The sequence below is a fragment of the Gymnoscopelus microlampas genome (genome assembly GCF_963454915.1).
Source record: "Gymnoscopelus microlampas genome assembly, chromosome: 2".
NCBI classification, from domain to species: Eukaryota; Metazoa; Chordata; class Actinopteri; order Myctophiformes; family Myctophidae; genus Gymnoscopelus; species Gymnoscopelus microlampas.
Genome location: NC_139939.1, coordinates 43,362,927 through 43,423,874, shown reverse-complemented (window position 1 = coordinate 43,423,874; position 60,948 = coordinate 43,362,927). Strand labels below are relative to the sequence as shown.

Below are 60,948 nucleotides of genomic sequence, written 5' to 3'. Positions count from 1 at the left end.
GTACTGCTTTAGCTTGTTCACAAATGTTTACAATTTAGGTAAGGGGTCTGAACTCTGAACCCACATAAATTTAAGGTTTTGCTTGCAGTGCTTTGCTTTGGCTGTGTAGAGGTGTGTTCAGGTCTGCTCTTTGTGTCAGTGAGTCAATGGTTCATGGACATTTGAATCTACAGTATTTCAGACTATAAACTAGTTCAAGTAGAATTCTGGGTTCAGCAAAAGCTGTTTGATATGCTATGCTTTCAGATTCTTGAAAATTGATTGGCTTTTTGTGAAATATAAGGCTGTCCTTCATTAAGATGCCAATTGCATTTTAAGTGCAATTTAAAGGGAACAGATAGAGCAATGCTATTGAGTTACAAAAATTAAAATGCAATTTAAAAATAATTAAAGTTCAACATATTAAACTAATATTAATAAAGAAAGGTATAAGTGTAGTAGTTTAATTAAAACACTTAGCAGACAAAGCAGAGATTATATTATATTATCCAATTTACCAAAAATAAATACTATTAAAATGTAGTCTTAGACATCAATATGCAGCTAATGTAACTAGCTAGGAGACAGTTAATTTATCACATTGATTGGAAATAGGAGGAAACAGTTAGCCTGACTCTGTAATTAACACAGCTCGTTTGTTTAATCTGCACAAAAAGTAAAGTGCCGAAGTAAAAAATTATGGATGGGGGAGGGAGTATCAAGCACACAAATTAAACTCAGAACTCACCATCTAAGCACTGACCTCTGCCGCATGATTCCTTTCTACACTGCTATACAGCGAAAACCCACCCTTAGACCCACCTTACCTGCCTCTGATTGGCTTTTTGGGGGGGGTTAGCTTAAGATGTTAGCCCCATGTTCCGAAGACCACAGGTTCAAATCACACTGTGGGTGTACTTTTGTTTTTAACTCCAAATCATGTCCCGACATGTTACGATGTGTGATGCTATAGACCAATTATTCGTTTACCAACATTGAGACTGAATGCACAGGTGATTGTTTCATGCAATCAATTCTCAACCTGTTGTTTCGGGGTGCGCACCCCAACCCCCTCTTGTGTGTTGGCTAGCGCTGCGCGACCTAGCGAGACCTGACCATTTGCAACCAGTATGACACTTGCAACCAGTGTGACGTCGTCTGTTAAGGGGTCTATAGGGTTAGGCATAGTTTGTATGAGGCTAAAGTCCAGCTGCATGTGGACATTGAGATATGGGAATCACACAGGTGAATAAGATCATGATTCATGATTATTTATAGGGGCTTTCTGATGCAATCGCATTACCCTTTTGTTTGACAGTAAGTAGGCCTAATTAAAGGCCTACTTAAGATTGGACTTGTTATTGTTAATTATTTCTCCATTATAACCACGCTATGCTCTAAAAGTGTGAAAAGCATATTTTTCATTTGACCTGCAGTCTTTAATGTTAGGGCCATGGCCAAATACCAGAGTTGTTGTTAGTGGGAAGGCAGCAAGTACTGGCCAATCAGAGCCTGTATTCACTGAATTGCGGTGAAGAAAGGAATTAACTCTTGTCTCCTGGTGGAGCTGCAAGGCATGATTGAAGTAGAGAGGGCACATCACTGTCAGGTGAAATGTGAAAGTGAAACTGGCTGACGGCAGCCAGCTCATATCATTTATAGCGAATGTATTATTATTTGTCATTATTTTCTTCTTCATAAGAGCTGCTGTGTTGGGCAGGCCTTAAAAAGAAAAAAAGAAAAGAAAAAAGAGGCAGATGCTCGAGGCCCCTCAGCTCCCCTCCGCACGTGCCTAACTGACAGCTACAGAAAATGTATCTTACATTTGTAGATAAGAATTGAAATAATTGCCTACACAACACAGGAAATTGACATATATGTTGATATATATATAAAATCAACCTCATCATTCTCGGAAGTAATTTTACTTTCACATTTCTACAGCCCTGCTATTTTCACAACCAGACATCACCCGCTCAAAAGTTGCTATAAATACAAGACCTCAGCAACAACAGAATCCACAGGTCTACAAATGCTAGCTCTAAAACTTTGTGTTGTTCCTTTAATTACTACTAAAATAATATATGCTACCTACAGTACAAAGCCATCCTCTAAGAACAAGCAACATTAACCTATCTATTTACCTTGCTCATCTATGTATTAATCTATTTATGTTTACTAGACCGGTGCACCGGCCTACTTGGGAACGATGCAAGTTATGAATGCGGTTTTGTGATACCCGTTGTCAGAGTACCCATTGTACCTGTCTGTCTATCTGTCTGTCTGCCTGTTTCCCTTTTATGCCCATATAAGGATATCCCTGGTGTCATCGGTATATGCCCATATATAGGTCGGATCGGCAGTTCTGGATAACCGGATCTCCATATACAGTATGCCTATATATGGAGCATTGGAGCAGGCATATTAGTTGGATCGGCGATGCACGTCGGAAACAATGCAAGTTGCATGCCCCACCCGGTTATGCAATACCCGTTGTACCCATTGTCAGAGTACCTGTTGTACCCGTGTGTCTCTTTGTGTCCCTTTATGCCCATATATGGAGATCTCTATCTGTCTCTCTGTCTGCCTGTGTACCTTTTATGCTCATATAAGGATATGCCCATTTATTGGTGGGATCGGCGGTTCTGGACAACTGGATGTCCATACCCTATAGGAATATCGGTCGGATCAGCAATTCTGGACAACCGCCCATCCGAACAACTCGACTCCAGGCACCACACTCCCTGGAGTCCTCGCCAATGCACGCAAATTTGAAGTCTGTCTGTACACACACAACCTTTGCTGTGCACACTTTTTAATGAGCTGAAATATCAACTCCCAGTCACAGGGAGTTTACAAAGCTATACTTGATTAAGCTAATACAACTAGGGGGTCCATGATAACTGTTGCCAAGCTATTAGTGGCACAAGCAAAACTACTAATGCTAATAGCTACTGTACATCACTGGATGAAAACCTTCTCTGCGTCTCTCAGGTCCTCATTTGGCTCTGTCCTAGCCCCCCCATACTCACTCCGACAAGGGTTATGTAAAGAAGGAAAGGACATCTACAGTATATAATGGTAGATGTTGCAAAATTCAAGAGCTCGTAGATTTGAGCACTTAAACTCAATGAAATTTGAACCTGTAACCTGTAATACACACATGTAATCTGAATTTGAAGTCACACAAAGAAAAAAAAACGGAATCAATATTCATACACACATGTGCACAAGAATTGTTTATCCTTTGTGACATCAAATGCCAATTTACATGTGCATAAATAATTTATGCAAGTGCACATTTAAATTGCACGAATTTTGCACAAATCCTCACTCCCTTGAAGGAGGGAGGATAGAGGAGCTAGAGTTTTTCATATCCAGGAAGAGCCACCCATTTACTAAACAGCGGTAACCAACCAACCGTTGGAACCTACTGTTATACAAACACTCATTTGTAGGGCTTCCAGAGCTTGAATGGCCATTGCATAATAATTATTACTCAATTGGCGGCCATACCACAGGTACGGTTTGGGCCTACCCGTTGACTTGTTATCATGGCACTGTTGCAACGTTCTTTTGCCAGGCCAGCTCACATTTAAGCATTGGTCCTTCATTAACAGTACATTTGTTTACATTGAACACGAACAATAACTGAAAACAACACTTGGTGCGGAAAGGAAGCCGTCGACCATCCTCTCCGTGCAAACAGTTCTTTGTTATTCCCGTGGACATCTGGTGTGAATGTCTCATTGACACCAAAACATTGGTATACTACATATATACCCACTTTCACCACCATTTTAACTGTGCGTGTGTGTGTGTTTGTGTGTGTGTGTGCGCGCACGCTTGTTGGAGCAATTTTGTCTAGACTAGGTAAACCCACCTCCCAACATGCATCATGACATAATATGTGATAAAGGTTAACTTAATGGCAGTGTGCTCAAGAAATTTGGCCCTGATCGATCCAGCGGACACACACACACACACACACACACACACACACACACACACACACACACACACACACACTCTTTCCACTGCATCACAGGTGATGCAGGGGGGAGACTGACTCGAAGCCTCGCCCGAACGACTGAAATTGCCTGGACACAGAATGGCTTAGCACCAACTTGAGGTATTCCTCCAAAAAAGGGGGAAAAAAAAAGTTTAGTCATTTTTACGTCGGTTGCCTAAGTCATTTGAATGTGGATAAATGGTGCCATCAGGAAAGGTGGAACGACTCCTGGCCCTCACGGGCTGCAATCAATAATTTCTCACGCATGATGTCTATGCTCGAATAGTCGGGTAGCTTCAGGTAGTTTACGCAGGTCATGACCGAGGGGAGGAAGTTATCTGGGTTCTCCGTTGACTCATATGTCTTCCTGACAATGGTAAGAGGGGGGTTCAGACTCCAGAAACCTCCCACAGGCAGTCTGGGGCTTCCTGTTACAAACTGCAGGAAGAGCCTCTGCTGCTCAGTGTCGAAGTTACTCAGTACCTCAAATAGGAACTGCATCGCACGGCTCTCGTTTGTGTAGCCATGGTCCGGTCGACAGCACTCTATCAGTGTCTTGACGTCCCATGTCCCTGATTTACTGCCACATAGCAACTGGTCCAGCTCTTCTGGATAGAAATACTGAAGGTGATGCAGGGGGAAGACTGACTCAAAGCCTTGTCTGAACGACTGAAACTGCCTGGACACGCCTTGGTTTAGTGTCCAGTACACCACCAACCTGAGGTATTCCTCCAAGTTGTGGATGGTGACGGAGATGTTTTTCCCCCGCTTCTTCAGTTCAATGTTGGGGAACCCCGGTAGAGTGAAGTTCAAGCCCAGGTCTTCCACCGAGCAGCCATCCAGGTTCAGGCTGTCCAGTGCCTGCTGCAGGGTCTCTCTTGTCTGTGTTTGATCCTGCTCTAACTTTTTCTTCTGGCAAATGATGTCCTCCAGGTGATGGATGGACTTGGCTATGGCAGGGTCGATGTTGACCAGGTCATGGGAAGACATGCCAGTTTCCTTCCTCAACATCCACTTGTAGAAGGGCAGCCCTAAGGGCAGGTCCAGTAGTCTGAAGTCCATAATGGCTTTAGCCATCAGCTTTCCCATGAAGCGGAACTTCATTTTGATTTTGGCAATGTATGTTGGCTTGGTTGTCCTGCCGTATGGTACCGCAAACAGTCCCCTGGAGCTGAACATATACTTCATCCCCTCTTGGCTTCCTTTACGGTTGGCCACAGTGACTGCTTCACCCCTCCATAGCCCCAGGTCAGCCCGTTGGAGCTCCTGAGACACCAGAGCATAGAACTCCATAGTGGGGCCCAGGCCTGTGCCCACCTCATTTTCATACTGGACTTCCAGCAGGGCCCTAGAGCTGCCATAGTCCTTCATCACAGACTCAGCCTGTTGTAGCAGCTTCTCGCGCTTTATCGCCCTCTTGTTTCGGTCAAGACGTGGTGCCACTGTGCTGTCCTGAGAGTCTGATTGGTTGATCTCTGGGTTATTGTCAAGTAGACGCTGCATGGCTCTGTCACGGTCAAGTGCTGTTATGTAGAACAGCATTTGCCGTGTGTTAAAAGTGAAGAGGAAAGGACAGGTCCTTGCAAGCTCAAAGAGCCAAGTGGGGATGTTCCCTGTCAGGATGACCAGCGGGTCCTGTAACTGACGGTTGGCCTTTGATGTCAGCTTACTGTTTATGAACTCATTAGTGGGGATGATTTCCTTACACACAGCATTGTCATACAAGTAGAACCAGTATCTACTGATAGCGTGCAGGACCCTCAGCAGCAGGTTGACTTCTAAAGAAGGGTCGTCAAAGGTTATGTTCTCAGGTGGCTCTGAAGTGAGGTATGTCTCTAAAGGATTGGCTACACAGGGACACACGCCATTGTGCCACAGCTCATCCTGTTGCTTGGCGTTGTATTGCCCCCTTTTTCCTCCCACAACCTTTTTGACACCATCTTCGTCTTCTGTCACAGGTTTATACCATATGGTGTGTGTTTTGGACCAGATGCCAGCTCGTCTGAGGGGATTGGCTTCATTAGTGGCCTCTTTCTCCTCCTCAGCAAACTGTTGGACGGCTTGATACATCGTCATGTTATACGGCAGCAGGTGGTCACCAATGTATAACTGTAATGTGTGGCGCACATTGCCAGAATCCAGGAAATGGGCTGCCAGTGATTCATCTATGTCCTCATTTGAACTGACATTACTGCCTTCATCCTTCTCTGTGATTCGTCCATAACCTCGTACAACCAAGTATATTTCAGTGGATTGCACCAAGGACAAGGGCTCAATCTTCACTGGATCACCTTTCTTTTCCTTTACATTAGTGCAATTCGGGTGTCTCTGTAGCTGACATTTCAATTGATGAGTGTTGAAGAATTTCTGTGCCTGAGAGACCCTGCTCCCATTACCATTTCCACCGGGAAAGTCATGCAGTTTAACAGGGAACTGCTCCATTTGGCTCAGGCAATTGTTCATTTTATGCACCAGTGACAGAAGAGGCCCATTTTCTGATGGCTCCAGTCGGCCTGCGGGCTCCATTCCTGGAAGCGGGCGGCAAAAGACATGCAGAAATCTCTTAAGTCGCACGTCACGGCTGATCACATCATTGTTGCTGTTGGAGGTCAGATAGAGCAGCAACTGTTTGACCAGCCCGCTATGTTGGATCTCAAATGACGACACATCGGACTCTGAAATAATACTGCAGATTTCCACCAGACACTCTACACCACCGTCAACCTGAAGGTTTAGCTTGTCTGTGGCTGTGCAGAGTCTCTGGAGTACATTCAATGCAGGATTCCTGGGGTCTATGTTCTCCGAGTTGAAGTAGCGCTCGACACAATTACTGGCTTGCTCTTTGATCCAGGTCTTCATCTTATCCCTGTTATTTGAGATTGAGTCCTTAGGAGTTGCCTTTGCCAGGCCACTCACTCCCACAGGATCATCCTTACTGTGCTGGGAGCTGGGGGAACCCGGGTCAGGAGTGATGTTAGTAGCAGCTGTAGTGGACGCAGTGCTAATAGTGGTCGTGCAAAGACTGGCAGTGCCACTGGTGCTGGAGGACTTGGGTGGACTGATAAGCAGGAAGGTCTCAGAATCTGCCAGGTTCTTCACCTGGTGCATTACACCTTCTCTTATGAAATAGACGCTGACAACATCAGGCAGCTTCTGCAAGAGAATCTCTGCTATCTGCAAAGAGCCGACTACAATCTTCAGGTCCAGGCTGGATAGCATGGAAGCAATGTGGCTGGACACAGCATGGTTCCTCAGCACATCCTTCAGCATCTCAGCGTCGGCGGAGTAGATAATCCTGAGGATGGCTCTAAGGCACTTGTGTCTGACTGCAGGGCCAGCTGAGGAGCTGTACACCTCATATAGGACCCCAAACAAGGTCTTGATGAAGCACTTTGTGGGCTCAGGATTTTCCTTCATAAGCTGGGCCCGCGCGTCTTCCCGCTGTACTTCCTGGTGACCTCCTGCGTTGGGGTTGGCAAGAGAGTTGGGTTTCCTCTGGATGCCGCGTGCCGTGCCTGTGTCCTCATTGATCTGCTGCATAGAGATGATGTCAATGATGTAGACACGGCCCAGAGTAGACAAGCTAATCTCATCCTCCCCATTTTGGTGGGCTGTCTCAATTATGCGGCTATCGATGCAGTTATAATGGTGCCACAGCCCACGGTCATCCCTCCACTCCCAGATGGCTCCTTCTGTGGTCTGGGCACTGCTCTTTTCCAGCATGACATCCACTGCAAAGATGCCCTCTCTGGGCAGAGAGGGCATCAGCTCACAAGTGAGGGAGGTGAGTTGATAGAGCTCCTGAGGTCTCCGGGGAACCAGGTCAATCTGCTCCTGGCAGCTGCCATTTGATGCACCACACAGGAGAAAGCGCAGGGTCTCCGCTATGTTTTGTTTCATGAGCTGCACAGCCAGGCAGGGGCGGGTGGAGCACATGAGGGACAACATGCGCACAACCTTGATGAACATTCCTGAGCTTAGCACAGAGGGGGACACCACCAACAGCTGCTGAATGTTGGTCAGCAGGTCGTGTGAGGCTACCTGCTGTAGCAGGTTCTCCTTATGCTGAATGTTGTCCACCAGTAGGGCGAAAAAGAGACAAATGCTTTCAATGGATTTATTATCCTGGTGTGTGAGTTTCTGCGTCAACAGAGGCAGAGAGTCAACGACAAAGGGGAACTCATCCGGGGTGATGCTCTGGCAGCAGTTGGCTGCAATGGCCAGGGCATTCCTCTGAGCGTTGATGCTGAAGAAGTCTAGGTACAACAAGCAGTCTGCAAGCCCACCAGCCTGCAGGATGGCTTTACTATGTTGCCTTGACAACATTTCCAAGGCAGTTAGTGCCTGCTCTGCTACATCAATAAACTGGATCACTTGCAGCTTTTTCAGAAAGACAGGAATGGCAGTGACTACCACAGCAGAGGATCGAGGCAGTGACTCCATCATGTATGTGAGAGCACGGGAGGCATGGTTCATAATATCAAAGTTATGCTCCATCAGTAACAATTTGATCAGTTCAGGCACCACACTCTTGACAGGGAATCCACCCAGTGAGTCTTCATTGCCCATCACCAGCAGCTGGCATATTTCAATGGCAGCCTGGAGTTGCTGGGTCTCATCGCCTGTGGCCTGAAGGCCTCGCAGGAGCTCCAGAGGGCTGGAGGCTGAACTAGGATGACATGCTTTGTTCTGGTTGTCGCCCTGCTTGACCTCCTGGGCGTCCTGCGGGGCGGTGCTATTGGTGTCGCGGGAGGAACAAGATGAGGAACGTGAGGAGGCTGAAGAGGAGGAGTCCGTCACAGTGCGACACCCAGCTTTTGCTGAGGCGGCCAATTCAGAAGCCAGCTTGTTGGGTTTTGAAGTGCTGTCCTGAGTATGGTTGGGGAGGGACCCAGCAGTGCTGATTAGAGCGGGGCGGGAGTCTGCTCCGCTCCTCTTTCTCTGGCCTAGACAAAGTCTCTTCCTGGACTTAGCCAGGCACTTCTTGGTCTCAATGGTATTCTCGCAGGGTGGTTCCAAGACACTATTGTGTTCAGGAACCAAGCTTCGCTTCAGCCCTCGGGTACTTCTGCGTGTTGACTGGTGGCCTGGGCGCTCTTGTTCCAATGTTCCTGTAGCCTCAGAGTTGTTTTGTAGCACAAGTGAAGCCACAGAAGGACTAAGACCCCTTATTCTTAAGCTGTGCCTACTTGACTGGCCAGAGGCTGAGCTGGGTAGGGCTTTGGGAGCCTTAGATTTAGGTCTTCTGCTTCTGCGATGGGAATTTGCTTTATGTTTTACCTGCTCTGACTGCAATTTTCTCAAGACTGTGTAGCCTGCTTGTTTGCGTTTATGTTTCTGTTTGCGTTTTTTGCTCTGACCTCGACCTGAAGATGCAGGCAGCTGTGAAGCCCGAGTTCTATTTTTAGACTTCTTAGCCAGGCCCTTCTTGGTCTTAACAGTATTCTTGTGAGGTGGCGGAAGACGTGGGAGTAATCTGGACTTCTTAGCAGGGGTTTGGCTATAGGTACTATTGTGTTCAGAAGCCAAGCTTCGCTTCAGCCCACGGGTACTTTTTCTCTTTGACTGGTGGTCTCGGCACTCTTTGGCCGATATCCCTGCAGCCTCTAGGTCATCGTGTAGCACACATGAAGCCGCAGAATGAGTATGAATGCTCCTTCTTGAGCTGTGTCCTTTGGACTGGAGGTAGGTTGAGCTGGGCATGGCTTTTGGAGCCTTAGAATTAAGTTCTCTTTCAGGAGGAACATTTGCTACATCTTTTACCTGCTCTGACTGCAACCTTCCTGTGACTGTGTGGTCTTGTGGTTGGGTCACAGCAGTGTTCCTCTGAGAACGGCGCAGTGTATTTGTTGTAACTAACGGCTCCAGCTTGCCTGTCTACCTCTTCTCTCTTCCTTTCTCGCTTTGTCAATCACACTTTATTGTTGTCTCGAATTCTTAATCTCTCTTGTTCTCTATTGTTGTCTTGATCTCCCTAATCTCTCACGTTCTTGTGCTTTCTAGATCTGAGTCTGATGATCTGACAGGCTGTCACTCTCTAGAGTTTTAGCTCCTTAGAGTTTTAGCTCATTTGATTTTTCGCTCCCTCACCCTATAAAGAGTCAGGTCTGATGTTGCACAAACACAAACCGTTGCAAAAACAAACTGTTGCCTAGCAATGTCAATTTGTGCAGTCGGAAAGAAGTAGCATCTTAATCATTTGGGTACAAGCTTTATGTTGTTTGGAAGGAAACCAACTGAACTTAAATTAACAGCACATACACATGTTTTCATTAGGAAGTGGGACAATCATCTGATTTTAGTGTTTAGTACACCTAGTTATTGCACCTTTCAACACCATGGATGGTTGTTAGAATAATGAGTGGACACTGGGCACGGTGTCTGTATCTGAAAGAGTCTACAGTTTGTGATCTCTAAAGGTCCTTACACCCCGGGGGCGATTTTTTCATGCGAATAATATGTTTAAAAAAAAAAAAAAACATATAAAGTCAATGCAAGCTTCCACATCAGTTCCGCGGAGCGAAAAAGCGTCTTTTATTTATTCGGACCGACCGAGTCCGAATTTTGCGTATATTCGTATAATCGCCGGTGTGTAATGACTCTAAGAGCTAAACAGCCAGCGCTAACAACGTAAAATAATATAATAAAGAAAAGAGAAGTATAATAATACATATACAGTATAGGCTACAATAAAAAAATACAATATTGATAAAATACTGGATGTAAAGAAGAGTTATGGTTAGGGTCTGTTATAGTGCCACCATAAGGGCGATTTGTGGTATTTTTGTCACCTGCATATAGGGCTGCAGCCTTTGAACCTCTCTACCAAGTGTGGTTGGTAACTGTATCTCTTACAGTTTCAGATTTACAGCAAATCTTATAGGAACATTTTGCCATACATACATGGGAAATATATGCATTTAATATCAATTCACTTCGGAAAATACAAGAACACTATTCCCAATGAAGCCTGTCATTTTGACATTTTACACATGTATGCAGGCTACTATACTATGTTATGCTACTATACGCAAGGGATAGTCACCTTTGCTAGCACCTTATCAATTAATAAACGCTATGATGTTGTTGTATAGCCCGTGTCCTGCACCCTATACAAACATCTTTGTCCTGATGATGGTGGCAGTGACATGATGAAGCAGATGCTGAAGTGCTTCTGGTGTTAATTATGTGGTGGTTGTAGAACATCGCCTCTGGAAGAGTGTTGACATCAAATGCATAATGAACTTGTGGAAGTTGTGCTCCCCTGCCACAGCATTATGCCTCCTTTAACCACCCAGTGCAACATTTTACAGACCATTAGATCGGTTTAATTTTGCCCTGTAAACGATTGGAGTTCTATTGCAAGCAGTACCACTTGTGTATACCAAATAATTCTCATGGATAGATGCTACAGGGAGGATAATTTGTTGATAAAAAATGTCTAAATAACGTTGTTCATCTGCATGTTCAACCACAGTGAAGTTTTCTCAGATACTGTATGGAGATGAATTACATCATATTCATTACATCATAGTATTGCAGGAACATCTCTGTGATTACGGGTACTACACTAGTTATGTAGAATACTATTAGGCCTACTCAAACTGACTGGCTATCTTGGCATAAAATATAACTAGTGTGGCTCCCACGGGACGAGCTTTGTAACACACGCTGTCTGTGTGTGTTAATACTTTTTCTGAAATACTTGCATGTCAAGTAAACACAGACCCCAAAACATTATTTGTATGGCATGGCTCTGTACTTACTTGAGAGTGAAAAGTATATAATAACGTGTAATAACTTACAGTATAACTGTAGTATAATCTCAAGGTTGAACTGTTTTGGTATCTGTTTTGTTTTTAGTTTGTTTCTGTTTTAGACCATCACTTGATTGCTGCATCAGCAAAGTATCTGTTTCATTTACGGTTTAGTCCATGTCCTGTTGTTAGAAAATATATATTTTTTTCTTTTTATATCATTAGTCCTCCCTCCCGACGTATCTCAAGAACTGCCTGACCGATCGACTTCAAACCCACCGTGCATATCGCCGACAACGTGATGGCGTGATGTGCCGAGTGGGAAGTTGGTTGGATCCGTTGTTGTACAAAAAAAATCACACCCAGTGTGAAGTGGGCGGTGTGTGGTCATCACAACATGACTCACAAAAAAAGGATAAATGACTTTTTTTAAAGTCCATACTGCTATTCATAGGGCTGCACATGTGTCATGTGTTTCGCTAGCCAATCACAGTCCTGAATTTGCAAAGTCAGCCAATCACATTACAGTTAGTGGTGATGACACTAGCTGTAATGTGATTGGCTGATATGAAAAAAGTATCGATTTGCATTAACAATGGAAGGGTTAGGGGGTACACAAATGTTTTGGTCGGTGTCCAAAACTCACTTATAGGGGGCGGCTACACCGCCCCAAAAAAATCGATACATCTGGAAATACCCATATATAGAGTACCATAATGTCATCGATATGACTGGACTCCATATTTGGGCATGGTTGGCACAGACGGGCACATGGTAAGCGGCTGCTTTACCTCTTGAGCCATGATACAGATACAGTATATCCATATATAGGCATAAAGGGGACACAGACAAGCGGGTACAAGTAAAACAGGTATTGCATAACCGGAGGGGCATACTTTCCAAATGGGCATCGTTCCCACCTTGCACCTTTAGTATGCCGGTCTGGTCTGGTGTATATGCAACATACACACTTATGTGTATATTTGCCTGCCTGGTAGCGTGCACAATACATTTGGCAGTGGTGAGATTATCCTCAGACAACCAAACAAAGATGGTCAAAAACATAACCCCCCTGCCTTTGGCCTGGGTGTAAGGGTCAAGTTATCTGTGTGCCTGGACAGACAACTTCACCCAAATATGGAGATACTGTAAGACCCTCAAACGCGTCATAGCTGTGCTGCTCTATACCAGTAGTCTCCAAGTACCATCCACGATGTCATATAACTGACATCATGGATGACTGTCATCATAACTGCTACTTTATGTCTATTTCACGCACTCATTGATGTCATAGACTAGCCTCCAAGTACACATTTTTAGACTTTAAAACTTTACACCGGACGTCAATCGATGACGTGACGTCACTCTGAAGGCTCGCTTAGCGAGTTCACACTGTTTTTCTTCAGGAACAGTACCAGTCTAGTTATAGAAGTCAGTGAAACCTTGCCCAAATATGGAGATGACTGATGTTATAGTACTGAGGTCACAGATGAACCACATGTACAAGATGCACATAGAAGCCATGCCGTTATTAGATACCGTTTTATTAGCCAAAGCCGCTCCTTTTCTGCAACTAGACCCTGTCTCCCCTCTTAGAAATTGAACTCTCATTAAACATGAAGGCACTTTTGGTGGCCCGAAGGCCTGCCTCTCCTTGATGGGGACAAGGTGGCGTCTTGTTTCCCATGCTGGCACAAGATGGATGATTTGCCTGCTGGTTTCTCTTCCTCGAGGCTCAATTCTTATCAAATAAAGCAACTGAACTAAAGATGCAGTGAGGCGCACGTCACTTGTTGCCTAAACCTGTATGCAGCTGTTGTCTTGGCCTTTGTCATCTGTCATCTTTCTCATCGCCTGAATCTTGTATGTAGTTCTTGCCCGGATTGTCACCTGTTCCATCATGTTGTTTATATTCTGCACTGCAAAGCTAAGCTTTTCGGTAGTTAGTTATTTTATCCCCCCTCTCCCTCCAAAAAGAAGAAAAAAAGGCACTTTACACCAGATTCTGTGGAGCTTTGTATGTTAGTATTATGTATGTCAAGACCGCATAGTACTTGTCTAGTGCATTCATAAACGTCAAAACTCACAATTCGTTTTTCAGCTGCCCTGCTGGATACGCTCTTAAATCTGTCTTTTCTCTCTGTTTCTGTTGAAGACATTGGAGATCAAGCATATTCCAGCAAGTGACGGCTACAATGTATGAGTGAATTCCCCTATTCTTCCATTACTAATCTTCAATGAGGATAAAAGTGGTGTGATAATTGAGTAGGAAGGGAAACAATTGTAAAAAAAAACAAAAAAAAAAGTGTTGGCTGGGTTGAGGGAGCGGTTCAAGGCAGTATTTTCTGGACCCGTTTTATTGGATGTGAGTAAATATCGTCTGCCCCCACTTTTTTTACCCAATTTCTTTTTGTTTCATTAACAACTTTCAAAAGAAAAAAAGCTATCTAGAAGTTCACAAGGCATCGCGATGTTACCCGTTTTTTTATTTTCACCGTTTTTGAAATTGGGCTTAAGCGATTAATTCATAATGTATTTTTGTAAGTTTGGGTCCTGGGGAGACAGTAGACACCATATTTCTACTTTGGGTCTGGAGCTGAAAACGTTTGTGAACCACTGGTAGAGGGGAATGTTTAGTTGCTCAGGACATTTTGATGTTCACCGGGTCTTTTGGGCTTTCATGGCCAGCATCGCCCATTCTGGAGCAGCCTGGTGGATCTTTTCCTGGAGGTTGTTGACTTGGAAACAAAGCGATTGGATGTGTTTGTCCCAGGTAGGAAGTGGCTCACGGGTCTCAAAGTGGACAATGCCATCAATCTGGTCAATGAAGCCATTCATGCGTCCCTCTGTGATCATCTGGGAGGCGATCTTTTCCGCTTTTTCTGCAGGGATTTCCAACAACGCTCCCAGCTCTTGAAAAGTAATGTTGTTGTAGAGTTTACTCGCAGACAGGAGGTTGTGCATTATGACCGCTCTGTCAAGGATGGTGGAACCATCCGCTGTAGTGGCCATCTGATGAGGCATCAGCATGGCAGCAAACTCTTGTAGTTGGTCGCCCCTGATGATGCGATCTAGGAACATTTTCTCCAAGATGCCAAAGGCGGCCAACTGCTGACAACGCTCGTCCTTGTACAGAGTGGCCAACATACGGGAACGTTGTTGGCCTGCAGAGGCCAGTATGGTGCAGTTCAGTGCGTGCTTCAGGGCTTCTAGACGTTCACTCTCATCGACAATGGATTTATAAGATAGGTCATTGTACCTTTGCGCTGCTTCGATGAACTTCCTTCTATAGTCTAGGACCCGAGCGTAGCAAATCTTATAGTGTACCTGCAGCTGTTCATTAGACGACTCATTCTGAAGCAAGGAGGCTCTATTGATGTAGCCCTCAGCCTGAACGGGATCATCATCCTGCAGGTAGAGTCTAGCAATTCTCAGGTATGTTTCCAACTTAATGTCAACATTGTACTGCTTTTGTCCCGTTTCCAGGGGAATACCAACCAAAACCAGAGCAGCATTTCTCCAGTCCTCCTCCTTTTCATAAATGGCTGCTAAGTGCTGTCTGATTGAGGTAACCTGCTCCTCAAAAGAAATCACCCTACGCTGAATGGCAACCAAGGTGAAGTGGTATAAAGCCTTAGCTGTATCATCTGGCATGTTGGGAAGATAAGTGCAAAAGTCAGTGAGCAGTTGTCTGGAGATGACTAGGCTGACATTATCATGGACCATTGCTTCAACAAACGCCTTCAAAGCTTCCAGTTGATCTGCATCTTTAAACTGAATAGCCTTCTCCAAGACCTGTTGGTACTTTATGGATTGATCTTTGTGTGATCCACTTGAATTCATTAGCTGAGAAAGCTCCTGTCTCACATCAGTTGCCATTTTCAGCGTTATGAAGTCTTATTTTCTCTTTTCGGTCTCTGTACACTTCTTCCTTCTATCTGGCACTGCTCTTTCTGGATCTGTCTCTCCCACCCTCTTCTCTGAATTAGCCAAATGTCAGAAAAATATCTTCCGTCGCTGGAATTTATACTGTACAATGGATGGGAGTGACCACATCAGACTACCCTTACATAGCTTTAGTCTGACATCATATTAAACACAAACCGTTGCCTAACAATACAATTTGTGCAGGTACGTCATGTTTTGGCATTGTATACACACAGCTTACCGGCCAGTGGGAGAATTACCGTGGGAGAATCACATAATCTTCCCTTCTGTCAGTCTGATTTAAGCTGGTGTTTAAAACTGGGATGTTCTTATCTGCACATTAATTTCTTAAATGGCACTTGCTCCACTGAATTTTGATGACCCTTTCCAGCGGAAACAATTAACGGAAAACCCTTATCGGCACATGGTTCTGTGCCGATCTGGAGGATTTCTCTTCTATTTTCTTTTCCATTGAAATAAAAGGATCCATTAATTAATTAATCCTTACTCGGCGGGGTCTCTGATTTATACTTGGTTGCGTGCCTGTGTTGCACACCGAAAAGAGCAGTTATTTCTGATAGACAAGATCACATTTCTGAAGCTATTTTTGGTGCATGACACCGGTGCCCAACCAAGTAAAAAGAAGGCATATTGTAATCACGACAAGGTTTTACAACCTTACAGTGTAGTTGTTGAGAGTGATGGCTTTCAAGACATGGTAAACACGTTTGAGCTGAGGTGCAGTACGTGATACCAAGTACCAAGCGTTTCACAAACAAATGCATGCCAGAGTTGTATAGCAATCCTCAGACTGTATAGAGTCTGAGGATATTGTGTTTGCTGAAACCGTAGCCCTGCATAAGGTAACGCCCCCAACCAACACACTCTCTGATTTCACTCAACACAACATACATTACACAGTGCAGCCCAATTCATTTTACGACTGTGTCGCTTTCCAAACAGAACAGATCTACAATGCATTGCAGCCCTTTCTTAGCTTGTAGATCTGTACTTTTTGGCAAGGGGCGACGGCCTCATGTGATGTAATGTAAATTAAGCTTAACAGTCAAATGTTAATGCAATCTAATACAGTTCAAAATTGTATAGCATCGAATCGCATCATCCAATCACACCGAATTGTTCTGTTTTAAAATATATCGTCCCTGAATCGTATCGTTGTCCCTGTATGTAGATACGTATCATATCATCTTATAAGGGAGAGATGCACACCCATGGTGTAAATGGTACCTTTCTGTGAGCCAGGAAGTTTGTTTGTCATTCATTTGCTGTTGGAGGTTAGTGTTTCCCAACTTCAGTTCAACCATGAAATGAAAGACCAGTCAGAGGCTACAGATCGACATCAGTATATGGAGTTGTTGAAGCTCTAATGCTTCAAGTCGGTGCCACAGAGAGAATTCTAAATTATCCTTTATTCCATTCACCTCGCTGGCCCTTTAGACAGCGAGGTTACCTTAGTAGTGTTTTCATAAACACTTAATGTTTTCAATCGCTAGTTTAAAGTCATTTTTTAAATCATCATGATATGCGTTTAGTATGGTCCCATTAAAATTAATGATAAAGTAAGGCATGTTTCTAGGGTTTGTACTGATTCTACCGAGTGAAGACCCGCCCTCGTTGCGGTTCCAGCCAATAGCAGTTGTTTCCGGTAGCATTTCAGGACCGGAAGTTCAAAGATGGCGGATTTCAATTAGCCGAAAAAAATGCTTCAAAACGGTCTGTAGAAACGAAAGAAATGGCTTTGTCCATTCGTTTTTAGGGTCTATGGTTTGAACTGGTACATTGCTGTTTGGGTTGATATTCTGTCGTAATTACCATTATTTGCCACAAGATGTCAGCAGACAGTAGGGTTTATATGTTAAAAAATGCCTGTTTGCAGGTGGTTCTGGTTTTGCTTGCCACACACACACACACACACACACACACACACACACACACACACACACACACACACACACACACACACACAGTTAAAATGGTGGTGAAAGTGGGTATATAGTATACCAATGTTTTTCAGCCAATGTGTGAGACATTCACACCAGGTGTCCACGGGAATAACAAAGAACTGTTTGCACGGAGAGAATGGTCGACTGTTTCCTTTCCGCACCAAGTGTTGTTTTCAGTTATTGTTATTGTTTTTATGGGATGGATTATTACGTATCAGACACGGAGCACACTATGGGGAGGTGATACATAAGTCTAGGCAGGAAATTCACCCCAAAAAAGAGGGGGAAAAAGGAAGTTTCAGTCCAAAAACGGACTGAGGAACAACCAACCAGGGAACAGAGTCTAATGGGTTAGTATTTATACAGGTAAAGTGATAACTGAATTAGATGCAGACTCATCGGAACCAGTTAGACATGGGTAATGATGGCAGTCGCGAATGCGATGCATTGTGAGCTTGTAGATCTGCTATTTTCAAAAGATTTTTATGCATTTTTGAAAACTTGTGAAATGGGACATTCTGCATAATGAGTACTTTCTACTTTTGGTACTTTAAGTACATTTTGATACCAATACTTTTGTACTTAATTGTCTCCGCCAGGCCGTAAGGCATGGCGAGAGAGTATGTTTTACCCTCCGTCCGTGTGTCCGTCCGTGTGTCCGTCCGTGTGTCCGTGTGTTACCACCAAATCTCCGGCACCGTTGGCCCGGTCGCTGCGAAACTGTGCACACACACTCCCTGGATGCCAATTCAGAACCTCTGCCTCAAATTTTTCACATGGGCCTGTTATAGCGCCACCAGGAGGCCGATTTGTGCAAAACCCATTTTTTTCACATTATTCCTACAGTTTTTAACCAAATGTCATGCAAATCGGTACACAGTATCTCTATAGTCATGTGATCAACCCTGATCTGTCCGATTTCCCATATTCCATCCTTATTGGTTAAGGTTGCCATCCAAAGTTTTCAGGATTGGTCCGTTTTGAACAAACTGCCTCAAACCATGAACGCAGCGTGCGATTTCCATGAAATTTCACACGCACATTCCCACTAGGCCGAGGAAGAAATGCCACCCTTTTCACATTGGCCTGTTATAGCGCCACCAGCAGGTCTAATTTAGCAAAACACATTTTTGGAACAAAATGCTTCAAATCATGAATGCAGTGTCCGATTGCCGTGAACGACCTAAGAATAAATGGCACCCTTTTCACATTGGCCTATTATAGCGCCACCAGGAGGCCACAATAACGTATCTGACCTGGCGGAGACCTGTGCTCCGAGGAGCACTTTATCTAGTTTCTGAATAATTTCGAATTCCGGACTTTTACTTGTAACAGAGTATGCTGTCTACATTGCAGTATTGATACTTTTACTTCAGTAAAACATTTTAGTACTTTTTCCACCACTGCCAATTAACCAGAGGTACTGTAAGACTTCACTTGTGTGTGTGTGTGTGTGTGTGTGTGTGTGTGTGTGTGTGTGAGTGAGTGAGTGTGTGTTTGTGTGTCTATAGTACACGGTACTACACGCACACACAATAGACTGCATAACTGTGTGTGTTGTGCCGGGAGACGGATGATGTATAACTGCTAATTAGCAGACAATGCCATTAGAACACAATTTGCTTGAACGTTCTGTGCCTCAGCAAAATGTCTCTAATACGTGGCTGAAGGCCAACACTAAAAGGCATCAGGAGCTCCCTTCCATCATCAGCATCACTCTGGGCAATCAGCTTGGCTAAAATCCTGCCTATTTAAATCTCTAACATTAACCATCCTGCCTGATAGCTGTTGCCCAGATGACCTAAAGGTGTGCTGTACTTGTGCCTGATCATTAGTAGCCTATTGTGCACTATCATTTTAAAGTATACATCGGTACAGACTCAGAGGCTGTATGGTTGAGTTAGCACCGCGTGCGTGCGTGCGTGTGTGTGTGTGCGCGCGTGTCCACTAGTATTACTATACGTGCGAGGACCAAAGTCTCCAAAAGTACTAGTAGTAGTCAAATTTCAGAAACAGACGTGGTGAGGACCATTCTCCTGTTTTATGCTTATACAATTGTTAGATTGGATTGAGTTATACAACTTTGCTGTGATGCTGTCACACACCCAAAATAGCTGATCTACAAGCTGACAATGTATTGTGAGCTTGTACATTACATCGGCGGCTATTTATAATTAAACTCACACTTGAGGGTTAGGGCTTAAAAGTGTGTGTGTGTGTGTGTGTGTGTGTGTGTGTGTGTGTGTGTGTGTGTGCGTGTGCGTTTTATGTTATATGTTATATGTATGCTTTGGTGAGAGAGTGAGAGTGCATGGCCCTGAGTAATAAACGACGACCCGCTAGGGTCATGGCTTTCATTCTCGGTTTCTGAGTATAAAACACAGCCAGGGAGGAGGAGGAATTTAATATATATATCTATATATATCGAGAGAGAGCTCAGGGGGAGAAGCAAAGCCCCGGCAGTTGCATTTTCAAGTCGTCAATGGGCTTCAGACTTCTCAGAAAGAGTGCAGAGGCAACAAGGAGAAATCAAAGCCAAGTAGCAGGACAAAATGTTTTCGACGAGAGAAACAGTACATTTGTCCTGAGAAAACACAAAACATTTTTGTCTGTCTGCAACACTGACCTCTAACAAGCCTCTATATCCTCTCACCAACATAGAAAGAGTATTTTTGTATTCTTCTTCTCACTCTTGTTTGTTTGGTTCGAGCCAGGCAATGAAAGATTTGTCTGGTCTACTGGTTAGATCAACAATATAGGAAAAGAATAACTAAAGTACCTTAGTAAAACTACCTACAAGAATGCTCGAACACAGGCACACGCGGATGGACGAACACAGTGGTGGAAAAAGGAATTCAAAATGTACTTGAGTAAAAGTGTTGGCATCAAAATGTACTTAAAGTACTAAAAGTAAGAGTACTCATTATGCAGAATGTCCCATTTCACAAGTTTTGAAATGTATGAAATGTATACAAATCTTTTGAAAATAGCAGATCTACAAACATTGTGAGCATTGTAGATCAGCTATTTTCAAATGGCCGAAATGTATACTGTAGGGTTGAAGTGGTTAATTTATGTCTTGTAATAATAATCAAAATCTACAAAGTAACTAGTAACTCAAGTTTTCAAATACTTGTAGTGGGGTAAAAGTAGAATATTTGCCTCTGAGATGTAGCGGAGTAGAAGTAAACGTACTGCAAATTGGAAACACTCCAGTAAAGTAAAAATACCTCACAATAGTTACTTTACACCTCTGCATACATAGGCACGCAAGCATGCACGCCACGCACGCACGGACACACCTGACAGAGACAGAGAAGTCTCCCAGTGAGCTCTGGCTGCCCCAGAATGAGAAAGGCCCAGTGACACCACTCAAAAAGCACAGCAAGAGCATCACCAAAACGGAGACGCAATTGACATTCAAATACATACAGTGAAACCCACGTCTCTCCGAAAAACATCCATAAATATGACAGATCCATCCCTTAGAGAATATTGGGACAAGGCCAAGAATTCATCTCCAAGGCCAAGAATTCATATCCCACACAGAAAGTCACGTATTACACAGTACAGTCAAAACAAGTAAAACATACAGAAAACATTATCTGTTGATAACGGGTCAAACCCACAATAATACTTTTGTGTTTCACTGGCACAGATAATGCCATTCTCATAAATATTGCAGAGGAACTTGCAGTGGTGGAAAAAGTATTCAAATGTTTTACTTAAAGGAGAGTCCCGGTCATTTTAGGTTGTATGTTTGATGTGTCGCTAATCACTCACCAACATACAAAGGAACGTTGAATATTTCCAGATCTGCCCCTGTTGTCCATTCTGCAGACCCCTTACAGCGGCATAATGGGAGACGCGTGTAAGAGTGAAAATCGTCTATTATAACCGATGCAAAGTTTGTTTTTGCAAATGTTTTTTTTCTACTACTGCTCATCGTGGAGTCTCATGATACTCAAACATGCGCTGAATGACGCGCATGAGCTACCGTTCGTGCAGAACGACATGACGCTGGTTGATTGTTTCTCTCACAGAACCTGGCGTGTGTCCACCACTGGGACCTTGTGAGTCGGCCATCAAAGTCGGCAATGAGTAACAATGTTCCTTGAACCCCCTGACAATAATAAACTCCATAATCCGTAAAGGTAATTTAGGCTGTCTTGGTCTTCGCTGGTGTTCTGTTGCTCTGGCCTTGTCAGGCGTTAGTGATGGAGATGGCCTGTCTCACCATCAACAAGTGCTTGTAGATCAACTCATCTCACCGCCTGATATATCAGCGGCTTATTATGCATCAGTCTCGTGCTAAAGTCAGGTTTCAAGAGCCAGTGAAATGAATGGGAGGGGTGTGGTGTCTCTGCAGTCATGGCACTAGCTGGGACTCGGAGATGAAGTGGAATTGGGAAAAAGTGCACAAATTGTTTACTTAAGTAAAAGTATCATTACTGCAATGCACTTAGTGCACTTGAGTTTGTGGTGGATTAGGGCAGGTTACATTCACTTTTTCATTCAGTCAGTGCACTCTATGCCCACAATCGATTGTTTTGTTGTGTAGAGCCTGAGGTTACCTTTTCAAATCTATAAGAGGTCATTGTTCAGGTCAGCATTATGGTAATCGCAGTTTAAATGTTTATTTTGAATGAAGGGAACTGAATCTGAATCAACCTCAACTATAGTGTACGTGATATGAGAGGGCTGTACCGCAATGTTGGCATGTGTTTTCACAGCCCTTAGAAAGGGACCGTTTGCACGCGTGCGTGTGTGTGTGTGTGTGTGTGTGTGTGTGTGTGTGTGTGTGTGTGTGTGTGTGTGTGTGTGTGTGTGTGTGTGTATGTGTGTGGTCGCGCACACGCGCATGTGTGTGTTCTCTGCTAATCTCACAAACCACTGGACCAATCAGTGCCAAATTTATAGTGCACACTGCCAGAAGTGCAATGAAGTAAATCCCTGAATTTCCTTTCATACATAAGGAATGTTTGCGTAAATATCTTTCACATGTTGTGAATTCATATTATTATTATTATATTATCTCAAATCCACTGTTCCACCCTCCATCCATATTTGGGCAAGGTTGACGTCCTCAACATGACGTTACACGGATGGATAATATTATGCTATGTTGTAAATAGATATGTAAATATCTTTTTGTTTTCGGGTCCTTCTTTTCTTTCCTGCTCCCCCAGTCCCCCCTATTCTTTTCTCTTTCTCTTCCTGGAATCAACATAAACGATGGAGCTTGCACTTGTAAACCTGTGATGTGACAATAAAGATGATTATGATTCTGACGTCATCAACATGTCTTCAGAGATCCACAGGGACCCCTTATGTTTGGCACAGAGCTGCTGAATGTGTTCCAGTAGTAGCCTTGTGTTTTTTGAGTGCTCTTGAGAATCAGAATGGCCTTAATTGCAGAGCGCAGGCATATGATTTTAGTCTTTGTGAAATTGGCAGAGTAACGTGTTCATTTTGGAATCAACGCTGTTTGTTTCAACTTTAGCTTGGATTTACTATCAAAGAAGCACAAGATATGTAGCTTGCTACACAGTAAAATTCTCTTTTAATATAACTCTAACTAGGCCTACAGTATGCCCATTGGGAATGAAGCCCGTTGGGAATGATGCCCGTTGTTCTTGCGCCCCCACGGTTATGGTAGTACTCATCAGAGTACCCACTGTACCCATTGTCAGAGTACTTGTTGTACCCGTTGTCACTACCCATTATCATCAGGCTAGCGCCGCTAAAAAAATGCATACTACTCCGCATTAATAGCCAATAAGAAGAACAACCCCAAATTCCTATTCGACACAATCACCAACCTCCTCCTCCTTCCCTCAGTCCCCTCGACTCCACTTTTTTCTTCGACAAAGTGGAGTTGATTAGAGAACAGGCCAAGAGCATGGCCATAGCCCCACCCACAACTAACTCTCAACCTCCTAATCACAAATCACAAATGACCTATTAATGGAGATGGATGAAGACAGGACCTATATCCTGCTGCTCCTAGACGTTAGTGCCGCATTTGATATGGTCGATCACTTCATTCTCCTTGATCGGCTAGAACATCTGGTTGGTATCAGGGGTATCGCACTTGACTGGTTCCGCTCCTACCTCTCACATAGATCACAGTGCGTATATTTCAATATACTAGAGTAGTTAGTACTAGAGTACTAACTAGAAAACGGAAATTTGATCACATTACATCAACACTCATAGCACTACACTGGCTGCCGATACAGGCCAGAGCCGACCTCAAGGTTCTACTCCTGACCTATAAAGCCTTGAACGGACTTGCTCCATCCTACATGTCCAGTTTAATAAAAACCTTACATCCCTGGATGACCATTATGCTCCCAGGATGCTGGCCTAACATTTAACATTTGGGGGCAGAGCATTCACATATCGTGCCCCCTGTCTCTGGTATGCTCTCCCTCCAGCTGTTAGAGATGCCAACTCTTTGGACATTTTTAAATCAAGGCTAAAAATCGATCTTTTATTTATAGTTTTTTTATTGTTATGACCACCTCTACTTGCCCTGTGGTTTTAAACATTGTTCTAAATTTTATTTTATTTTTTTCCCTTTTTTTGCTGATCTGTACGTTTTCAGCTGTGCACTGCCGCATGGTAATTGTTTGACCATGCGTGCGGGCACATTTTACTGTGTTTCTTTGCTACTGTGGCTACTTTTGTTGTATGACCTGTTGTGAAATGCACAGAGACCCCTTGGGGTGATGTCGCACTATAAATAAAAATAAACTGAACTGAAACTGATGACATCAGGGTGCTCCGTATTATGGAAATGTCATGGTAGCCCGTCTATGACGTCAGCACTACGGACGGGGATTCTGTATGCAAAATCCCTGTGTGTGCGTGTGTGTGTGCGTGCGTGTGCGTGTGTGTGTGTGTGAGAGAGCGAGAGAGATTGACAGTCCAAGGTGAATGGTTAAACCTGGGTTGCAGAGGACACAGTCCACACACCACTGCCTGCAGCAACACTTCTTTTCTACTGAATAATTCATAACCCTGTCTTGGCAGTGTGTGTGTGTGTGTGTGTGTGTGTGTGTGTGTGTGTGTGTGTGTGTGTGTGTGTGTGTGTGTGTGTGTGTGTGTGTGTGTGTGTGTGTGTGTGTGTGTGTGTGTGTGTGTGTGTGTGTGTGTGTGTGTGTGTGTGTGTGTGTGTGTGTGTGTGTGTGCCTGCATCTGTGTCTGTGGGCATCCCTACCAACCATTCCCATCTTTTCCCTTTCTTCTCTTATACCTTCTGTCTGTATCTCCCTCTATCTAATATCTCAATTTTTGTCCGTACCTTGGTTGACAGGCTCTCTGGTAATGAGAAGGTCACCCGTTCGCCTCCGGTCTATGTGTCAAAGTCTACCCGAGCAAGACACTTAACCGCTCATCATAGCGTTCATCATAAGCGTCTGAGCAGCCCTCAGCTGGGTGAAGCTGAGATTAAATTCGCCTGCAGGATTAACACAGGCCTTACCTTTCCCTCCCTCCATGCTCCATTCTCTTCTCTGTATTGTTCCCTTAGCCTGGCATGGTCAGACTAATATCACTGTGTAGATATTAGTCTGGAATCTCTGTGTGGAACGTGCATTTCCAAAGGGCCAATTCAAAAAATGCCTCTGGTGATCCAATCACAGCTGAGCGGTGCCAGACCAAACCTGCCGAGGGCATGTTTTTTTTGCAATGGCAGATTCGTGGGGTTCCCAGGCTATTGTTCCCTATCCCTTCATCTCCGCACTTTGCGTCATGGAGTTGATAAGAATATAGCCTACCTTCTGGCTTAGTCTTCCACTGCAGGTCACACACCTTATGCTGAATGACCAGGAGTGTTTACACATTTTCTCCAGTACTGTACTTAAGTAAAATGTTGAGGTATTTTTTTTATTTTTTATATTGTACTCCACTACAATTATTTGAAAACGTATTATTATTTGTAAAAAGCCGATCTACAAGCTCACAACGCGTCGCATCGTGGACAGTGGTGGAGTACTTCTTCCACCACTGCAAACTGCAGTGATCTTTCTGGAAGCGGTTAGGACGTCAGCCCGCGTTTTGAAATGTTGAACTACTGTAGAGCATAAAACCCCATCTGTTTGGCTGCAATTATGTACTGTTGACTTGGAATACTCGAGGTTGGTTGTATAAGGTCCTCGTGGCCGGGGGTGATCCTCGAGCAGTGCGGGACCCTCTGGTTCTCCCTCTCCAAACCGTCCTATCCTCCATACAGGAGCGCTGCAGCGCAGCTCATCTCCCGAGGAGACCTCTGCATCTCGTTGCAGGATGTTGATGTACAGTACAGTATGTTGTCCTCTATCTGCCTCTGTTGGCCTTCCCTTGAGTTGATTCCTACATGATGGGGAGGGATTCTACAAGCTCAGAGGGCCATAGGCAGTGACCATTTTCTCTGTCACCTTCTGCAGACCCAGCATGGAATCCAGACTGACTCGCTCCGTTTAGCGTTTTGTTTTTTATTTGAAGGCAGCGAGTCAGACCTGCATACTGTAGTGTAGATGTTGACATCTTGTCTTTTTCGATGTGAGCCTGCAGTCCAACTTTCAGACACTCTCGTTCAACATATAAGTGAGGAGCTCTTGGGCTTGAGCGGCAGTTTCTGAGGCTAGGGCTGTGACAAATTGTTAACTGCCGAACTGCCAGGATGCATTGCTTTGTCAGGGTGAAGCCCAGCTCTCACTCTCTCTCCTGTGGATGGTTTGTCTCAGGGAGAATCCCGAACAATGAAAAGAGGAGTGGGACAAGGGTGTCTCCCTGTAAAAATCGAACGGGTCCGTGTCTCCGTCAGAGGTGCAGACCGTGGCGAGAGTGTGGGTGGGTGTACGCAGCACTTATACAGTGTATCCGCTTTGCTGGCACTCCTCAGGCACGGAGGATGGTGATCATCTTTCCTCTGTGCACGCTGTCGAACGCCTTTTCAAAATCTATAAACGTTATGACAGCTGTCAGATTCTTAGCTTGTACACCCTCCAGCAGTCTACTCCATGCCACGATTTGGCTGACTGCTGTTCTCTTCTCCCAGAGAACCCATCCCGTGTCGGCATCAGTAGGGGTAGATCGATGACAGGTTGTCAAAGGAGGAGGTATTGATGTATTCAAAGACTTGGATCAAATGAAATAAGCATGGTCAGCAAGCTTATAATGCTGTTAAAAATATGTGCACAAAGAGATGGGTGTGCGCACATACGCAGTTTCTTTGCAAACTTACCAATTTCTGTTGCAGATAATCATTTAGAGGTCAGTCAAGCCAATTAGTTTCAGTCAATTAGACATAATTTGTGTTCCCACGCATTGATTTACTTGTGGCAGGTCACCAAATGATCAGACAAGTCACCCACAAACACATTTCCAATAAGTGATTAATCACTTTAACTTTAACCACCCTGGTATCCCTTTTTGTGCAAATGTTCTATTATCATACATTACTGCTCAAGGAGCACATTTGTGTGAAATGAATTCCAAAAATAGATATCCACTCAAAAGTGACACCTCTTCTTCCAAAATGATGGGTGCAATTCTTTTTTTTTTTTTTTTTTCATGAGTAATGACTGAGTGAATCACTGAATTTACAACGATCTAAGAGTACATCCTTTTTGGATTTTACACGTACAGTATTGTTATGATTGTTTCTATACACTATACTGTATGTTTACAAACGCCATACTGTACCTTGGAGATAGACGTCATAGTGTATGTACTGTAGGTAGAGCGGGACATTAAGACATGCCAGGGTTGGGGGTTTGATTCCCACTGGGGGCACGCATGCTAAAAATACATGCCCTCTTTGGTGCCCACCAAAGACGATGGAGCACTCTGACTGAAAGTGAGCGATAGGGACCGTGGTGCACTGTAATCTGATTAAATATGTAGCCATTGATGCTCAAAGTTTTAATCAACAGGATGACACTGGGATAGTGGGATCACACACACACACACACACACACACACACACACACACACACACACACTCACACTCACACTCACACTCACACTCACACTCACACTCACACACACACGTGCTGTGTCTTACATCGTACCTGTGTCACAGAGGGCGTCCTTGACAGAGTGAAGATGTCACAGCATGGGTGCGCCTGACAACTTCCAGCCTTGCTTCTGGAGCCCTCTGTCAAACATTACATAGATATACGCACGCGCACACACACACACACACACACACACACACACACACACACACACACACACACACACACACACACACACACACACACACACACACACACACACACACACACACACACACACACACACACACACACACACACACACACACACACACACCTCCCATTTTCTCAATTCTATTTAAATTCAAAGCACTTTCTTCATTCTCGTACCCATTAGCTTCCCAATAGCGGTCGCTAGTCTTCCTGGGGTCCAGAGATTAAAAGGTACAGCAGCCATTAAACATGAATAAAATGTAATACAAAGAAGAAGGCTAAATGAATAAAGTCTCTAAACTTAAACTGAAATGGAACAAAGCGAGTCTCTGCATAGCAGCACAGCGCTATTAACAAAGCAGCAGCTGTGATAATATCTTCAATGACAATTGAATCACTACCAGGGGGTATAGCCCCAATGCAGGCCTCTCCATGTAATGTTCCACTGGCACTCCCCCCAGACATACTGTAGACGCAGAGATCTCTGATGCAAGACTAAGGCCCTGCTAGACAAACATGAGAGAGATGGTCTCTTTGCCTCAGTGTCAGAGCCTATCGAGTGGATTACGCTGATAGTCAGACACCAGAGGAACTGATCGAGGATCTGCATTGAGCCCAGCTCTGAGGACATCTCAGTATACATAATGCATTGCCAGCCGTTGATGACTGGCCCAAGGCTCACATCTTCACCCTTGGAGATGCACGTGATGCCTTCCTGCAAAGTAGACTTGATGAAGACAGCCGTTACATGACCACATTCTAGACATCTTGGGGCAGGAAGTGCTATTATTTGTGGCCCTGGAACTATAGCAGCAAAAAAACTACTCTCAGAGCTTAGTGGTGTGGAACCCATCGCAGATCACAAACTAGTTGGTTGTGGGGAGACAGATGAGGATGCCATGAAATCGATTATACCGTCGGTTTACTAGGGGTGACAGCCAGTGTTTCCTCTGACAGTATTAATACATCAGTGCACGAATACAGTCCACCATGAACCCATAAGCCATAAATCGGACCCAACAAAGCAAATGTAGCAAATGATCAAGGCAAATATCACAGTGACAACATAAACACAATGAAGTTCAATATAATCTGTATGTCCTTTTCTGGCAAATCCAAATGATGGTCCTAATTTCAACCACAGATAAAGAGTTCAATGCTCCAAAAAGGGGGGGAAAAAAGAAAAAAAATGAAAACACAAACTTTCACTATAATGCAAACATGTCGACAATCTTCATTTATTTAGTAGTTGCAAATGAAGGCATTAGCTTTGCCATTTAACATATTCTTGACAGTGCATTAGAAAACGGTTGTATTCATTTTATTTCACCTTCATTGGTGGAGGTCTCAAACAGCACATGACATGCTTATAGTTTTGATGGAGTGATTGCAACAGAGATTCAAATAAGCACAAAAATAAATCATGGATGGAAATGTGTGCGGATGAAATAGTTCTGTCATACCATGCAAAAACAGTGTATGTAGCTGCCCCTTCCAGGCAGGTACACCCAGGTGGAAAGAGGCCACAGGGCAGACCTAGGAACAGGTGGGAGGAATCACATCTCCATGCTGGCCTGGGAATCCATCGGGATCCCCCAGTCAGAGTTGGCTGAGGTGGACAGGGAAAGGCGAGTCTGGGATTCGTTGCTGGAACTGCTGCCTCCGCAACCCGACTCTGGATAAGCGGCTGAAGATAATCATCATCCGCTTAAAGATCATTTATGGATGGATAAATATTAATGTTCCGTACTGATATGCGCCATTCAGGGTAACAAACAAGTTTTGTAGATGTTTGCATTTTCTTCACTGTAAGGCACAACGTTTTTGTAAAAGATCTTGTGCCCATGACACATCAAATATGGGGTATTCAAATCAAATGTTACTAGCGTACAGTCGTATAGAAAACATATTATTGGCTTTATTCTTGAATGCAAGTGTATAGGTGACACTCCAATCGACGTAAGAAAAGCCTTTTAGGGAATTGCTGTATTTTATTTATTTTTTGCCACTTTGAAAACCTTAATATGATAATATGCCGCTGACCCATTTGCCTTTACCTTTCATCTTCATTGTGATCAATGTCTTTACACCGATCATTTCCTCTCGTCATCATCAGCCTAATCACACGCAGCCTTACTCCTGGGGGGCCATTAGAACTAACCAGATAATCATGCCTAGAAAAGCACATTAATTGCCTTCCTTCACCCTTTCCATTCACCTTTTATTGCCATCCTCACCTCTTAAAGTATTGTAAAAAAAACAATTGTCATTGTTTGTCTTGGTGTGGGATCGGTTTGGCCATGATCTGCATGCTTCTCTGTGTTGCCCAGGTCACATCTTTGCCCTTGTGTGCCAAGGCCACCAGATGGTACAGCCACAGGAGTTGCCCTGCCCATGTGACCCCCCTCTCTCCATTATACAACACTGATACAACAGCCCTGCCACTGCTCCACCAAACTAACACTAACTAGACTGCCACGCTTGTGCTTTGACCACATGAACCCCAGCGCCCCTATTATGAAGCAAACATTTGGCTAAAAATAGCAGGTCTACAAGCTGACAAGGAATCAGAATCAGCTTTATTATCACGTCACAGGTTTACAGAAGTATAAAAGTGGGTGAAATTCGTTTTTGTGCATAGTTCCCATCGTATCATTATTTCCATAGAAAATAAGAAAGGGGGGTGGGGCAAGGGGGAAAGGATCAAACAAGAGAACAAAAAAACAAACAAACAAGTTATCTACATATTTATACATGGTACCTGAGATAAGATAAAAGGTGCGCAAGCATAGCAGCAGACATTTACTGTGCATGATATAGGCCTACTTATGGACGTTAGTTAAGGTGCTAGAAAAAACACAATAAAAAGACAAAAGTCAGTGAAGGTGTCGCAAGTCAGCGCCTTGTGACAATAACATAACAATAGAACTCACTGAATTTGCAAATATTACAATTGTAACATTAAAGTATGATCATCCTGTTTCGGCTGTGTCTACTCTTCATCCACAACACTGACAAAACTAGCTTGGTGTAAACTATTTGGTATGAATTTCAGTCATCTCGATGTTGCACAGAGATCCAGACGGCTGCTTCCTATCTCCTGGGGGTATTGTCTGTCGTGGTCCCATCATGAGCTAAAGCCAAGCTATATCCAATGATCCACCGCGACACACACACACACACACACACACACACACACACACACTTACAGTACACCATGAATCCACCGGCAAATGTCACCATCAGTAATCTTGACCCCGTCCATCTCTTCTCTAGCACCAATGCTTACCTCCCTTTAGATTGCCAGATTGCCAGAGATGGCAGGGTATTACAGAAAGAAGGAGAATAGTCTCACCATGCTGTGAAAATGTCAAGAGTTACAGAGAGGAAATGGGAGGGGGCGGAAGGTAGATGAAGAGTGGTAAAGAGGGATGAAAGGGATGAAAAGGAGGGAGAGGGAGATGGAAGTGTGTGTGTGTGTGTGTTTCTTTTGCACTCTCAATGCTCTGTGTCTCAATGTATCAATGCTTGATGTTTTATGTAAAGCACTTGCCTTAACCCTTTAAGAGCGGGAACGCATATGTGTCATTTTAGATTTTAGCTATAACCATTATTTTATACTTTGGCTATTCAAAAATTGCAGATCTACAAGCTCATTGCGCGGCACCGAGTGCCGCGCTATGAGCTTGTGGATCTGCTATTTTTATAGCAGTTTGTAACACAAAACTAAAAAGCCTTGTTGCTGAAATGTGCTATACTAGTAAACGTGCCGTGTGTGTGTGTGTGTGTGTGTGTGTGTGTGTGTGTGTGTGTGTGTGTGTGTGTGTGTGTGTGTGTGTGTGTGCGCGCGTGCATGCCCAGTTGCCTGGGTGTGCGTGTGTGTGTTAGACGTACTGTAGGCAGGAGTGCTTGACATTTGAGCTGGGACTGGATAGGGCCTCTGAGCTGTCTGTGTCCCTCAGTATCAGTCAGTTCATTTACAGACCTGAGACTGCTAGAGGACGAGAGGAGAGGAGGATGGTACCTATAGGATAGAGAGTTACAGTAGCAATTAACGAAGGGAGAAGGTAAGTGGCATAGCGAGGGGGATGAGAGACAGAGACAGCTTAGTGGAGTGTGCTGCATTTATTTCCACAAAGACAAAATAGAGAAATATCTATATATATTTTTTTAACTCACAGACTGCAGAGGAAAGAAAAACCTAACTATTGGTGAAGATGAGATCAAAGTCTTCCAGAAACATCTTTATTTTCGCAAAAGCCATTCTAAGGACGGGTGTTGCAATCAGTATTCGCTAGAAGCACTATGATACTTGCATTGGATAGCAGTTTGTATATGTACCTGTCCACCATGGAAACTGTGGGTTTGATTCTTCCGTGGTGCCTCCGGCTTGGTCGGGAGCTCTAATGAACACATGTTCATGGGTGGGAGGCCAGCAGGGGAGGTCATTGTCAGTGGTGGAAAGTACATGTACAAGTACATGCACTCAAGTACTGTACTTCTGTACAAGTTCTGTACAATTTTGAGGCATTTTTACTTTACTTGAATATTTCCAATTTTCAATACTTTTACTTCTACTCCACTACATCTCAGATGCAAATATTGTACTTTTTACTCCATTACAATTATTTGAAAACTTAAGTTCATACATTACCCACATTACATACATTACCCACTTCAGCCCTATATATATTTCGGCCTTTGAAAATAGCTGATCTACAAGCTCACAATGCGTCGCAATGTGACGCATTGTGAGCTTGTAGATCTGCTTTTTTCAAAACATTTTTATACGTTTGAAAACATTCTTCATGATGAGTACTTTCTCTTTTGTACTTGAAGTATATTTTGATACCAATACTTTTGTACTTTTACTTAAGTCAATTTTGAATTCCAGACTTTTACTTGTAACAGAGTATTTCTACATTGCAGTATTGATACTTTTACTTAAGTAAAGAAATTGAGTTATTTTTCCACTCGGGTCTAAGGTTTAGTGGCCTCCTTTGCACGTCTTACAATGGTGAAACTCCTCATTGTCAAGTGAAAAGAAACTTCTGCTGACTCCATTTGTATCAGAGGAGACATATTGTTGTCTGCACCCGCCCCGAGACCAGTAGCAAGCTGCCAGTGACAGGGACATAAAATGGGGGAAATTGGCAGTGACTAAATTGGGGAGAAAATGAAAAAGAATAAATTGTTGCTGTTCTCGCTTCCCATGGTGAGGCAACAACTGGGTTGTCAGACAGAGCCAGCATACCTCCATATTAAATATGTCAGACTGTTGACAATTTGCACATTCAGATAAAAAAATCACACCCAGTGTGAAGTGGGCGGTGTGTGGTCATCACAACATGACTCACTTTAAAAAAAGGATAAATGACTTTTAAAGTCCATACTGCTATTCATAGGGCTGCACATGTGTCATGTGTTTTGCTAGCCAATCACAGTCCTGAATTTGCAAAGTCAGCCAATCACATTACAGTTAGTGGTGATGGCACTAGCTGTAATGTGATTGGCTGACTTTGCAAAAGTATCGATTTGCATTAACAATGGAAGGGTTAGGGGGTATACAAATTTTTTGGTCGGTGTCCAAAACTCACTTATAGGGGGCGGCTACACCGCCCCAAAAAGCGGTCTAATGGGTACATACAGCGTGGCTTCCATGTGGATATCGGACCTCATGTTGATGACGTCATATTGGTGATGTCATGTTGATGATGTCATGTTGATGATGCCATATCGATGGCGTCAGCCTTGCCCAAATATTGAGGGATGGTGGATCTGAGATTATGAATTCACAAAAATATTCACACAAAAATGTAATATTCAATATTCACAACTTTTAATTTCCTTGGCCTACTGGCAGCGTGCACAAGAACTTTGGCACTGTTCGTCGGTTCAGTGGTTTACAACACACACACACACACACACACACACACACACACACACACACACACACACACACACACACACACACACAGACACAGAGACACACACACACACACACACGCTGCCACGCTGTAATCAGAGAAGAGAAGGGGGGGGGGTTTACAGCATTATCACTCGCCGATGTTGACAGCCTTCTCCCCAGGATATAAGCTGTCATTTGTCCTGTCTGTTCATGTAGTGTTCGTCAGACAGCTGTGTGAGACCTGAAGCTTCCCTGGAGTTGATTGACGATGAGGCATCTCCCCGTGCCACTGCACCCCAGTCAAGGGCCACTAATGCGGGCCATGCAGCCGGGGAGGAGGCACCTGGGACAGCAGCCAGCTCGTCTCAATAACAGGGGAAGAATACCTCCACTTGTTGTGGTGGAAAAAGTACTACATTTTATCAATTATATCAATTCTGCAATGTAGAAATACTCTGTTACAAGTAAAAGTCCGGTATTCAAAATGTGCTTGAGTAAAAGTACAAAAGTATTGGTATTAAAATGTACTTAAAGTACCAAAAGTATAAAGTACTCATTATGCATAATGTCCCATTTCACAATTTTCTAATGTATAAAATGCATGCAAATCTTTTGAAAGTAGCAGATCTACAAGCTCACAATGCGTCGTGCGTGTGTGCGTGTGTGCGTGTGTGTGTGTGTGTGTGTGTGTGTGTGTGTGTGTGTGTGTGCGTGTGGTATGTGATATAATTGCCGATACATCCACATCCATGACACGTACAGCACAGTAACGAACAGCACTGCTGAGTTCAGAGCAACCTCACCATTTGGCCTGACTGCACTATACTGCAAAGCACCAATAGTTTCTGTGTGTGTGCGCGCGTGCGTGTGCACGTGCACACTTGCCGCTAGACCTATTCTATAGGGGCTGATGAGTCGGCTTTTGGCTGTGTTGAGTACAACTTTGTTTTGTACAACTTTGTCCATCTGCCTGTAGACCTATCTGGTCACCTTTCTACTATTTCTACAATAGGGTATTGATACTTTTACTTCAGTAAAAATGTGAGTACTTCTTCGATCACTGTGTGTGTGTATGTGATAGCTGAAACTTCTTGATTCACACTGCTCAGAGTAGTTCAGTCCAATTAAGCTGAAATACCTCTGGGATCTCTTTTTCTTTCTTTCTTTCTCTCTCTCTCTCTCTCTCTCTCTCTCTCACACACTCTCTCTCTCGCTCTATCTCTCTCTCTCGCTCTCTCTCGCTCTCTTCCCATCTACCTGTCTTCCTACTCTATATCCGTCCATTCTTTATTTGTTGCAAAACCAAGCATCTAAGCACTCTCATTATTGACATTTTACATAACTACAAAAGCCTTATCAATCTTGCTTGGATGTTATCAAAGGAGGGAAGATTCACCAGTTGGCTCACATCATTCTTCACATTCTGTGATAATGGAATGCTTGTCCATGAGTGCAGAGGTACTGTGTGTGTGTGTGTGTGTGTGTGTGTGTGTGTGTGTGTGTGTGTGTGTGTGTGTGTGTGTGTGTGTGTGTGTGTGTGTGTGTGTGTGTGTGTGTGTGTGTGTGTGTGTGTGTGTGTGTGTGTGTGTGTGTGTGTGTGTGTGTGTGTGCGCGCCATGCATTTCCTCTGTGAGCTTGTTTGTTGTTGATTGCGTTGTGTGTCCTTCAGTGTGAGTCTAGGCCGGTGACAGTTCTGTGACATGTTCTGATGACTAAGTAGTTTGTCGGACATAATTCATTTGTTTATCTACAGTTTGTAATATTATTACAAACTGTAGATAAACAAATGAAACAAACTCAGATGTTGTTTGCAAAACAGTACATTTTGTCGACTACGATGGCTGAATTATTTTATTTGCTTTGCTGGGGGAACTGCCAGTGCCTTGGACCTGCTGGAAGCAGTCTTTTGAGACACATTTGATGACTATAGGCCTGCAAACAAGTGAAGCAAATAAGCAATACAACAATAATCTTAACGTTGTTTGACACATTGACAGTCGTCTCACTTTATGCAGGTCCTACGCCACTATGAGCTGTCCAATTATAAAGGTGCTGAAATACTGCATCTATCTCTTTTAAATGTGTAGAATTGACCATGCTTTTAATCTGCTTGTACTTACGTTGATTTCTGATCAACAAGAATTGTTCTCCATCCTTGTTGAGAAACAGTTCAGGGCTGGGGGTGTGGGGGGTAGAGGATGAGCAAATTCATTGTATTAGTTCTGTCTTTTATTGTGTGAGTATTGTTTTGTTTGTGTGTGTAGGAGCCCTTCGAAAATGAGATGCTGCTCCTCAAGTCATTCGGTTATCTATAATTGATTAATGCAACTTGCCGAGAGAGAGAGAGAGAGAGAGAGAGAGAGAGAGAGAGAGAGAGAGAGGGCCAGAGAGTGTCTGTGGGGATCAGAAGGCACAGTATGGGGGGCAGACCTTAAAACTCTCCTGCAACCACACACACACAGACCCCCCAAAGTATTATACATGCACACTTAATCTGGTGTGCCTTATTCAATATCCAGCCCAGTGCCTTTGAAGAGATGTCCCTCCCACTGACAGTGCTCCTGTCTCATTTAGTTATACCCTGCGGGTGTGGGGTCGGTGGGTGTGGGTGATACTATATGAGACGCTGCGACCTCTTCGGTTCTCTACCTCAATGGCCTTGCACTTTAGGACTTCATCATGGCAGCTGTTGCTGGGAGTATTGCCTGATTTATATTGTTTGTGCATCGCGTTGCACACTGCAAATAGCCGATCTATTAGCTTGTAGATCGGTGCGCGACATCCATACAACCAAGCATAAATTGGTACACACACACACACACACACACACACACACACACACACACACACACACACACACACACACACACACACACACACACATGCCGATACACAACCAGAGCCCTGAGAGCACAGTATCCAGAGAGCTGCATGAGTCCCACTTTTAATTAACAACCTAATGGCCTCACTTTACCGTCATTACAGAGAGAGAGAGAGAGAGAGAGAGAGAGAGAGAGAGATAGATGGGGGTGGGTGGTGGTAGTGGTGGGGGGTGGGCGGGCGGGGGGGTTGGCAACATGAGTTACAAGCTGTTACTTCTGTTTAGGGGTCTGGCTCAGAATGTTAGAAACGACAGGGGGACAGTGGGGAGTGGAGGAGGGGGTGAATCCACAGTATGTGTGCACAGTACAGTCCTCGCTCAGTGTTGGTTTAGTTCTGAAAGATTGACCCAATTGGACCTGTGGGGATTGTGCTGTGTATGTTGTCTGTTGATTACTGCTTTTGTGCTTTGTTTGTTCTGCCGTTGCTTATGCCAATTTGTCGTTTTACCTCATTATTCTATGTGTGTGTGTGTGTGTGTGTGTGTGTGCGTGTGTGACACGGTGGGAGGTCAAAGGTGCTGTGGGGATATACTGCGTGAAAATCATGCTGATAAACAACTACGAGTCCCATGCTCTCTCTCTGGCCATCTCTCACTCTTTATCTCTCTGTCTCTCTCTTCTTATGTCTCTCTCTCTGCCTCAGAACGTCCTTTATGGAGGCAACTTTGCCATGCTGGACTTCAACGTTTTGAAGAGGAGAGGAGTGAGGCCAGGGAAAGGAAGCACCAGGGGAGAAAGATGGTCACTGCAGCCAAGACCGCAACTAATAAAGACTTCATATGCCCCCACTGCAATAGACCATGTGGCTCTCACATTGGACTTCACAGTCACCTCAAAACTCGCCAAAAGAAGAAGTAGAAGTCATCATCGGGTACGATGGAGCCGGATGGACTACCATAAGCAAGTAAGCAAGTGTGTGTGTGTGCGCGCGCGTGTGTGTGACAGACAGAGGGAGGTCAAAAGCGTTGTGGGGATATACTGCGTGAAAATCAAGCTGGTAAAGAACTACCGCTGAGTCACATCCCCTCTCTCTGGCCATCTATCTTTGTCTCTTTATCTCTCTCAGTCTCTCTCTTCTTATGTCTCTCTCTCTCTGTCTCCCTCGAGTCCCTCCCTTTGTCTCTCTCTCTCTCTCTCTTTCCGTCCGTCTCTCTCTGTCCGTCTCTCTCTGTCTCTCTCTCTGTCTATCACCATCGCAACACAGTTCATCTGCTTCCATTCTGTTCTGAACCACCCTTCAGGCTGATTACTCCTCCCTTCCCTCCCATCTTCTACCCATCACTTTTTTCTTCTCTTTGTCGTCTGCATATTGATGAGGGGTTTTTAAAATTAAACAGAGTGCTGAGAGGGTGGGAACGAGCAAAGGAATGGTGAAAAATAATGAACATATATTACAGCTAACTTGATGAAGGGGGTTCAGTTAATCATTGGACAGAAAGTGAAAAGTTAAATTAATGGTGAATTCTCTTTTGTTATTAACAGCTATTGATCACAGGAGATTGGGGGTTGGTTGGTATGCCTACTTTATTTTTTGCTCTTAGATTGCTCTTTTATAATCCATAGTATTTACTGCAAGTAAACTATTGTTTGAAGAAGTGTAATAGTTGTTATGGTGACTGTTTAATAGCGTACCTTCAGGTGCCTTATCTTTACAATGTTTCATTTCCTATTCCCTTCCACTTACATTTTGAAACGTGTCAGTCTGTTTAGCCCAAATGTCTGACTGTACCTCGTGCTGTTTGTATTTCTGTCTGATTAGTATTCAACCAATGAATCAATTGACACTCTTAGCAAGGCCTCTAGTGTTTATAGAGGCCCTCAGGTCTAATGGAGAGGCCACAGGGTTCAGTGCTCCTGAGAACCTGTCGGTTCACATGTCCTTTAAGCCAGAACAGCTTCAGTTAAATTCCTGCATGGTAGATGTAATGGTAGCAGTAGCACTTTCCCCTTTAGCATGAATCAACTCAAGATCTATTATATATTAAACATTAAAAAAAAATAAACATTTAAGATTTAAGTAGAAGCAGCTTTCAAAGTGTCATAATATTTAGGGAGATTTATCATCTGACTGAAGGTTCTTGGAACAGGATTGATGATGACATTCTGTCATCTCTCTGTCTAGTAGTGTCTACCTCTCTGTATGTCTGTCTCCCATTCTGTCTAGCTCTCCTCTTTTACCTTTGGAATGATAGTGATGCTGCTGCCAGCCTTAAAAGCTGAAAAGGAGCAAACTAGCCACGGTGTCTTTAATTTAAGCGTATGACCTACAAGGAGGCACAGATATTTTCATTAAGGAATGCTGGTTCGGTCAAGTGGATTAAGCACTCATGCCCTGCCCCTTGGACATTAGCATAGGTATCTTAGGGGAAATCTTCTTCCCTGCTGGTTAATAAGCCATAGCGATGCTCAAATGACACAGCTTGACCTCAAACTCATTGAACGATACCTTGAAGTGTTTCATTATGAGAGGCTGAGAGCTGACCTTCAGCCAAAGCATTGCATGTTCATAAGTAGCCTCTGTACTTGAAAGATCCGTCTCCGAACCTATAGATTTTCAGTCAGAATGACACTGGTAACATGCTTTTTTTTAGGGGTCCAAGCACTGCAGGTGCTGGAACCCTTTTGTTTTTCCAAGGATTATTATTGCCATTATTCTTCAGTGTTAGAAATATCTGAATCTCGGAAACCGTAAGACCAAAAATGACCAAACTTGGCAGACAGCTCCAAAGACTCCCTGCATGTAACAAAATCCATCAATTTGCCTCATGGTGGCAAGCAACTTTATGTTTTGTCCTTTAACTTCTTTCCTTTCCCACTGGCCTTTCATCTCAGTCATAACTTATGATTATGTCTTGAGGAAAGTCCTTTTATATTTTTTTTGCACAAGTGTTTGTGCAGGAATGAACTTTTCTTCTTGTGATGAAATATGGACATAAGTCAAAACAATATGGCTGCCGACCTTGAGCCAGTCTCTGCTCGAGGTTTCTTCACATTGTCGCCGTCAATTTTTAACAGACCGCTCTACACCACATTGCACCTGTCAGATGCTCCATGTAGATTTTGGCTTCTTCAATGTTAAGAAAAGAGGTGCTCTTTGGACGCGGAAGTGAGAAACAGCCAAAATATCAAATCATGTGGATCTTGAGCTTCACATGGGAACATGAAGAATGCTGATGTCATCAATATATATGACGTCATAGACTGGCCTAATAGCATGGCAGAGAACTCCATATATGGCCAGAAAAGGGAGACAGAGGGATACAGAAATCTCCATACAGTATATAGGCATAAAAGGGACACAGACAGACAGATGGGTACAATGGGTATTGCATTACCGGGTGGGGCATGTATTTCCATCTTGCATCATTCTTGACTTGCATCATTCCCAACGGGAACTGGTCTGGTACAGTATATAAACATTGGTGGTGGAGGTGCGGATTGCGAGATAAACCCGAACAAAGAAACAGTCAGACAGACAGCCAGACAGACAGACCCTCTTCTCGTTGGCTCACCTCCTACAGAGCCACGCCACGCCATGTTTTTCAAGAATGTCAACCTCCTCATGTCCATTTTACTGCATGTCCAAGTGACCATCATTATTGCTTGTTGATTTCAAGGTGACTCCCATGCTGACTCAGAACTATCAGTGAGTTTAACAGGGCAAGACACATCTGTATACAGTAAACTCCCATATGCTACCACTCACCAGCCCATTAGGGCACCGGTGGTTAGGTTACACGCATGGCAGCTGTCAGCTGTCAGAGGACAGAGAACGTTGATGCTGCCCTCTGGGTGTGTGCATGGTCATGCATGGATGTATTTTTGCCAAAGAAAAGCAGTGGTGTAAAGTAACTAAGTACATTTACTCAACTACTGTACTTAAGTACAATTTTTAGGTATTTTTTACTTTACTGGAGTATATCCAATACACTACATCTCAGAGGCAAATATTGTGCTTTTACTCCACTACACTTATTTGAAGACTTTAGTTACTAGTGTTACTTTGTAGATTTAGATTATTATTACAAAACATACATTAACCACTTCAGCCCTATATATATTTTGGCCATTTGAAAATAGCAGATCTATACTGCTCAAAGAAATGTAGGGAACACTTTGATCCCTTCATTATTTTGAGTTTTCATGAACTGTGTAAATACTGCTAATAAAAACTGCTCAAAAGAATTAAGGGATCAAAGTGTTCCCTTAATTATTTTGAGCAGTGTACAAGCTCACGATGCGGCTATTTTCATGTATTGGAAAACTTGCATTTTAGTACATTTTTTATTCCGAACTTTAACTTGTACCGGAGTACTTCTACATTGCAGTAGTGATACTTTTACTTAGATAGAATATCTGAGTACTTTTTCTACCACCAAGAAAAGTCACATCACCATCCACTCCATAGCTAAATGAGAGGGAATTTTGGATTTGGTCTTGTAAAATAAATAAAAAATATATTGTGCTAAGTTACGATCCCAAATTAATATGCTTGGTAGAGAACTGAGAGCAGCCCTTTCATATCACGTTGCAGACATCTCTTGTGTGGCACCGTTATGGATGACCACTACTGCACTGTCCGTGACTTGAGTGTGTGTGTGTGCGTGTGTGTGGCATGTAGGCATGACAGAATAGTGGATTTGATATCAAAAGATATCACTTCTGAGAATGATTGTTGTCCGCTGTGTTCGACAAATATGCCATCTTTTGTTTTGTATGTAACAATGCTCTGCTTTACATGCACTTTGTAACTGGCTGTTTTCCCTTTATCTGACTGCACTGGCAGTGTTTATGTCCTTTGTACATCTTGTACTTCTGTTTATGTGGACATAAATAAATATTTCAAGTGTGTGTGTGTGTGTGTGTGTGTGTGTGTGTGTGTGTGTGCGTGTGCGCGTGCGTGCGTGGCGTGTGTGCGTGGCGTGTGAGTGTCTAACGCAGAGTATGGACTCCTGCCCTTTTAGCAGATGTTGTAAATTGAGCATTTATCCTCTTCATATTAAACTCAAAGAATTTCAGCGTGCTCTCTTCTGTGTCAATTGCCATTACTTGACATTTCAGCACTCTATCGCCTTGCGTTCCCTGTGGTCCTTTAAAGGCATGTGCAATTTGACATGCGGCAGGAGAAGCGGGGCAACAGGAACGTGATCCAGGTGCAGAGTGTAGAAAATCTATCCTCTCATTCTTATTAAGTGTGTCATGCATGTTGGTTGACCTTCCTTGCTGCGCTTGCGCTTGCGGTGCATGGGATGTAATTCAGTAAGGTGGTTTATCAAACCACACCATCACCTCTGCTGAGAGAGAGAGAGAGAGAGAGAGAGAGAGAGAGAGAGAGAGAGAGAGAGAGAGAGAGAGAGAGAGAGAGAGAGAGAGAGAGAGAGAGAGAGAGAGAGAGAGAGAGAGAGAGAGAGAGAGAGAGAGAGAGAGAGAGAGAGAGAGAGAGAGAGAGAGAGAGAGAGAGAGAGAGAGAGAGAGAGAGAGAGACCGAATTATTATGTTCACAATACCTCATGGATTACATTAAACAACAACAAAGAAGGTGACACTGTGAACTCAAGAATGCATGTTTGGACATGCTCATTGTTTTCTACTACAAAAATGAAATCTCTCTAGGTTCTATTAGATTGGACATGAATCGTGATTGGAGCAGATCCAGAAAATTGTCCTCTGAACATTACCGACTGCCCCCCCCCCCCCACATACGCAACACCACACAGAAACATAATGTCCAAAATCACATGAACACCACATTTTATTTTGGTACCACTTAAACTTCCATAAGAAGTAAGTAAGGGACCACTGTAGCTTGTAAACGTGAACTGTCAAGCTGAGAAACCTCAGGTCTTCAGCATCCATTGGAGATCAATAGTATCAAGTGCTCTGACCTAATAGCCAGTAATGGAATACCAAAGTGGTTGACATTTATTTACTGCAGTAGGCCTACAGCTACAGGTGGTGCACGCACTTCCAAAGAATGGTAGCAAAAAAAAGGTACAAACTAAAGAGCAAAATCTGCACACCGCCTTCTTGCTCCCAAAGTCAGGTAACCTGACGAAGCAACATTGTGGTTTTTGTCTTGAGTAACATTTTGGGCGCAAGAAGATGTTGTGCAGATTTCGTTTCTCAAATTCCTGGCTGGTCTACAAGTGGAATTGTGTTCTACTGAACAGGAAACCAATGTCTCTCAAAAGGTTCTGGCTGGCAGTTGCCCACAGTTTGAAGCAAGTCAACAAGCAGGCATTCATAGTTGGTTAGCCATCCTCTTCATCTACACCACAGGTGCAATTTCAGAAGAAACGCTACACAAGACCGTCACAACACATACTCTGTCCAAAAGGTAGATGAAAGTGCCAGCAATGCATGGTTTTCTGGGTTTGAGTCCAAAATGGTAATGCTTCGTAGCCTAACACCAGATAAGATGATGGATCTAATGCCCAAAATATTTGTGCTGTTGCACCACACTCAGGCACCCGGCAAGTATGGTTGTGGTGTGTCTGTGTGTTGGCTGATTTAGGCAGTCATACCTGACAAACTAATTTGGCTCTGAGCTGGGCGTGACTGCAGGCCCAATTAGTTTATAATATCTCAAATGTATATAGCGCTTTTCTGAGTACCCAAAGACGCTTTACATGGGGGGCATGAGAAAACAACAAAGAAAAACAACGTTATTAGGGGGATAAAAACACTAATAAAGGGCTAAGACTAAGGAATAAAATGAATAGACAGTGGAAGGAAGAAAGGGGGTGGGGAGGGGTTGAGTTAGCTGAGGAAAGCGATATTGAATAGGTGAGATTTGATCACGATCATGTGTAATTTAAACAATGTCTTTTTCATAAGTTGGCCTCCTGGTGGCGCTATAAAAGGCAGATATGAAAGATGCAGGGCAAAGGTTTTTCCTTGGCCTCAAGGGAGTGCGCATACAAAGTTTTTTTTACACAGATCTGTGCAGTTATAGGTAAAAGCACGAATCGGCCTGTTATAGCGCCACCATGAGGCTGATTTGAAAAGTTTCAAGTAGCACTTCTTCCTCTGCCTAGCGGTAGGCCTAATGTGTGTGCAAAACTTCACGGAAATTGCACACTGTGTTCATGATTTCAGTCGTTTTGTTAAAAACGGAGCACTCCTGCAAACTGTGGAGGCCAATCATAGCCAATCGGGATGGAACTTGAGAAATCTGAAAGACCAGTTTTGTTTAATGACTATAGAGATACTGTGTACCAATTTGATGTTTTGTTTGCTGTAGGAGTGCTGTCAAATGTTTGCAAAAATTGGCCTACTGGTGGCGCTATAACAGGCCCATGTGAAATATTTGGGGCAGAGGTTCAGCTCTGGTATCCAGGGAGTGTGTGTGGACAGTTTCGCTGTGATCAAGCCAACGGTGCCGGAGATTAGCTGTTCACAGAGGGACACACGGACGGATGGAAGGACCGACAGACAGGGTGCAAAACGTCTCGGCCATGCCTTTCGGCCTGGCGGAGACAATAACAGGAGCCGTGCGTCCCCGGAGCTATCCATGGTGCTGATCTCTGTCCATGGTTCTGATCTCTGTCGCACATGCTTCATCTCTCTCGCCACACACGCTGGTCTTTTATCCTTTTCTCGTGCGCGCCACGCGACCAGTGGCACGCAAACACGAAATACGGATCACTCTTAAGTCTTAAATGTACCAATAGTGCCTGTTTGTACTATATTTCAGTGGTCCGCTATTTCGGGGACTTTGGAGTGAGTGACACCAAAGCTCCAAGCTGCCTAATAATAGCACGGCTGATTAAACATCCGATAGGAAACCTCCCTATCATCATCATCATCATCATCATCAGACTCACTGGTGTGGAAGTGGAAACCCACGGGGGACGCAGTGCTTGGTTGTCAGAAATTGTCCCAACAATTCAGTTTTTATTTTGCATATTTTTTTTCTTCCCCTCAGTAAAATCTTACGTTAACTCCTCGCTTGTCTGCACAGGGAGTTTTGTCAAGGAGCGTCAACAGGCAGGTATAGCCTACAGGGCAGGTAGTCTATACTTCCATATTAACAAGTAGGTTTCATTATTTTCTGTCTTTTAATGTGGTGCGTAATTTTCGTGAAGTGAGAGGAATTATGTCGAGCCGGGGAAAAACACACCGAAAATCTCGACGGTATCAATGTAGCCTTTGCCTATATTTAAAAACGCTGTTATCCATCATCAGTGAAGCAACGGGGGCGGTGCTATCACAATATTCAATCGCTGCGCCGTTTGAAATGAAACATTCTGGAAAACATAGCGAGAAAACAAACTGATTTTTAGACTACAATTTGGATAAACAAGGTAGCCTATATGGTGAAAAGTGGAGAGAGGGGGGAAAAACAGTTGACTGCAGGTTTGCCAGGGACCGCCTTGCAGCCAGGGACCTCTATTGATCATATTGATTAGGCTACTAATCCCACCAAAGGATTCTAAGCTTTCTCATCCAACGTCAGTGTAGGCCAGTGGTACTCAACCAGTGGTTCGACCCCCCTAAATAATCATAAATTAACTGGGGACCACCCACCCTGACAAGCACTTGGAATGTAGGAGTTGAGGCATTACATTTTGTTTGACTCGATTCTACAGATACATATTGTGAAAAAAGCGTTAGCTATTTTCACACTTTTTTGCCTCTTTCTTCTATTATTTGACAATTTGGCCAATGTTTGACCATGCAGTTTTTATAAAGTTTGTTGATTACTTTATTTTCTTTCGCCCTTTTTTTTTTTTTTTTTGGTAAGTATTTAAAAGGTCTGAAAAGTCCTTAAATTGTCACTTCTCTGTCACATGGGGACCCCCCCCAATCATGTGGGGACCCCCCTGGGGATCCCGACCCACAGGTTGAGAACCACTGGTGTAGGCTACGTGCACTCTGTGCGCAGCTCTTCCTAAAACACCGATGGAGAGATAGGCTACCCAGCTCGGATACCCAGCCTCCCATGTAGACCGGTGCCAGGCCATTGTTAACCTGGCATCCTATATAGTTTCAATGTACAGATTATTGATTTTTTTGGGGTGGATATTCTACTGTTTGACTGATGATAGCGGTTCTTGGTTTACCTATGATTACTATTTCTATGCATCTGATGTATTACCTCGTGTTGTCCTTAAATCGCTCTGGATCAAGAGCGTCTGCTAAATGCCTAAATTATTAAATTCTAATTCTAAATTCAGACAAAAATAAAATAAAAGGCGACTGGAAGAATAAAAGGCAGAGGAAGAGACTAGAAGCATGTGGTGGATTCCCGGGTCTCCGCAGCTTGTGCGCACTGGTTGGGGAGTTGCCAAGGCTACCACCACCAGGTGTTGCATTATTGCATTATTTCTGCATGAAAACTGCCAATAATAGGCTGTTGTTCAAATCCTACCGTCCTCCTCCTCCTCAAGCGGAATGCATGCGTTCGATCCCGGATTCTTTGACATAGGATCCATGTTCCTGCTTGGATGTTTAATGTTTGGAGTTGGAAATCAACGCAGAACACGAGACGCCGCGGATATTAAAGGAGTTTTATAGAGACGAAAGGGAGACATTTGGAAAGTATAGCTTTTTCCCCTTCCAGGATTAACTGGGCTGACTGACTTCTCCTGGACAACATAGAAGACCGGCTCTTCTTTGATGTCAGAAAAGGTAAGAGAAAACAATGCATTTGTACATAAGGTGTCATATTTATTTCCACTTTTGTTTTTGTCTACTTTTTTTACCCGACATAATTTCACTGCTTTTGTCTTTTGTGACGCAATTCGTCCCTGAATGTAATGAAAAACCATTAAGAACTATAGTCTAGCTGCGTTTTCTCGAGTTATTGTTTTATTTATTTTTTATTTTGTTGCATTGAAGGATTGGTTCACCCCAAAAAAATACTTATTTTCTATCAATTACGCACGCACGGAGCCTTGAATTCATGGATTATTTTTTGTCGCATTCCTGAGCCAATAATTTGGAGACTCCGAGCCTCCACCGGTCATCAAATTATTGATTGAAAAAAAGTCATTTTTTTGAGTGAACTAAGCTTCTGTGTATACCGGGTAGCTGCCGGACCCTTTTTTAATGTCTTTAATTGTTTTAGTGTTGTTTGTTGTATATTAAGACAGCCGTTGATGGTCTAGAGAGGACAGGTGAATTCATTTGAGATGATTACAGGTCCATACTGCGCTTGGTGGATCAAACCGGTCGCAGATGTTCTTCCTTTATCTCGTGCGTTTCAACAGGACTATACAGAACAATTATCCTACATCTTTGTTAATAGACTCAGGCAGGGTCAACAGGTCCTGGCGGGCGTGCACTTAACAGTATACAGTGTGCGTGCGTGTGCGCCTGTCTGTCTGTCTGTCTGTCTCTATCTCTCTCTCACTCACACACACACACACACACACACACACACGCACACGCACACGCACACGCTAGAATTCTATAGCCTAGGGACTTCACTTGACAATAGCTTAACGCAACAATAACCAAGAAGAAACACAGGCTTCAGGTTGATGTCACTGCACGTGACTAAATGTGCTTGAGCCTACGCACAGTGCGCAGTAGCTTAAAAATACTTAAATTTAACATGTTGATCAGGTTTTTAGAATGAAGTGTGTGTGCATGTGCGCGCGCTTATGTCTTTGTGCGTGTTTGGATGCTTTCGCCTAACCTCTCAGTACACCCATGTCTTGAACTATGAGCTGATCAATCCACCAATAAGCAACAGGGGGCGCTGTTTAAACTCCTTTGACATAAGCCAACCTCTCTCTCTGTCTGATTATGCACTCATATCACTGCTACAGGTTAGACACCTGGTGGGCTTTGCACTGAGTGCTGTGATGAATGTTAATTCTATTATTTTGTAGTTTATAGGCTAAGGCTGTAAACAATTTTGAAGAGATACATTTTAGGGATTCCCATAGAGAAGATTTGTGTTGTTAGATTGGTTTTAGAACATCATTCAGACTGTCTATACTGCAGATGGGGTCATGGGGAGATAACAGTGGAGAGAGTGAAACGAACCTATGATCTAAATAGTCATTCTTTTACATTCTGTCATTTCGTTCACTTTAAGCTGGTGAAACAAGAGATTAAACTGTTCCTCAATTATCTGGTGGCCCCCTGGGACCCCTCATGGACCCCTCGTGGGTCCCCAGATGATTAGCTTAATGTGCAACATTGTTTTCTCACTCAACGGTAAACAAACCAACATGCAGTATAAGTGTATACAGGGTATCTGCACATTTCTAAAGTTACAACTTAATGACTTTAGACTACCAAATTGTCAAATATTACGTAAGAAAAAGGCAAACATTGTGAAAATAGCCGATCTACAAGCTCACAGCGAGGCGTTGTGAGATTGTAGTTCGGTTAATTTCACAATATCTGTGGAACCGAGTCAAACTATAAATGTAATGCCTACAATTCCAAGTGCTTGTCAGGGTGGGGGGGGGGGGGGGGGGTCCCCAATTCAAATATGATTATTTTGGGGTGTCGCAGCCTGAAAGGTTTGGGAACCCTTGGGTTTACAGTTTACCACACTCTGCTTTCACTGTGTCAGATGGAAGGAAGGATTGATGGAAGGAAGGACAAATAGATAACAATTCAATACAAGCCTTGACAGATTAATTCTGTGCCCTATCCATCATTTATTTTGTAATGAATTAATAAACAAAGCATGTGGGAATGTTGCCCCCGGCATAAGCAGATAAAAGTATAGAGATGAGAGATGCAAAAAAGACAATTACAGTCTCAGAGGATATGATGTCTTTCTTTTGTTTTGTTTTTTTCATCTCAAGGGTGATGACGAGGAGTTGGTGCAACTGGTTTGGTATACTGTGTTCCCTGAAGGATGACTTATATAGCCAATGAACGCTCAAGGATTGTTGTGAAGGCAAAAATGTATCGTGAAATTGTTCTCTGTCATACGCTAGGATGAATTGGCTTTTGTTGAGCTGCAAATTCAGTACCACTTAAAGGGATAGTTCACCCCCAAAATGACTTTTTTTCTATCGATTACTCACCCCATGGAGCCTTGAATTCATGGAGATTTTGTAGGTTTTGTCGCATTAGAAAAAAAGTCATTTTGGGGGTGAACTATCCCTTTAAACCCTCATATACTTGATAAAACGAACCTGTAAAGCGCGCATTTGGTACGCTCTTAAACATGTTATGATGCTGTTCATATTATGAGCTTGTACTGAATGTTCACCCCCAGAATAGGGACGCTAGTGTTCATGTGGTTAATTGAAGAAGGTTCGCTGTGCACAGATGCTCCTCTTCAGCACCAACCTGTTTCACTTTCATACAGCATATCACACATTCACTCATGCATAGACAAATCTAGAGTGTTAATTTGACAGTGTTGCAACCGAACCTTATACAGTTGGGGGTTACAGTATGGTGTCTTGCTCAAGGTCTCACTGACCTTTCGAGTACAAATCCTATTCTCTTTGGTGTCTAGGCTTTGTTACATCCAAAAGATTTGGATGCCTGCTGTATCTATCATGTGGTTATTATGGACAACCTTTGCTAGAGGGTTTAACCTGTTTAGTTTACAGTGAACTAAAGCTGAACTCAATTCGATACGGGGAACTGTCACTGTGACAGCTGCCTTCTGTTACACTACTTACTCCTTTGTGGTTCTATAGGGCAGTGGTTCCAAAACATTTTAGCTCGAGACCCAAAAGAGAAATTAGACTTTGCCCGGGACCCAAACTATAGTGAAAATAGACAATCTACAAGCTCACAACATGCAACGTGTTGTGAGCTTGTAGATCTGCTATGTTCACTACTTCTTAGAAGTACTTTCCCCCCCCTGTAAGTAATGGATTTTTAAAAACGTTTTAAACTTGTGAAAAATTGAGACGCAATGGTCTCACCCCACTGTTTGGGAAACAGTGTTCTAGGGACTTTCTGTAGAGGGGCTGCATGTCATGATGACTGGTTGGTGACAGGCGTTTGAGTCTTGAGTCTTGAGCCTGGGTCCCTCCCTATTTTGGGCATGTCATTATATAGGTGAACATTTTCAACGATGTAAAAAAAATTAAAAGAAAAAGAAAACATCTACAACTCACTACGCATCACATTGCGACACACTGTGTGCTAAAACAGAGTAAGAGACCGTGAAAGAGAGGAAACAAGTGGACGTTACTTCAAGGGCGTCCTACTCCCTCCTTTTAATCCTCTCATCTAGAATGGACATGAACAGTCATGAACAGTCAACACCTCCCTGGTGGAGAGTCTCTGGCATGAGCCAATCACATGTTACAGGCTAGAGGGGTGTAGTACAGTATGTGTGGTACCACAGCAATGGTCAATATTAACTGGATGTGTGTGTGTGCGCGCATCCAGGTTCTTATAGTTCATGGCATCGTGGTAGCAGTGAAACTCGGCAGGAAGGAATCTCATTTGGGATTACTTCGAATATTGAACAGCCGAAGATCGGCTATTTTTGCTACTTTTGTGTGACACTGTTTATGACAAAGTAGGGCATTAAATTCCGAAAAAACATACCAAAAAAAGTTAAATAATGGAGATAAGAGGTTTCTGCCCGATAGCAACGATATGAGTGTCACAGATAAGAGCAAGTGCCTTGTAGTGCTGATAAAATAGGTTTCTCAAGGGGAAAAGAAATCCCACAAATCAGAAAATCCATTTGAAAAGCTCACAAGAGGCTGCATCTGGTGGACTGTTGTTGTTGTTGTTAGTATAGGTTTTGTGGATGGCGGTTCAAACTGTGATTACTTTTTTTTTATGGTATGATCTTTAAAAACAGTTTTTTATTACACAATAATTTTAGAATCTCACCCCTGACAAATGCAATGATATGCAATCATTGCAGAATGCTGTGACGTGTTGTGAGCTTTGGTGTAGAGGGAAAAGGGAGCAGACCTAGTGTAGAGCCCTGGGGAAAGTCAAAACTAAATTAAAATAATAACGAATAAAAAAAAAGCAAAACTATAATATCCTTGCTTGCCGCACCTGAGTGTGGATAAAGTGCATGTGTTATAAAGGATTGATGTTCACACTTCTCTGTTAAGCAAAAACTCCACTGTTTGAAGAAAAGGGTTTATTTTGTATAAATTACCATTCCAAGGTCTTCCAATCTCTTACCCTTGAATAAGGTTGTATTCGTTGGGTTTAAAATGTTTAGTTTTCAACCGTTTCTCTTTCAAGCGTCACATAGTTTTTCGTCAAGTCAAATACTGCTTGTAATTACGGTAGACTGAATAGATTTTACTAGACCATACCCGGTGAAGGGCGCAGGCAAAAGTAGTTGCAAACTTGGGGTTATTCTGAATAGATTTTATGGTGCATGGCCCTCATCCGTCCGCTAAGTTAAGAATTCTCATAAAACGTTATTTAACCTTGCAACATTTCATTCACAGTCACATTTTGTATGTTTTCGGCATTTAACTGGCATTCTCACTCACAATATTTTTCAATAACTTTAACAGCAGAGTCGCAAAGTTCAATAAAGAAAGACAATAAAGACAAGTCTGTTATACCAAGAATGATGATGTACAGTAGTGCCAAGTAAAGCAATACAGGACATGTGGGAAAAGGTAGATTTGTTTTGCTAATCTGAGATCTCCATGCACTATTTCTGTGTTCTCTCCTTTCAAGGGCTTATCACAGTGTTCCAGCCAAGGTTGCCTTGTGGTCAGAGTGACCGTTGTTGCAGAGTATACAGATAATGACCCAAACAACAATATTATGAATAGCCAAGTGTCCTGTCAAAGGGTCTTAGATTGCGAACCCCTACGCTGCAGAATTCTGAGTGTTAATTTAAGTTAACCACTTAAACCCTATACACTTAGATGACCGCCAAAATATTAGGTCCACTCCTTTTTTCCCTCGCAAAAATAGCAAATATCTACAAGTTCATTGTGAGCTTGTAGATCTGCTATCTTCAGATCTACTAGGGTCCCTACTAGGGTCCCAGATCACTAGGGTCCCTGTAATAGGGACCCTATAGTGTTCAAGTGAACACTCAGAATTTTTTTGTGACCCTACACTCAATTTTACTAATTTTTACTTCATGCTATTTGCATATCTTTTATCTTCTGACATGTCATTGTTAGTGGGAGAGCACATTGCTAGATCTCCCCTCTCTTCTATTGTACAGAGCTATACAGAGTTATAGCCTACTGAGCTACACTGAGCTTAGTGGTGTTGAGCTGCCACCCAGTTTACGCCCTGGTCCCAAAGACTAAGAGCTTAATCATGTCCACTAAGGCCCTTGTCACAGTCCAAGGACCGCTGGGATCAATACGTTCTCATAGCTCAGGGCTGCTGACCACAAATCATTATTACTGTATGCTATGGAGATGGCCATGCACACGTACAGGCACACGCACGCACGCACGCACGCACGCACGCACGCACGCACGCACGCACATACAAAATGCATGTTTACTCACACACTTGGCCACATAGAGGCACATGCACATATTTGCTATGCATGAAGTTGTCCTGAGTCCTTTGACCCGTGCTTGTGTGAGTGGATGTGACCTCTACTCTCTTGCCAAGCAGACAAACAGTGGCAAGATTGAGAATGCACAAAAAAACCCACACATTTTTAGAGGCACATACGTAGAAACACAGTCTCTCTCACACACACACACACACACACACACACACACACACACACACACACACACACACACACACACACACACACACACACACACACACACACACACACACACACACACACACACGTGTATAGAGAAGCCTAGTGAAGCAAGTGACTTTGATTGACAGGGGAAAGACGGGAAAGCCTTCTTGCACTTTGTAAGTTGCTCTGGATAATAGTGTCCGCTGACTATCTAAATTGTAAAGGGAACACAGTTATGGAATACTGACGATGACTAAAGAACATGATTTGTTAAGTAAGAATCATTCTATACCAAGCTAAACTAATTCATTTTTCGTATTATTTGTGTTTTGGTTCTACACTCTTACCTGTACCTCTCCTGTGTTCATTCTCACTGGTGTTGCTGCTACGGCACCTGAATTCCCCTCCCTCTGAGGTCTCTCTCTCAGCATACAGATGATCCCTTTCCAGGATGGTTAGGGGTGGAAATGGCACATTACATTCAAGAGCTTACTGTATTTTTCCTGGTGGTGGTGGTTATGTCCTATAGCTTGGTAAACCAAACCCAGTCGCGGAAATCGCATTTCATTTGATTTCCTCTGCTGAAATCAAATGAAATGTGATTTCCGCAACCGGAGTGGTTTTTCCAGGCTAGTTATGTTCGACATTTGTAATTCTCAGAAATTGACAATCGTGCCCAGATTCCACAGTGTGCCAGGTGTGCTACTCTCAAATGGTGTGCAAATTAAATTCTGTTCATTCCTCACAGAACTAATTACGTTCTTCCACTGTGTTGACTACTCAACCACTCACCATGAATAGCCATGAGCAGAAACCAGTGTTGATTTCGCCGACTAAAACTTTGACGAAAATTTTTCGTCGACTACGTTTTCACTGACGAAAACTAAATAGAAACTGAATAAAAACTAAGCTATGATGACTAAAACTAAGGCTAAATATATTGACAATTTCGTCAGCAAATAAAAACTAGACTTAAATGTTAGTGAGGGACGAGTGGAGAAGAGATCTAGTAGAACTAAAAGACACGTTATTTTATGTTTGGTTGCGCTCAGGTGTTGCACTCTGAAAATAGCAGATCTACAAGCTCACAACGCGTTGCGCTGCGACGCGTTGTGAGCTTGTAGATCGGCTATTTTCAGCATTTACGGCGCCATCAAGGCACCGGCAAAATACATTTTAGTCGACTAAATCAACTGTAGATTTAGTCGACCATAACCTTATGATATTGAGTCGACTAAAACTAGACTAACAGTAAAACATTTCAGATGTACTAAAATATGACTAAAACTAAATGGAATTTGATTCAAAAGACTATGACTAAAACTGAATCAAAAGTTGCTGTCAAAATCAACACTAGCAGAAACTCTCTGAAATTGTGCCTTATTATCAGCAATATTGTATCTTCATCTTGTGATTTACGCTTGTTTCAAGAAAACTACCATTATTGTCAAGTGAGAAAAAGAGTAGGAATGAATAAGACGATAAAGTTGGTCAGTCAGCGTAAGTGACCATATGATCCGGGCAAGGGCTTCGGTTTGAATCCGACTCCTGTTATGTCTCGTCTCTCCAGTTTCCTGTATCACTGCAGTACACTCCCCTATTCTATTAAAGAATAATTCCCAAATTGTTCTTAAAATAAAGAAAATTGTTGCTCAATTGTTCTTAGCCACAGTACCTGAGTACATGTACTTAGTTACTTTCCACCACTGCAGACACAACATTGTCAGTCAGCTGAGATTAACCACTTTCACTGGCATCCCTATTTTCGGCATCATTATATTCCTCTTCTCCAGGTGCGAGAGGGCAGTTTATCTAGTGTTGGCGTCGTCTGTGGATCTGTTTTGCTGTTACCAAATTGGTAGAGGTCTATGGACCTCCTATGGTGGGTGGCAGCCTGGAATTGGCAGCAGAACGAATCAGCTCTGTGCATAGTCCCAGTTTTTAGAAGGTGGCATATCTGTTCCCTGTCCGAAGGTTTGAACAGTAAACACACATGACCCCTTCAGAAAATAATAATAATAGTAACAATAATAAGCAGCCTACCTTAAAATCCTTCAACTTAAAAAGATAATGTGCTTTAGTGCAGTACTCAAGTGTACTTTCTTACTGTCCACCACTGGTTACATAAACAGGCTTACATACACAGGGTTACAGAGACTTACATAAACAGACAATCTGGAAACAAGATATTTAAAAAAATATTATACCAGGTTGCTTATTTCTCTCACTAAACATGGCAGCGTTTTTAGATCCTATATGGTTGCTTATTTCTCTCACTAAACATGGCAACGTTGAAAGGCCAAATGAGGAACAGCGGCACAGTTCATAGAGATACATACAGTGACCGAACACAGTATTGCGGGTCGTCTTTAGATCCCATATTCTGAGAGGACATTGAGCCCTCATTGGACCAGCCAATGAGGAAAAAGTCACGCAAAAGTCAGGACTAGCAAACAAGTCAGGACTAGCGAGTGTAGATATAGACCAGGTTTGGCAACATGGTAAAAAGAAAAACATAAAACAGAATACAGGGCTAAAAAGACACTGGTGAGTATAATCACACAAAGTAAATATATGATTGGCTGGAGAAAGACTAGAATTAGCACAGGATCGGTATATAATATCTGGAGAGGGCACAGAATATCCCCGCCAACTCCTTTCAATAACAGTTGCTCACCCAGCGCATACTCCCCTGTAAGTATCTCTGTTTGAGACTTTTTGAGACCATAGACTCCATGGCATACAGTAGAACATGCGCAGTTGCGCACTAGAGGTTATTAGTGGTTAGTAGGTATTAGTGTCCTGCATATTTTATCATCATGTCTGTACATATTGTAAACCTAATTACAACAGTGAAACCAGGAAACACAATAAAATGTTACTACAAAATATAATGGGACAACAGGGAGCCAGAATCTGACAGATGCTGTTTGTTTACACCTCGTCTGCAGGAGGCTATAACTTTGCTACATAGTAATCCATCACAGATTGAGGCGAGTCAAATATTTTCTCATCCCCATTGAAGTTGTAAACTGCTCTGGGTTTTTCAAATCTGCACTGTAATTATGTTTGATCAAAGTTGATTAGCTCTCCTTCGTGTTGACAGATACATTATATTATGATTTTTCAGAGTTGACTTACAACATGCAGGCTAGTTTACTCTGAACTGTACACACAATAAACTACTATCGATAGCTACACATTGGACATGGAGGCACAATGTTATTATGCTGTCAGCATTGTGCAAAATGGGAATTATTTGTCAGCGAATGTCTCTGTAACATTTGTTTGTAGCGATGCACTGTCTGACCATGCAACAAGTACATATGAGGGGAAGAAGAGCCTATATTTGGTGAAAAATGCCACCATCAGTGCTAGACAAACACAGCTAGACAAACACCATTAACTCTGGGTCAAAGACGGAACAGAAATAGCCATACACACACAAACACAGAGAGAGAGAGAGGAAGAGGGGAGGAGGGAGAGAGACAGATTCATATTAGGAGGAGAGCCGGCTCATAAGAACTGACTCCTTTACTGCTGAGAACGTTGACTCCAGGGCAGGCATACCATTTAGCCTGTGTGGGAAATGCTAGCAGTAGGCCTCATGACTACTACTGTGACCATTTCTATTAATGGTGAATGCCTGCTATACTTTCCTGTCAATCAGTCAGGGTCAGAATACATACATACATTCCCATGCACCGCTTTTTTTTATGTGAGTATCACATCCTTTTGTTCGACTTAGTTTTTGCCTCTTGGGGCACCACCTCCTTATTTGTGTAGAAATAGGAACTCGGTTTGGCTCCTACCCTTTCTTTGTCCACTTCCTCCCGGGTGCCTCCGTGTTTATTCGTACTATCAACAACACTACATGTTTAGGGCATTGGTGCTGACAGCTGTTAGCAGAATCAGTCCTAAGAGATTAGGCTGAATGTGATGTAACAACACACACACACACACACACACACACACACACACACACACACACACACACACACACACACACACACACACACACACACACACACACACACACACACACACACACACACACCAAAGGTGCAGGTGGTTCACTTCAACTGAATCCCCATGGGGGTAATGCATCAAGAGACAATTGTATGTGTGTTGGGACATCCTTACAGACTAATTGGAAGAGTGACAGATAGCAGGGACGCTGTGGCAGACAGCAGATACGTACAAACTCAAGGTGAACAGGAGGATTACCAGACCGAGGGATAACAGATGTACCACTTACTCAAGTCTGTACGTCCCCCCCTCTCTCTCTCTCTCTCTCTCTCTCTCTCTCTCTCTCTCTCTCTCTCTCTCTCTCTCTCTCTCTCTCTCTCTCTCTCTCTCTCTCTCTCTCTCTCTCTCTCTCTCTCTCTCTCTCTCTCTCTCTCTCTGTGTCCCCCTCCATCTCTGCATCCTCTCTGTGTGCATCCCCTCCTTTCTATCCTTCATACACCACTGCCATCTCCACTCCAACCTCACACCTTCCCATTGCAATTTTCTGCTCTCCTTTCCTCCTGTCATGTTCCTCTCTATTAGGCTTGGGCAGAATCAATTATTTTAATGTTCAATACCATCAAAAATTCAAATGCTCCTCTTTCCATTAGACATGGAATCATGCAGACGTGGAATCATGAAGATATTGCCACATACGTGACTTTATATTGAATACAAAAGCAGTTCATTAGCCCTACTGTATGATTATTTTATTCAACTGCCAGTCTGCCACCAATAACACCCGCACATCATCTCTGTTCAGCCCACTGGACAGCCATGGCAACAAGTGTCATCAGATTCTCCAGCAATGTATCATTGGGAGAAGGCCACTTAGTTCCTATCTATTCATTATTCCATGCAGCGTACATATTTAAACCCAGAACGACTTGTCTAAGTAGGCTAATTGCATATTAGACACATAGCATTGTAGGCTATAGATAGACTATGTCATACATGCTAGAATGACTTCTGTCACCACCAGTGGTGTAAAGTAACTAAGTACATTTACTCAATTACTGTACTTAAGCACAATTTTGAGGTATTTTTAGCGGCGCTAGCCGCTCTATACCTGACTTTGTCCGTGTGCGTCAACCTTCTGATTGGTCAGGTGCGTCAACAAAGTGATTGGTCAAGCTTCACGTGACACATGGCTATAAACATATTATAAACACATATCGATGACAAAATGTATCAAAGGCGCCGCTACCTTCACACAGGGTGTGATTTTTTACTTTACTGGAGTATTTCCAATATTCAGTACTTTTACTTCTACTCCACTACATCTCAGAGGCAAATATTATGCTTTTGCTCCACTACAATTATTTTAGAACTATAGTTACTAGCCACTTTGTAGATTTTGATTATTATTACAAAACATGCATTAACCACCTCAGCCCTATATACATTTCGGCCATTTGAAAATAGCCGATCTATATTGTGAGCTTGTAGATCTGCTATTTTCGAAAGATTTTTATGCATTTTATACATTTGAAACCTTGACATGGGACAGTCTACATATACTTCCTACTTTTGCTACTTTAAGTACATTTTGATACCAATACTTTTGCACTTTTACTCAAGTACATTTTGAATTCCGGACCTTTACTTGTAACAGAGTATTTCTATATTGCAGTATTGATACTTTTACTTAAGTAAAAAATGAAAATACTTTTTCCACCACTGGTCACCACCACCAGCGCAGCTTTTACATTTTAATCGGCATATACAGTATATCCTGGTGAAATGTCAGTAATGTATGAAGGTATGAAAAATAGACACTTTCTTTTCCTCTCCATCTTCACTCATGCTTCTTGCGTCTTTTTGTTCTCTCATTAACTGTATGCTCTCATACCTTCTTTTGCTCTCTCTCTCTATCTTCTTCCTACATGTAATTAATCCTCGCTCGCCCCCGCTTTCATTTCCAACCAGCTCTCACTTGACAAGTCTCCACAGCCTGCCTACAATATCACCTTTTTTATATTACTTGTTGTTCTCACTTTTTATGCTTGTGTGTGTGTGTGTGTGTGTGTGTGTGTGTGTGGGTGTGTGTGTGTGTGTGTGTGTGTGTGTGTGTAGACTTTATTCTTCATATACTGCATCCGCTTGTGTTGTGATTTCAGTTTTCTAACTCAAATCACGCCGTGTGTGTTGCGATAAGTCAGTGAGTGTATGTGTTTCTGCCTGCTTGTCAGGAGTGTTTACTCCTTCTCTCTGTCACCGGAAGCCGATAATTAAGACCAAGACAGAGCCAGAATATAAGAGAGGGATGAGAGATGACAGGTAGTAATAGAATGGTAAAAGGAAAAAGGTGCATCTCAAGTCTCTTGTTTGATACTCTCTAGCTTCTCCATTGAACCAGAAGCCATTCTAGTTGTTCCAAATGTCTTATTTCATAATCATTAGACATAAGCACTCCTGCATGCTTCTTGAATGCTCCTGTTCTTGATGGTATATGTCCCAAATGGCATTATCTGAAACAGGCTGGTACGTTCTTTTTAATACATTTATTGAGTTCCAGCTGACAGTTTGGAACACAACTCATTGGCTTACATTCAGCAGTTGAATTTGCTGAATTCAGTGATTGAATAGAATGTATTGAACATTTCGGTCTGCAATAATGAATACAAATGTGTTTACACACACACACACACACACACACACACACACACACACACACACACACACACACACACACACACACACACACACACACACACACACACAGCGAAGCATGTTTGCTACTATGTGGCTTATTTCTAACCTATAATGTTTTCAGATACATATTTTAGTGTGCAGACAGTAAGACACTGCCCGGATGTCATCTTGAATGAGAGATTATTTGATATTCATAAAAGTGTATTTATGTCCTCACGCAGCACGTTTTCATTCACAGGTAGTCATTAAGATCGGCTTTTTAGGGACTTTAGATATAAAAATACACAAAAAAGGATATGCCCCATATGATGACCACGGATGTGCTCTAAAAGTGTGAAAGGTTTTCACCAGACCTTTAAATACTGCAGACAACAGCAGCACACAACTTAAATATGTCTGCAGTCAGAAAGAGGTGTAGGCTGAAGCTACCGTTTATAATGCCTTCCCTTTGAACAACACGTGTTTAACCTTGAAACATCATCAAACAGCAAAAATAATGGATCTGCTATAGTGCTAATCACAATTACAGAGTAAATGGCATAGAAATGCAAGGCTTCTTACGGTTCTTTCATTGCCATCAAAGAGCAGGTAATGTCAGCCTGTCAGTGTGGCAAAACTATGACAAATGGCTCAGTAACACCGTGAATGAACGTAAATGTGTCTAAACAGAGTCTGATGATGAAGGCAGGGGGTGTGGGCTACTGTTTTCTGTCAGTGTGAATAACGGTAATGACAGACACTGGCAGCAGATCCAGCTGTGCTGCTGTAAGCAAAAACGAACGTTTCTTCGTGTTATGTCTCATTTCTCTAAAAAATAACACATTTCCTGGTTCCCTCTCTCCTCAAGGTTTCCTTGAAAAGATGCAGGTGGGAGAAAAATGGATGCAATTTAACCCATTAAGACCTGGAACTGTGTCATTTTTTGATTTGAGCTAAAAAGCATTATTTTACACTTTGGGCTATTCAAAAATAGCAGATATACAAGCTCATAGCACGGCACCGAGTGCCGCGCTACGAGCTTGTAGATCTGCAATTTTTTTTAAATCGTGAAAATGTGTGCAAATCTTTGAATATATATATTTTTAAAGCAAACATTTTTAACTCAAATCTTTGCTTCTGGAGGGTCCCTGGAACAAAATATTTTGATGGGGGTCCGCGGCCAAATACATATCATTTTGGGGGTCCTTGACAGATTGAGCACAGATTGGTGTGTATAGGACCCCCTCGAACATGAGATGCTGCTCCTCAAGTCATTCGGTTATCTATAATTGATTAATGCAACTTGCCATTCATGTGACACACTCTAACAGAGAGAGACAGACCGTGCATGCATGCATGCAAGGTCCTTCTGAGCTTCTGAGCGCTTTTGGAAACATGTACTAATACCAATGTTGTGAAACCACTTCTTCTGGCTCCCTCTCCCATCTTTTGCTCTTTCTCTTCCATCTCTCTCTCTCTTTCTCACTTGTCTCTGTCTCTCTCCCTCTCTTTGTCGTCTTTTGAAATTGAACCCCATCCACCCACCTCCCCTGGCACAATCCACCCTGTTATTTTTGGCAGTTCTCTACTTGAGAAACCACGTTGGCAGCACCATGCTATGAAGATTCCACCAAAAAACATTCCTATCTCTGGCTTCCCTGGGGGAATTCCATTCATTACTGAAAATAAACAAAACAACTGACATGTTTCACTGCTACGTTGATCCAGGGTTGTGCACAGACCTTTTGGGAGGCAAGAGGCCTCCCAAAAAAAATAAGCACACTCACCCCACTGGGACGCACTATTCCCAGGCTGATGCTGCCACACATCCGCCATGCAAAATCACACACTGTGTTAAACTGTTACACTGCGTTGCTGTGTAACGTATCTCCATATTTCAACATTTTTTTTCGTAAATTAATGCCCTACTTCGTCGTACAAAAGTATCGTAGAACAGTAGCAAAAATAGCCAACCTACAAGCTCACGATGCGTCGCATCGCGGTTTCGTGAGCTAAAAACATTGTGTGTGTGTGTGTGTGTGTGTGTGTGTGTGTGTGTGTGTTGGGGCGGGGGGGGGGG

The 60,948-nt window shown here is 43.1% G+C and overlaps 2 protein-coding genes across 2 annotated transcripts; both read right to left on the bottom strand.

Moving 5' to 3' along the window:
* Positions 1–4,198: 4,198 nt before the first annotated feature.
* Positions 4,199–12,551, bottom strand: LOC311055365 (E3 ubiquitin-protein ligase TRIP12-like; the record flags this gene model as incomplete). Its single annotated transcript, XM_084071533.1, has 2 exons — positions 4,199–9,868; positions 12,540–12,551. The coding sequence occupies 2 exons, from the start codon at positions 12,549–12,551 to the stop codon at positions 4,199–4,201; spliced, it is 5,682 nt and encodes a 1,893-aa protein (XP_083927659.1).
* Positions 12,552–14,406: 1,855 nt separating this feature from the next.
* LOC311055357 (COP9 signalosome complex subunit 4-like) lies at positions 14,407–15,627 on the bottom strand (the record flags this gene model as incomplete). Its single annotated transcript, XM_084071518.1, has 1 exon — positions 14,407–15,627. One exon carries the CDS (start codon positions 15,625–15,627, stop codon positions 14,407–14,409), a length of 1,221 nt encoding a protein of 406 aa, XP_083927644.1.
* Between the last annotated feature and the right edge of the window lie 45,321 nt (positions 15,628–60,948).